This window comes from Phyllobates terribilis, unplaced genomic scaffold (assembly GCF_046119375.1).
Source record: "Phyllobates terribilis strain yellow unplaced genomic scaffold, ASM4611937v1 Scaffold_3__8_contigs__length_932513732, whole genome shotgun sequence".
Classification (NCBI taxonomy): domain Eukaryota; kingdom Metazoa; phylum Chordata; class Amphibia; order Anura; family Dendrobatidae; genus Phyllobates; species Phyllobates terribilis.
In genome coordinates, this window is record NW_027362763.1 from 590,331,835 (window position 1) to 590,403,923 (window position 72,089).

The following is a 72,089-nucleotide window of genomic DNA, read 5'->3' on the forward strand; positions in this document are numbered from 1 at the left end:
ACACTTTTTAAATAGAGATATTTGCGGCTGAACAGTGAGCGACACACTCAAACTGCTTTTTTTTTAGATACCAAAGGCCCAAAACTGGATAGTACAGCGATTTGACCCATGGAACTGCGAAACCACACTGGGATGTTGGGCCTACACAAGACTATTTTCAACAGATATATTTTTGTGTCACAACAGTCATCAGACACTACTGTTTTTCTTTACGGAAAATATACCAAAACCTGAATAATAGAGTTTTTTTACCGTGGGATGGCAAAACCACAGTTATTGTTTACTGGGGTATACCACAATTTTTTAAATAGATATATTTGCGGCTGAACAGTGAGCGACACACTCAAACTGCTTTTTTTTAAGATACCAAAGGCCCAAAACTGGATAGTACAGCGCTTTGACCCGTGGACCTGCGAAACCACACTGGGATGTTGGGCCTACACAAGACTATTTTCAACAGATATATTTTTGTGTCACAACAGTCAGGAGACACTACTGTTTTTCTTTACAGAAAATATACCAAAACCTGAATAATAGAGATTTTTTACCGTGGGATGGCAAAACCACAGTTATTGTTTACTGGGGTATACCACACTTTTTTAAATAGAGATATTTGCGGCTGAACAGTGAGCGACACACTCAAACTGCTTTTTTTTTAGATACCAAAGGTCCAAAACTGGATAGTACAGCGATTTGACCCGTGGAACTGCGAAACCACACTGGGATGTCGGGCCTGCACAAGACTATTTTCAACAGATATATTTTTGTGTCACAACAGTCATCAGACACTACTGTTTTTCTTTACGGAAAATATACCAAAACCTGAATAATAGAGTTTTTTTACCGTGGGATGGCAAAACCACAGTTATTGTTTACTGGGGTATACCACAATTTTTTAAATAGATATATTTGCGGCTGAACAGTGAGCGACACACTCAAACTGCTTTTTTTTTAGATACCAAAGGCCCAAAACAGGATAGTACAGCGATTTGACCCATGGAACTGCAAAACCACACTGGGATGTAGGGCCTACACAAGACTATTTTCAGCAGATATAATTTTGTGTCACAACAGTCAGGAGACACTTTTGTTTTTCTTTACGGAAAAAACTACCAAAAGCTGAATAATAGAGATTTTTTACCGTGGGATGCAAAACCACAGTTATTGTTTACTTGGGTATTCCACACTTTTTTAAATAGAGATATTTGCGGCTGAACAGTGAGCGACACACTCAAACTGCTTTTTTTTAAGATACCAAAGGCCCAAAACTGGATAGTACAGCGATTTGACCCGTGGAACTGTGAAACCACACTGGGATGTCGGGCCTACACAAGACTATTTTAAATAGATATATTTTTGTGTCACAACAGTCAGGAGACACTACTGTTTTTCTTTACGGAAAAAACTACCAAAAGCTGAATAATAGAGATTTTTTACAGTGGGATGGCAAAACCACAGTTATTGTTTACTGGGGTATACCACCCTTTTTAAATAGAGATATTTGTGGCTGAACAGTGAGCGACACTCTCAAACTGCTTTTATTTTAGATACCAAAGGCCCAAAACTGGACAGTACAATAGTACAGCGATTTGACCTGTGGAACTGCGAAACCACACTGGTATGTTGGGCCTACACAAGATTATTTTCAACAGAAATATTTTTGTGTCACAACAGTCAGGAGACACTACTGTTTTTCTTTACGGAAAATATACCAAAACCTGAATAATAGAGTTTTTTTACCGTGGGATGGCAAAACCACAGTTATTGTTTACTGGGGTATACCACACTTTTTTAAATAGATATATTTGCGGCTGAACAGTGAGCGACACACTCAAACTGCTTTTTTTTTAGATACCAAAGGCCCAAAACTGAATAGTATAGCGATTTGACCCATGGAACTGAGGAACCACACTGGGATGTCGGGCCTACACAAGACTATTTTCAACAGATATATTTTTGTGTCACAACAGTCAGGAGACACTACTGTTTTTCTTTACGGAAAATATACCAAAACCTGAATAATAGAGTTTTTTTACCGTGGGATGGCAAAACCACAGTTATTGTTTACTGGGGTATACCACACTTTTTTAAATAGATATATTTGCGGCTGAACAGTGAGTGACACACTCAAACTGCTTTTTTTTTAGATACCAAAGGCCCAAAACTGGATAGTACAGCGATTTGAGACCCATGGAACTGCAAAACCACACTGGAATGTCGGGCCTACACAAGACTATTTTCAGCAGATATATTTTTGTGTCACAACAGTCAGGAGACACTTTTGTTTTTCTTTACGGAAAAAACTACCAAAAGCTGAATAATAGAGATTTTTTACAGTGGGATGGCAAAACCACAGTTATTGTTTACTTGGGTATTCCACACTTTTTTAAATAGAGATATTTGCGGCTGAACAGTGAGTGACACAATCACACTGCTTTTTTTTAAGATACCAAAGGCCCAAAACTGGATAGTACAGCGATTTGACCCGTGGAACTGCGAAACCACACTGGGATGTCGGGCCTACACAAGACTATTTTCAATAGATATATTTTTGTGTCAAAACAGTCAGGAGACACTACTGTTTTTCTTTACGGAAAAAACTACCAAAAGCAGAATAATAGAGATTTTTCACAGTGGGATGGCAAAACCACAGTTATTGTTTACTGGGGTATACCACACTTTTTTAAATAGAGATATTTGTGGCTGAACAGTGAGCGACACACTCAAACTGCTTTTATTTTAGATACCAAAGGCCCAAAACTGGATAGTACAGCGATTTGACCTGTGGAACTGCGAAACCACACTGGTATGTCGGGCCTACACAAGACTATTTTCAACAGAAATATTTTTGTGTCACAACAGTCAGGAGACACTACTGTTTTTCTTTACGGAAAATATACCAAAACCTGAATAATAGAGATTTTTTACCGTGAGATGGCAAAACCACAGTTATTGTTTACTGGGGTATACCACACTTTTTTAAATAGATATATTTGCGGCTGAACAGTGAGCGACACACTCAAACTGCTTTTTTTTTAGATAACAAAGGCCCAAAACTGGATAGTACAGCGATTTGAGACCCATGGAACTGCAAAACCACACTGGGATGTCGGGACTACACAAGACTATTTTCCACAGATATATTTTTGTGTCACAACAGTCAGGAGACACTTTTGTTTTTCTTTACGGAAAAAACTACCAAAAGCTGAATAATAGAGATTTTTTACCGTGGGATGGCAAAACCACAGTTTTTGTTTACTTGGGTATTCCACACTTTTTTAAATAGAGATATTTGCGGCTGAACAGTGAGTGACACAATCAAACTGCTTTTTTTTAAGATACCAATGGCCCAAAACTGGATAGTACAGCGATTTGACCCGTGGAACTGCGAAACCACACTGGGATGTCGGGCCTACACCAGACTATTTTCAATAGATATATTTTTGTGTCAAAACAGTCAGGAGACACTACTGTTTTTCTTTACGGAAAAAACTACCACAGGCTGAATAATAGAGATTTTTTACAGTGGGATGGCAAAACCACAGTTATTGTTTACTGGGGTATACCACACTTTTTTAAATAGAGATATTTGTGGCTGAACAGTGAGCGACACACTCAAACTGCTTTTATTTTAGATACCAAAGGCCCAAAACTGGATAGTACAGCGATTTGACCTGTGGAACTGCGAAACCACACTGGTATGTCGGGCCTACACAAGACTATTTTCAACAGAAATATTTTTGTGTCACAACAGTCAGGAGACACTACTGTTTTTCTTTACGGAAAATATACCAAAACCTGAATAATAGAGATTTTTTACCGTGGGATGGCAAAACCACAGTTATTGTTTACTGGGGTATACCACACTTTTTTAAATAGAGATATTTGCGGCTGAACAGTGAGCGACACACTCAAACTGCTTTTTTTTAGATACCAAAGGCCCAAAACTGGATAGTACAGCGATTTGACCTGTGGAACTGCGAAACCACACTGGGATGTCGTGCCTACACAAGACTATTTTCAACAGATATATTTTTGTGTCACAACAGTCAGGAGACACTACTGTTTTTCTTTACGAAAAATATACCAAAACCTGAATAATAGAGATTTTTTACCGTGGGATGGCAAAACCACAGTTATTGTTTACTGGGTTATACCACACTTTTTAAAATAGAGATATTTGTGGCTGAACAGTGAGCGACACACTCAAACTGCTTTTTTTTAGATACCAAAGGCCCAAAACTGGATAGTACAGCGATTTGACCCATGGAACTGCAAAACCACACTAGGATGTCGGGCCTACACAAGACTATTTTCAACAGATTTATTTTTGTGTCATAAAAGTCAGGAGACACTACTGTTTTTCTTTACGGAAAATATACCAAAACCTGAATAATAGAGATTTTTTACCGTGGGATGGCAAAACCACAGTTATTGTTTACTGGGGTATTCCACACTTTTTTAAATAGAGATATTTGCGGCTGAACAGTGAGCGCCACACTCAAACTGCTTTTTTTTTAGATACCAAAGGCCCAAAACTGGATAGTACAGCGATTTGACCCATGGAACTGCGAAACCACACTGGGATGTCGGGCCTACACAAGACTATTTTCAACAGATATATTTTTGTGTCACAACAGTCAGGAGACACTTTTGATTTTCTTTACGGAAAAAACTACCAAAAGCTGAATAATAGAGATTTTTTACCGTGGGATGGCAAAACCACAGTTATTGTTTACTTGGGTATTCCACACTTTTTTAAATAGAGATATTTGCGGCTGAACAGTGAGTGACACAATCAAACTGCTTTTTTTTAAGATACCAAAGGCCCAAAACTGGATAGTACAGCGATTTGACCCATGGAACTGCGAAACCACACTGGGATGTCGGGCCTACACAAGACTATTTTCAACAGATATATTTTTGTGTCACAACAGTCAGGAGACACTTTTGATTTTCATTACGGAAAAAACTACCAAAAGCTGAATAATAGAGATTTTTTACCGTGGGATGGCAAAACCACAGTTATTGTTTACTTGGGTATTCCACACTTTTTTAAATAGAGATATTTGCGGCTGAACAGTGAGTGACACAATCAAACTGCTTTTTTTTAAGATACCAAAGGCCCAAAACTGGATAGTACAGCGATTTGACCCGTGGAACTGCGAAACCACACTGGGATGTTGGGCCTACACAAGACTATTTTCAATAGATATATTTTTGTGTCAAAACAGTCAGGAGACACTACTGTTTTTCTTTACTGAAAAAACTACCAAAATTGAATAATAGAGATTTTTTACAGTGGGATGGCAAAACCACAGTTATTGTTTACTGGGGTATACCACACTTTTTTAAATAGAGAAATTTGCGGCTGAACAGTGAGCGACACAATCAAACTGCTTTTTTTTTTAGATACCAAAGGCCCAAAACTGGATAGTACAGCGATTTGACCCATTGAACTGCGAAACCACACTGGGATGTCGGGCCTACACAAGACTATTTTCAACAGATATATTTTTGTGTCACAACAGTCAGGAGACACTACTGTTTTTCTTTACAGAAAATATACCAAAAACTGAATAATAGAGATTTTTTACCGTGAGATGGCAAAACCACAGTTATTGTTTACTGGGGTATACCACAATTTTTTAAATCGAGATATTTGTGGCTGAACAGTGAGCGACACACTCAAACTGCTTTTTTTTAGATACCAAAGGCCCAAAACTGGATAGTACAGCGATTTGACCCGTGGAACTGCAAAACCACACTGGGATGTCGGGCCTACACAAGACTATTTTCAACAGATATATTTTTGTGTCACAGCAGTCAGGAGACACTACTGTTTTTCTTTACGGAAAATATACCAAAACCTGAATAATAGAGATTTTTTACCGTGGGATGGCAAAACCACAGTTATTGTTTACTGGGGTATGCCACACTTTTTTAAATAGAGATATTTGCGGCTGAACAGTGAGCGACACACTCAAACTGCTTTTTTTTTAGATACCAAAGGCCCAAAACTGGATAGTACAGCGATTTGACCCATTGAACTGAGAAACCACACTGGGATGTCGGGCCTACACAAGACTATTTTCAACAGATATATTTTTGTGTCACAACAGTCAGGAGACACTACTGTTTTTCTTTACGGAAAAACCTACCAAAAGCTGAATAATAGAGATTTTTTACCGTGGGATGGCAAAACCACAGTTATTGTTTATTGGGGTATACCACACTTTTTTAAATAGAGATATTTGCGGCTGAACAGTGAGCGACACACTCAAACTGCTTTTTTTTTAGATACCAAAGGCCCAAAACTGGATAGTACAGCGATTTGACCCGTGGAACTGCGAAACCACACTGGGATGTCGGGCCTACACAAGACTATTTTCAACAGATATATTTTTGTGTCACAACAGTCAGGAGACACTACTGTTTTTCTTTACACAAAATATACCAAAACCTGAATAATAGAGATTTTTTACCGTGGGATGGCAAAACCACAGTTATTGTTTACTGCGGTATACCACACTTTTTTAAATAGAGATATATGCGGCTGAACAGTGAGCGACACACTCAAACTGCTTTTTTTTTAGATACCAAAGGCCCAAAACTGGATAGTACAGCGATTTGACCCATGGAACTGCGAAACCACACTGGGATGTCGGGCCTACACAAGACTATTTTCAACAGATATATTTTTGTGTCACAACAGTCAGGAGAAACTTTTGATTTTCTTTACGGAAAAAACTACCAAAAGCTGAATAATAGAGATTTTTTACCGTGGGATGGCAAAACCACAGTTATTGTTTACTGGGGTATACCACACTTTTTTAAATAGAGATATTTGTGGCTGAACAGTGAGCGACACACTCAAACTGCTTTTATTTTAGATACCAAAGGCCCAAAACTGGATAGTACAGCGATTTGACCTGTGGAACTGCGAAACCACACTGGTATGTCGGGCCTACACAAGACTATTTTCAACAGAAATATTTTTGTGTCACAACAGTCAGGAGACACTACTGTTTTTCTTTACGGAAAATATACCAAAACCTGAATAATAGAGATTTTTTACCGTGGGATGGCAAAACCACAGTTATTGTTTACTGGGGTATACCACACTTTTTTAAATAGAGATATTTGCGGCTGAACAGTGAGCGACACACTCAAACTGCTTTTTTTTAGATACCAAAGGCCCAAAACTGGATAGTACAGCGATTTGACCTGTGGAACTGCGAAACCACACTGGGATGTCGTGCCTACACAAGACTATTTTCAACAGATATATTTTTGTGTCACAACAGTCAGGAGACACTACTGTTTTTCTTTACGAAAAATATACCAAAACCTGAATAATAGAGATTTTTTACCGTGGGATGGCAAAACCACAGTTATTGTTTACTGGGTTATACCACACTTTTTAAAATAGAGATATTTGTGGCTGAACAGTGAGCGACACACTCAAACTGCTTTTTTTTAGATACCAAAGGCCCAAAACTGGATAGTACAGCGATTTGACCCATGGAACTGCAAAACCACACTAGGATGTCGGGCCTACACAAGACTATTTTCAACAGATTTATTTTTGTGTCATAAAAGTCAGGAGACACTACTGTTTTTCTTTACGGAAAATATACCAAAACCTGAATAATAGAGATTTTTTACCGTGGGATGGCAAAACCACAGTTATTGTTTACTGGGGTATTCCACACTTTTTTAAATAGAGATATTTGCGGCTGAACAGTGAGCGCCACACTCAAACTGCTTTTTTTTTAGATACCAAAGGCCCAAAACTGGATAGTACAGCGATTTGACCCATGGAACTGCGAAACCACACTGGGATGTCGGGCCTACACAAGACTATTTTCAACAGATATATTTTTGTGTCACAACAGTCAGGAGACACTTTTGATTTTCTTTACGGAAAAAACTACCAAAAGCTGAATAATAGAGATTTTTTACCGTGGGATGGCAAAACCACAGTTATTGTTTACTTGGGTATTCCACACTTTTTTAAATAGAGATATTTGCGGCTGAACAGTGAGTGACACAATCAAACTGCTTTTTTTTAAGATACCAAAGGCCCAAAACTGGATAGTACAGCGATTTGACCCATGGAACTGCGAAACCACACTGGGATGTCGGGCCTACACAAGACTATTTTCAACAGATATATTTTTGTGTCACAACAGTCAGGAGACACTTTTGATTTTCATTACGGAAAAAACTACCAAAAGCTGAATAATAGAGATTTTTTACCGTGGGATGGCAAAACCACAGTTATTGTTTACTTGGGTATTCCACACTTTTTTAAATAGAGATATTTGCGGCTGAACAGTGAGTGACACAATCAAACTGCTTTTTTTTAAGATACCAAAGGCCCAAAACTGGATAGTACAGCGATTTGACCCGTGGAACTGCGAAACCACACTGGGATGTTGGGCCTACACAAGACTATTTTCAATAGATATATTTTTGTGTCAAAACAGTCAGGAGACACTACTGTTTTTCTTTACTGAAAAAACTACCAAAATTGAATAATAGAGATTTTTTACAGTGGGATGGCAAAACCACAGTTATTGTTTACTGGGGTATACCACACTTTTTTAAATAGAGAAATTTGCGGCTGAACAGTGAGCGACACAATCAAACTGCTTTTTTTTTTAGATACCAAAGGCCCAAAACTGGATAGTACAGCGATTTGACCCATTGAACTGCGAAACCACACTGGGATGTCGGGCCTACACAAGACTATTTTCAACAGATATATTTTTGTGTCACAACAGTCAGGAGACACTACTGTTTTTCTTTACAGAAAATATACCAAAAACTGAATAATAGAGATTTTTTACCGTGAGATGGCAAAACCACAGTTATTGTTTACTGGGGTATACCACAATTTTTTAAATCGAGATATTTGTGGCTGAACAGTGAGCGACACACTCAAACTGCTTTTTTTTAGATACCAAAGGCCCAAAACTGGATAGTACAGCGATTTGACCCGTGGAACTGCAAAACCACACTGGGATGTCGGGCCTACACAAGACTATTTTCAACAGATATATTTTTGTGTCACAGCAGTCAGGAGACACTACTGTTTTTCTTTACGGAAAATATACCAAAACCTGAATAATAGAGATTTTTTACCGTGGGATGGCAAAACCACAGTTATTGTTTACTGGGGTATGCCACACTTTTTTAAATAGAGATATTTGCGGCTGAACAGTGAGCGACACACTCAAACTGCTTTTTTTTTAGATACCAAAGGCCCAAAACTGGATAGTACAGCGATTTGACCCATTGAACTGAGAAACCACACTGGGATGTCGGGCCTACACAAGACTATTTTCAACAGATATATTTTTGTGTCACAACAGTCAGGAGACACTACTGTTTTTCTTTACGGAAAAACCTACCAAAAGCTGAATAATAGAGATTTTTTACCGTGGGATGGCAAAACCACAGTTATTGTTTATTGGGGTATACCACACTTTTTTAAATAGAGATATTTGCGGCTGAACAGTGAGCGACACACTCAAACTGCTTTTTTTTTAGATACCAAAGGCCCAAAACTGGATAGTACAGCGATTTGACCCGTGGAACTGCGAAACCACACTGGGATGTCGGGCCTACACAAGACTATTTTCAACAGATATATTTTTGTGTCACAACAGTCAGGAGACACTACTGTTTTTCTTTACACAAAATATACCAAAACCTGAATAATAGAGATTTTTTACCGTGGGATGGCAAAACCACAGTTATTGTTTACTGCGGTATACCACACTTTTTTAAATAGAGATATATGCGGCTGAACAGTGAGCGACACACTCAAACTGCTTTTTTTTTAGATACCAAAGGCCCAAAACTGGATAGTACAGCGATTTGACCCATGGAACTGCGAAACCACACTGGGATGTCGGGCCTACACAAGACTATTTTCAACAGATATATTTTTGTGTCACAACAGTCAGGAGACACTTTTGATTTTCTTTACGGAAAAAACTACCAAAAGCTGAATAATAGAGATTTTTTACCGTGGGATGGCAAAACCACAGTTATTGTTTACTTGGGTATTCCACACTTTTTTAAATAGAGATATTTGCGGCTGAACAGTGAGTGACTCAATCAAACTGCTTTTTTTTAAGATACCAAAGGCCCAAAACTGGATAGTACAGCGATTTGACCCGTGGAACTGCGAAACCACACTGGGATGTCGGGCCTACACAAGACTATTTTCAATAGATATATTTTTGTGTCAAAACAGTCAGGAGACACTACTGTTTTTCTTTACTGAAAAAACTACCAAAAGCTGAATAATAGAGATTTTTTACAGTGGGATGGCAAAAACCACAGTTATTGTTTACTGGGGTATACCACACTTTTTTAAATAGAGAAATTTACGGCTGAACAGTGAGCGACACAATCAAACTGCTTTTTTTTTTAGATACCAAAGGCCCAAAACTGGATAGTACAGCGATTTGACCCATTGAACTGCGAAACCACACTGGGATGTCGGGCCTACACAAGACTATTTTCAACAGATATATTTTTGTGTCACAACAGTCAGGAGACACTACTGTTTTTCTTTACAGAAAATATACCAAAAACTGAATAATAGAGATTTTTTACCATGAGATGGCAAAACCACAGTTATTGTTTACTGGGGTATACCACAATTTTTTAAATCGAGATATTTGTGGCTGAACAGTGAGCGACACACACAAACTGCTTTTTTTTAGATACCAAAGGCCCAAAACTGGATAGTACAGCGATTTGACCCGTGGAACTGCAAAACCACACTGGGATGTCGGGCCTACACAAGACTATTTTCAACAGATATATTTTTGTGTCACAACAGTCAGGAGACACTACTGTTTTTCTTTACGGAAAAAACTACCAAAAACTGAATAATAGAGATTTTTTACAGTGGGATGGCAAAACCACAGTTATTGTTTACTGGGGTATACCACACTTTTTTAAATAGAGATATTTGTGGCTGAACAGTGAGCGACACACTCAAACTGCTTTTTTTTAGATACCAAAGGCCCAAAACTGGATAGTACAGCGATTTGACACGTGGAACTTCGAAACCACACTGGGATGTCGGGCCTACACAAGACTATTTTCAACAGATATATTTTTGTGCCACAACAGTCAGGAGACACTACTGTTTTTCTTTACGGAAAATATACCAAAACCTGAATAATAGAGATTTTTTACCGTGGGATGGCAAAACCACAGTTATTGTTTAATTGGGTATTCCACACTTTATTAAATAGAGATATTTGCGGTTGAACAGGGAGTGACACAATCAAACTGCTTTCTTTTAAGATACCAAAGGCCCAAAACTGGATAGTACAGCGATTTGACCCGTGGAACTGCGAAACCACACTGGGATGTCGGGCCTACACAAGACTATTTTCAACAGATATATTTTTGTGTCACAACAGTCAGGAGACACTACTGTTTTTCTTTACACAAAATATACCAAAACCTGAATAATAGAGATTTTTTACCGTGGGATGGCAAAACCACAGTTATTGTTTACTGGGGTATACCACACTTTTTTAAATAGAGATATTTGCGGCTGAACAGTGAGCGACACACTCAAACTGCTTTTTTTTTAGATACCAAAGGCCCAAAACTGGATAGTACAGCGATTTGACCCATGGAACTGCGAAACCACACTGGGATGTCGGGCCTACACAAGACTATTTTCAACAGATATATTTTTGTGTCACAACAGTCAGGAGACAATTTTGATTTTCTTTACGGAAATAACTACCAAAAGCTGAATAATAGAGATTTTTTACCGTGGGATGGCAAAACCACAGTTATTGTTTACTTGGGTATTCCACACTTTTTTAAATAGAGATATTTGCGGCTGAACAGTGAGTGACTCAATCAAACTGCTTTTTTTTAAGATACCAAAGGCCCAAAACTGGATAGTACAGCGATTTGACCCGTGGAACTGCGAAACCACACTGGGATGTCGGGCCTACACAGGACTATTTTCAATAGATATATTTTTGTGTCACAACAGTCAGGAGACACTACTGTTTTTCTTTACTGAAAAAACTACCAAAAGCTGAATAATAGAGATTTTTTACAGTGGGATGGCAAAACCACAGTTATTGCTTCCTGGGGTATACCACACTTTTTTAAATAGAGATATTTGTGGCTGAACAGTGAGCGACACACTCAAACTGCTTTTATTTTAGATACCAAAGGCCCAAAACTGGATAGTACAGCGATTTGACCTGTGGAACTGCGAAACCACACTGGGATGTCGGGCCTACACAACACTATTTTCAACAGATATATTTTTGTGTCACAACAGTCAGGAGACACTTTTGTTTTTCTTTACGGAAAAAACTACCAAAAGCTGAATAATAGAGATTTTTTACCGTGGGATGGCAAAACCACAGTTATTGTTTAATTGGGTATTCCACACTTTATTAAATAGAGATATTTGCGGTTGAACAGGGAGTGACACAATCAAACTGCTTTCTTTTAAGATACCAAAGGCCCAAAACTGGATAGTACAGCGATTTGACCCATTGAACTGCGAAACCACACTGGGATGTCGGGCCTACACAAGACTATTTTCAACAGATATATTTTTGTGTCACAACAGTCAGGAGACACTACTGTTTTTCTTTACAGAAAATATACCAAAACCTGAATAATAGAGATTTTTTACCGTGAGATGGCAAAACCACAGTTATTGTTTACTGGGGTATACCACAATTTTTTAAATTGAGATATTTGTGGCTGAACAGTGAGCGACACACTCAAACTGCTTTTTTTTCGATACCAAAGGCCCAAAACTGGATAGTACAGCGATTTGACCGTGGAACTGCAAAACCACACTGGGATGTCGGCCCTACACAAGACTATTTTCAACAGATATATTTTTGTGTCACAACAGTCAGGAGACACTACTGTTTTTCTTTACGGAAAAAACTACCAAAAGCTGAATAATAGAGATTTTTTACCGTGGGATGGCAAAACCACAGTTATTGTTTACTGGGGTATACCACACTTTTTTAAATAGAGAAATTTGCGGCTGAACAGTGAGCGACACAATCAAACTGCTTTTTTTTTTAGATACCAAAAGCCCAAAACTGGATAGTACAGCGATTTGACCCATTGAACTGCGAAACCACACTGGGATGTCGGGCCTACACAAGACTATTTTCAACAGATATATTTTTGTGTCACAACAGTCAGGAGACACTACTGTTTTTCTTTACGGAAAAAACTACCAAAAACTGAATAATAGAGATTTTTTACAGTGGGATGGCAAAACCACAGTTATTGTTTACTGGGGTATACCACACTTTTTTAAATAGAGATATTTGTGGCTGAACAGTGAGCGACACACTCAAACTGCTTTTTTTTAGATACCAAAGGCCCAAAACTGGATAGTACAGCGATTTGACCTGTGGAACTGCGAAACCACACTGGGATGTCGGGCCTACACAACACTATTTTCAACAGATATATTTTTGTGTCACAACAGTCAGGAGACACTTTTGTTTTTCTTTACGGAAAAAACTACCAAAAGCTGAATAATAGAGATTTTTTACCGTGGGATGGCAAAACCACAGTTATTGTTTAATTGGGTATTCCACACTTTATTAAATAGAGATATTTGCGGTTGAACAGGGAGTGACACAATCAAACTGCTTTCTTTTAAGATACCAAAGGCCCAAAACTGGATAGTACAGCGATTTGACCCATTGAACTGCGAAACCACACTGGGATGTCGGGCCTACACAAGACTATTTTCAACAGATATATTTTTGTGTCACAACAGTCAGGAGACACTACTGTTTTTCTTTACAGAAAATATACCAAAACCTGAATAATAGAGATTTTTTACCGTGAGATGGCAAAACCACAGTTATTGTTTACTGGGGTATACCACAATTTTTTAAATTGAGATATTTGTGGCTGAACAGTGAGCGACACACTCAAACTGCTTTTTTTTCGATACCAAAGGCCCAAAACTGGATAGTACAGCGATTTGACCGTGGAACTGCAAAACCACACTGGGATGTCGGCCCTACACAAGACTATTTTCAACAGATATATTTTTGTGTCACAACAGTCAGGAGACACTACTGTTTTTCTTTACGGAAAAAACTACCAAAAGCTGAATAATAGAGATTTTTTACCGTGGGATGGCAAAACCACAGTTATTGTTTACTGGGGTATACCACACTTTTTTAAATAGAGAAATTTGCGGCTGAACAGTGAGCGACACAATCAAACTGCTTTTTTTTTTAGATACCAAAAGCCCAAAACTGGATAGTACAGCGATTTGACCCATTGAACTGCGAAACCACACTGGGATGTCGGGCCTACACAAGACTATTTTCAACAGATATATTTTTGTGTCACAACAGTCAGGAGACACTACTGTTTTTCTTTACGGAAAAAACTACCAAAAACTGAATAATAGAGATTTTTTACAGTGGGATGGCAAAACCACAGTTATTGTTTACTGGGGTATACCACACTTTTTTAAATAGAGATATTTGTGGCTGAACAGTGAGCGACACACTCAAACTGCTTTTTTTTAGATACCAAAGGCCCAAAACTGGATAGTACAGCGATTTGACCTGTGGAACTGCGAAACCACACTGGGATGTCGGGCCTACACAAGACTATTTTCAGCAGATATATTTTTGTGTCACAACAGTCAGGAGACACTTTTGTTTTTCTTTACGGAAAAAACTACCAAAAGCTGAATAATAGAGATTTTTTACCGTGGGATGGCAAAACCACAGTTATTGTTTACTTGGGTATTCCACACTTTTTTAAATAGAGATATTTGCGGCTGAACAGTGAGTGACACAATCAAACTGCTTTTTTTTAAGATACCAAAGGTCCAAAACTGGATAGTACAGCGATTTGAGACCCATGGAATTGCAAAACCACACTGGGATGTCGGGCCTACACAAGACTATTTTTAGCAGATATATTTTTGTGTCACAACAGTCAGGAGACACTACTGTTTTTCTTTACTGAAAAAACTACCAAAAGCTGAATAATAGAGATTTTTTACAGTGGGATGGCAAAACCACAGTTATTGCTTCCTGGGGTATACCACACTTTTTTAAATAGAGATATTTGTGGCTGAACAGTGAGCGACACACTCAAACTGCTTTTATTTTAGATACCAAAGGCCCAAAACTGGATAGTACAGCGATTTGACCTGTGGAACTGCAAAACCACACTGGGATGTCGGGCCTACACAAGACTATTTTCAACAGATATATTTTTGTGTCACAACAGTCAGGAGACACTTTTGTTTTTCTTTATGGAAAAAACTACCAAAAGCTGAATAATAGAGATTTTTTACCGTGGGATGGCAAAACCACAGTTATTGTTTAATTGGGTATTCCACACTTTATTAAATAGAGATATTTGCGGTTGAACAGGGAGTGACACAATCAAACTGCTTTCTTTTAAGATACCAAAGGCCCAAAACTGGATAGTACAGCGATTTGACCCGTGGAACTGCGAAACCACACTGGGATGTCGGGCCTACACAAGACTATTTTCAACAGATTTATTTTTGTGTCACAACAGTCAGGAGACACTACTGTTTTTCTTTACACAAAATATACCAAAACCTGAATAATAGAGATTTTTTACCGTGGGATGGCAAAACCACAGTTATTGTTTACTGGGGTATACCACACTTTTTTAAATAGAGATATTTGCGGCTGAACAGTGAGCGACACACTCAAACTGCTTTTTTTTTAGATACCAAAGGCCCAAAACTGGATAGTACAGCGATTTGACCCATGGAACTGCGAAACCACACTGGGATGTCGGGCCTACACAAGACTATTTTCAACAGATATATTTTTGTGTCACAACAGTCAGGAGACACTTTTGATTTTCTTTACGGAAAAAACTACCAAAAGCTGAATAATAGAGATTTTTTACCGTGGGATGGCAAAACCACAGTTATTGTTTACTTGGGTATTCCACACTTTTTTAAATAGAGATATTTGCGGCTGAACAGTGAGTGACTCAATCAAACTGCTTTTTTTTAAGATACCAAAGGCCCAAAACTGGATAGTACAGCGATTTGACCCGTGGAACTGCGAAACCACACTGGGATGTCGGGCCTACACAGGACTATTTTCAATAGATATATTTTTGTGTCACAACAGTCAGGAGACACTACTGTTTTTCTTTACGGAAAAAACTACCAAAAACTGAATAATAGAGATTTTTTACAGTGGGATGGCAAAACCACAGTTATTGTTTACTGGGGTATACCACACTTTTTTAAATAGAGATATTTGTGGCTGAACAGTGAGCGACACACTCAAACTGCTTTTTTTTAGATACCAAAGGCCCAAAACTGGATAGTACAGCGATTTGACCTGTGGAACTGCGAAACCACACTGGGATGTCGGGCCTACACAAGACTATTTTCAGCAGATATATTTTTGTGTCACAACAGTCAGGAGACACTTTTGTTTTTCTTTACGGAAAAAACTACCAAAAGCTGAATAATAGAGATTTTTTACCGTGGGATGGCAAAACCACAGTTATTGTTTACTTGGGTATTCCACACTTTTTTAAATAGAGATATTTGCGGCTGAACAGTGAGTGACACAATCAAACTGCTTTTTTTTAAGATACCAAAGGTCCAAAACTGGATAGTACAGCGATTTGAGACCCATGGAATTGCAAAACCACACTGGGATGTCGGGCCTACACAAGACTATTTTTAGTAGATATATTTTTGTGTCACAACAGTCAGGAGACACTACTGTTTTTCTTTACTGAAAAAACTACCAAAAGCTGAATAATAGAGATTTTTTACAGTGGGATGGCAAAACCACAGTTATTGCTTCCTGGGGTATACCACACTTTTTTAAATAGAGATATTTGTGGCTGAACAGTGAGCGACACACTCAAACTGCTTTTATTTTAGATACCAAAGGCCCAAAACTGGATAGTACAGCGATTTGACCTGTGGAACTGCGAAACCACACTGGGATGTCGGGCCTACACAACACTATTTTCAACAGATATATTTTTGTGTCACAACAGTCAGGAGACACTTTTGTTTTTCTTTACGGAAAAAACTACCAAAAGCTGAATAATAGAGATTTTTTACCGTGGGATGGCAAAACCACAGTTATTGTTTAATTGGGTATTCCACACTTTATTAAATAGAGATATTTGCGGTTGAACAGGGAGTGACACAATCAAACTGCTTTCTTTTAAGATACCAAAGGCCCAAAACTGGATAGTACAGCGATTTGACCCATTGAACTGCGAAACCACACTGGGATGTCGGGCCTACACAAGACTATTTTCAACAGATATATTTTTGTGTCACAACAGTCAGGAGACACTACTGTTTTTCTTTACAGAAAATATACCAAAACCTGAATAATAGAGATTTTTTACCATGAGATGGCAAAACCACAGTTATTGTTTACTGGGGTATACCACAATTTTTTAAATTGAGATATTTGTGGCTGAACAGTGAGCGACACACTCAAACTGCTTTTTTTTCGATACCAAAGGCCCAAAACTGGATAGTACAGCGATTTGACCGTGGAACTGCAAAACCACACTGGGATGTCGGCCCTACACAAGACTATTTTCAACAGATATATTTTTGTGTCACAACAGTCAGGAGACACTACTGTTTTTCTTTACGGAAAAAACTACCAAAAGCTGAATAATAGAGATTTTTTACCGTGGGATGGCAAAACCACAGTTATTGTTTACTGGGGTATACCACACTTTTTTAAATAGAGAAATTTGGGGCTGAACAGTGAGCGACACAATCAAACTGCTTTTTTTTTTAGATTCCAAAAGCCCAAAACTGGATAGTACAGCGATTTGACCCATTGAACTGCGAAACCACACTGGGATGTCGGGCCTACACAAGACTATTTTCAACAGATATATTTTTGTGTCACAACAGTCAGGAGACACTACTGTTTTTCTTTACAGAAAATATACCAAAACCTGAATAATAGAGATTTTTTACCGTGAGATGGCAAAACCACAGTTATTGTTTACTGGGGTATACCACACTTTTTTAAATCGAGATATTTGCGGCTGAACAGTGAGCGACACACTCAAACTGCTTTTTTTTTAGATACCAAAGGCCCAAAACTGGATAGTACAGCGATTTGACCCGTGGAACTGCGAAACCACACTGGGATGTCGGGCCTACACAAGACTATTTTCAACAGATATATTTTTGTGTCACAACACTCAGGAGACACTACTGTTTTTCTTTACGGAAAATATACCAAAACTGAATAATAGAGATTTTTTACCGTGAGATGGCAAAACCACAGTTATTGTTTACTTGGGTATTCCACACTTTTTTAAATAGAGATATTTGCGGCTGAACAGTGAGTGACACAATCAAACTGCTTTTTTTTAAGATACCAAAGGCCCAAAACTGGATAGTACAGCGATTTGACCCGTGGAACTGCGAAACCACACTGGGATGTCGGGCCTACACAAGACTATTTTCAATAGATATATTTTTGTGTCAAAACAGTCAGGAGACACTACTGTTTTTCTTTACTGAAAAAACTACCAAAAGCTGAATAATAGAGATTTTTTACAGTGGGATGGCAAAACCACAGTTATTGTTTACTGGGGTATACCACACTTTTTTAAATAGAGAAATTTGCGGCTGAACAGTGAGCGACACAATCAAACTGCTTTTTTTTTTAGATACCAAAGGCCCAAAACTGGATAGTACAGCGATTTGACCCATTGAACTGCGAAACCACACTGGGATGTCGGGCCTACACAAGACTATTTTCAACAGATATGTTTTTGTGTCACAACAGTCAGGAGACACTACTGTTTTTCTTTACAGAAAATATACCAAAAACTGAATAATAGAGATTTTTTACCGTGAGATGGCAAAACCACAGTTATTGTTTACTGGGGTATACCACAATTTTTTAAATCGAGATATTTGTGGCTGAACAGTGAGCGACACACTCAAACTGCTTTTTTTTAGATACCAAAGGCCCAAAACTGGATAGTACAGCGATTTGACCCGTGGAACTGCAAAACCACACTGGGATGTTGGGCCTACACAAGACTATTTTCAACAGATATATTTTTGTGTCACAGCAGTCAGGAGACACTACTGTTTTTCTTTACGGAAAATATACCAAAACCTGAATAATAGAGATTTTTTACCGTGGGATGGCAAAACCACAGTTATTGTTTACTGGGGTATGCCACACTTTTTTAAATAGAGATATTTGCGGCTGAACAGTGAGCGACACACTCAAACTGCTTTTTTTTTAGATACCAAAGGCCCAAAACTGGATAGTACAGCGATTTGACCCATTGAACTTAGAAACCACACTGGGATGTCGGGCCTACACAAGACTATTTTCAACAGATATATTTTTGTGTCACAACAGTCAGGAGACACTACTGTTTTTCTTTACGGAAAAACCTACCAAAAGCTGAATAATAGAGATTTTTTACCGTGGGATGGCAAAACCACAGTTATTGTTTATTGGGGTATACCACACTTTTTTAAATAGAGATATTTGCGGCTGAACAGTGAGCGACACACTCAAACTGCTTTTTTTTTAGATACCAAAGGCCCAAAACTGGATAGTACAGCGATTTGACCCGTGGAACTGCGAAACCACACTGGGATGTCGGGCCTACACAAGACTATTTTCAACAGATATATTTTTGTGTCACAACAGTCAGGAGACACTACTGTTTTTCTTTACACAAAATATACCAAAACCTGAATAATAGAGATTTTTTACCGTGGGATGGCAAAACCACAGTTATTGTTTACTGGGGTATACCACACTTTTTTAAATAGAGATATTTGCGGCTGAACAGTGAGCGACACACTCAAACTGCTTTTTTTTTAGATACCAAAGGCCCAAAACTGGATAGTACAGCGATTTGACCCATGGAACTGCGAAACCACACTGGGATGTCGGGCCTACACAAGACTATTTTCAACAGATATATTTTTGTGTCACAACAGTCAGGAGACACTTTTGTTTTTCTTTACGGAAAAAACTACCAAAAGCTGAATAATAGAGATTTTTTACCGTGGGATGGCAAAACCACAGTTATTGTTTAATTGGGTATTCCACACTTTTTTAAATAGAGATATTTGCGGCTGAACAGTGAGTGACACAATCAAACTGCTTTTTTTTAAGATACCAAAGGTCCAAAACTGGATAGTACAGCGATTTGAGACCCATGGAATTGCAAAACCACACTGGGATGTCGGGCCTACACAAGACTATTTTTAGTAGATATATTTTTGTGTCACAACAGTCAGGAGACACTACTGTTTTTCTTTACTGAAAAAACTACCAAAAGCTGAATAATAGAGATTTTTTACAGTGGGATGGCAAAACCACAGTTATTGCTTCCTGGGGTATACCACACTTTTTTAAATAGAGATATTTGTGGCTGAACAGTGAGCGACACACTCAAACTGCTTTTATTTTAGATACCAAAGGCCCAAAACTGGATAGTACAGCGATTTGACCTGTGGAACTGCGAAACCACACTGGGATGTCGGGCCTACACAACACTATTTTCAACAGATATATTTTTGTGTCACAACAGTCAGGAGACACTTTTGTTTTTCTTTACGGAAAAAACTACCAAAAGCTGAATAATAGAGATTTTTTACCGTGGGATGGCAAAACCACAGTTATTGTTTAATTGGGTATTCCACACTTTATTAAATAGAGATATTTGCGGTTGAACAGGGAGTGACACAATCAAACTGCTTTCTTTTAAGATACCAAAGGCCCAAAACTGGATAGTACAGCGATTTGACCCATTGAACTGCGAAACCACACTGGGATGTCGGGCCTACACAAGACTATTTTCAACAGATATATTTTTGTGTCACAACAGTCAGGAGACACTACTGTTTTTCTTTACAGAAAATATACCAAAACCTGAATAATAGAGATTTTTTACCGTGAGATGGCAAAACCACAGTTATTGTTTACTGGGGTATACCACAATTTTTTAAATTGAGATATTTGTGGCTGAACAGTGAGCGACACACTCAAACTGCTTTTTTTTCGATACCAAAGGCCCAAAACTGGATAGTACAGCGATTTGACCGTGGAACTGCAAAACCACACTGGGATGTCGGCCCTACACAAGACTATTTTCAACAGATATATTTTTGTGTCACAACAGTCAGGAGACACTACTGTTTTTCTTTACGGAAAAAACTACCAAAAGCTGAATAATAGAGATTTTTTACCGTGGGATGGCAAAACCACAGTTATTGTTTACTGGGGTATACCACACTTTTTTAAATAGAGAAATTTGGGGCTGAACAGTGAGCGACACAATCAAACTGCTTTTTTTTTTAGATACCAAAAGCCCAAAACTGGATAGTACAGCGATTTGACCCATTGAACTGCGAAACCACACTGGGATGTCGGGCCTACACAAGACTATTTTCAACAGATATATTTTTGTGTCACAACAGTCAGGAGACACTACTGTTTTTCTTTACAGAAAATATACCAAAACCTGAATAATAGAGATTTTTTACCGTGAGATGGCAAAACCACAGTTATTGTTTACTGGGGTATACCACACTTTTTTAAATCGAGATATTTGCGGCTGAACAGTGAGCGACACACTCAAACTGCTTTTTTTTTAGATACCAAAGGCCCAAAACTGGATAGTACAGCGATTTGACCCGTGGAACTGCGAAACCACACTGGGATGTCGGGCCTACACAAGACTATTTTCAACAGATATATTTTTGTGTCACAACACTCAGGAGACACTACTGTTTTTCTTTACGGAAAATATACCAAAACTGAATAATAGAGATTTTTTACCGTGAGATGGCAAAACCACAGTTATTGTTTACTTGGGTATTCCACACTTTTTTAAATAGAGATATTTGCGGCTGAACAGTGAGTGACACAATCAAACTGCTTTTTTTTAAGATACCAAAGGCCCAAAACTGGATAGTACAGCGATTTGACCCGTGGAACTGCGAAACCACACTGGGATGTCGGGCCTACACAAGACTATTTTCAATAGATATATTTTTGTGTCAAAACAGTCAGGAGACACTACTGTTTTTCTTTACTGAAAAAACTACCAAAAGCTGAATAATAGAGATTTTTTACAGTGGGATGGCAAAACCACAGTTATTGTTTACTGGGGTATACCACACTTTTTTAAATAGAGAAATTTGCGGCTGAACAGTGAGCGACACAATCAAACTGCTTTTTTTTTTAGATACCAAAGGCCCAAAACTGGATAGTACAGCGATTTGACCCATTGAACTGCGAAACCACACTGGGATGTCGGGCCTACACAAGACTATTTTCAACAGATATATTTTTGTGTCACAACAGTCAGGAGACACTACTGTTTTTCTTTACAGAAAATATACCAAAAACTGAATAATAGAGATTTTTTACCGTGAGATGGCAAAACCACAGTTATTGTTTACTGGGGTATACCACAATTTTTTAAATCGAGATATTTGTGGCTGAACAGTGAGCGACACACTCAAACTGCTTTTTTTTAGATACCAAAGGCCCAAAACTGGATAGTACAGCGATTTGACCCGTGGAACTGCAAAACCACACTGGGATGTTGGGCCTACACAAGACTATTTTCAACAGATATATTTTTGTGTCATAGCAGTCAGGAGACACTACTGTTTTTCTTTACGGAAAATATACCAAAACCTGAATAATAGAGATTTTTTACCGTGGGATGGCAAAACCACAGTTATTGTTTACTGGGGTATGCCACACTTTTTTAAATAGAGATATTTGCGGCTGAACAGTGAGCGACACACTCAAACTGCTTTTTTTTTAGATACCAAAGGCCCAAAACTGGATAGTACAGCGATTTGACCCATTGAACTGAGAAACCACACTGGGATGTCGGGCCTACACAAGACTATTTTCAACAGATATATTTTTGTGTCACAACAGTCAGGAGACACTACTGTTTTTCTTTACGGAAAAACCTACCAAAAGCTGAATAATAGAGATTTTTTACCGTGGGATGGCAAAACCACAGTTATTGTTTATTGGGGTATACCACACTTTTTTAAATAGAGATATTTGCGGCTGAACAGTGAGCGACACACTCAAACTGCTTTTTTTTTAGATACCAAAGGCCCAAAACTGGATAGTACAGCGATTTGACCCGTGGAACTGCGAAACCACACTGGGATGTCGGGCCTACACAAGACTATTTTCAACAGATATATTTTTGTGTCACAACAGTCAGGAGACACTACTGTTTTTCTTTACACAAAATATACCAAAACCTGAATAATAGAGATTTTTTACCGTGGGATGGCAAAACCACAGTTATTGTTTACTGGGGTATACCACACTTTTTTAAATAGAGATATTTGCGGCTGAACAGTGAGCGACACACTCAAACTGCTTTTTTTTTAGATACCAAAGGCCCAAAACTGGATAGTACAGCGATTTGACCCATGGAACTGCGAAACCACACTGGGATGTCGGGCCTACACAAGACTATTTTCAACAGATATATTTTTGTGTCACAACAGTCAGGAGACACTTTTGTTTTTCTTTACGGAAAAAACTACCAAAAGCTGAATAATAGAGATTTTTTACCGTGGGATGGCAAAACCACAGTTATTGTTTAATTGGGTATTCCACACTTTATTAAATAGAGATATTTGCGGTTGAACAGGGAGTGACACAATCAAACTGCTTTCTTTTAAGATACCAAAGGCCCAAAACTGGATAGTACAGCGATTTGACCCATTGAACTGCGAAACCACACTGGGATGTCGGGCCTACACAAGACTATTTTCAACAGATATATTTTTGTGTCACAACAGTCAGGAGACACTACTGTTTTTCTTTACAGAAAATATACCAAAACCTGAATAATAGAGATTTTTTACCGTGAGATGGCAAAACCACAGTTATTGTTTACTGGGGTATACCACAATTTTTTAAATCGAGATATTTGTGGCTGAACAGTGAGCGACACACTCAAACTGCTTTTTTTTCGATACCAAAGGCCCAAAACTGGATAGTACAGCGATTTGACCGTGGAACTGCAAAACCACACTGGGATGTCGGGCCTACACAAGACTATTTTCAACAGATATATTTTTGTGTCACAACAGTCAGGAGACACTACTGTTTTTCTTTACGGAAAAAACTACCAAAAGCTGAATAATAGAGATTTTTTACCGTGGGATGGCAAAACCACAGTTATTGTTTACTGGGGTATACCACACTTTTTTAAATAGAGAAATTTGCGGCTGAACAGTGAGCGACACAATCAAACTGCTTTTTTTTTTAGATACCAAAAGCCCAAAACTGGATAGTACAGCGATTTGACCCATTGAACTGCGAAACCACACTGGGATGTCGGGCCTACACAAGACTATTTTCAACAGATATATTTTTGTGTCACAACAGTCAGGAGACACTACTGTTTTTCTTTACAGAAAATATACCAAAACCTGAATAATAGAGATTTTTTACCGTGAGATGGCAAAACCACAGTTATTGTTTACTGGGGTATACCACACTTTTTTAAATCGAGATATTTGCGGCTGAACAGTGAGCGACACACTCAAACTGCTTTTTTTTTAGATACCAAAGGCCCAAAACTGGATAGTACAGCGATTTGACCCGTGGAACTGCGAAACCACACTGGGATGTCGGGCCTACACAAGACTATTTTCAACAGATATATTTTTGTGTCACAACAGTCAGGAGACACTACTGTTTTTCTTTACAGAAAATATACCAAAAACTGAATAATAGAGATTTTTTACCATGAGATGGCAAAACCACAGTTATTGTTTACTGGGGTATACCACAATTTTTTAAATCGAGATATTTGTGGCTGAACAGTGAGCGACACACACAAACTGCTTTTTTTTAGATACCAAAGGCCCAAAACTGGATAGTACAGCGATTTGACCCGTGGAACTGCAAAACCACACTGGGATGTCGGGCCTACACAAGACTATTTTCAACAGATATATTTTTGTGTCACAACAGTCAGGAGACACTACTGTTTTTCTTTACGGAAAAAACTACCAAAAACTGAATAATAGAGATTTTTTACAGTGGGATGGCAAAACCACAGTTATTGTTTACTGGGGTATACCACACTTTTTTAAATAGAGATATTTGTGGCTGAACAGTGAGCGACACACTCAAACTGCTTTTTTTTAGATACCAAAGGCCCAAAACTGGATAGTACAGCGATTTGACCTGTGGAACTGCGAAACCACACTGGGATGTCGGGCCTACACAAGACTATTTTCAGCAGATATATTTTTGTGTCACAACAGTCAGGAGACACTTTTGTTTTTCTTTACGGAAAAAACTACCAAAAGCTGAATAATAGAGATTTTTTACCGTGGGATGGCAAAACCACAGTTATTGTTTACTTGGGTATTCCACACTTTTTTAAATAGAGATATTTGCGGCTGAACAGTGAGTGACACAATCAAACTGCTTTTTTTTAAGATACCAAAGGTCCAAAACTGGATAGTACAGCGATTTGAGACCCATGGAATTGCAAAACCACACTGGGATGTCGGGCCTACACAAGACTATTTTTAGCAGATATATTTTTGTGTCACAACAGTCAGGAGACACTACTGTTTTTCTTTACTGAAAAAACTACCAAAAGCTGAATAATAGAGATTTTTTACAGTGGGATGGCAAAACCACAGTTATTGCTTCCTGGGGTATACCACACTTTTTTAAATAGAGATATTTGTGGCTGAACAGTGAGCGACACACTCAAACTGCTTTTATTTTAGATACCAAAGGCCCAAAACTGGATAGTACAGTGATTTGACCTGTGGAACTACGAAACCACACTGGGATGTCGGGCCTACACAAGACTATTTTCAACAGATATATTTTTGTGTCACAACAGTCAGGAGACACTTTTGTTTTTCTTTACGGAAAAAACTACCAAAAGCTGAATAATAGAGATTTTTTACCGTGGGATGGCAAAACCACAGTTATTGTTTACTTGGGTATTCCACACTTTTTTAAATAGAGATATTTGCGGCTGAACAGTGAGTGACTCAATCAAACTGCTTTTTTTAAGATACCAAAGGCCCAAAACTGGATAGTACAGCGATTTGACCCGTGGAACTGCGAAACCACACTGGGATGTCGGGCCTACACAAGACTATTTTCAATAGATATATTTTTGTGTCACAACAGTCAGGAGACACTACTGTTTTTCTTTACGGAAAAAACTACCAAAAACTGAATAATAGAGATTTTTTACAGTGGGATGGCAAAACCACAGTTATTGTTTACTGGGGTATACCACACTCTTTTAAATAGAGATATTTGTGGCTGAACAGTGAGCGACACACTCAAACTGCTTTTTTTTAGATACCAAAGGCCCAAAACTGGATAGTACAGCGATTTGACCTGTGGAACTGCGAAACCACACTGGGATGTCGGGCCTACACAAGACTATTTTCAGCAGATATATTTTTGTGTCACAACAGTCAGGAGACACTTTTGTTTTTCTTTACGGAAAAAACTACCAAAAGCTGAATAATAGAGATTTTTTACCGTGGGATGGCAAAACCACAGTTATTGTTTACTTGGGTATTCCACACTTTTTTAAATAGAGATATTTGCGGCTGAACAGTGAGTGACACAATCAAACTGCTTTTTTTTAAGATACCAAAGGTCCAAAACTGGATAGTACAGCGATTTGAGACCCATGGAATTGCAAAACCACACTGGGATGTCGGGCCTACACAAGACTATTTTTAGTAGATATATTTTTGTGTCACAACAGTCAGGAGACACTACTGTTTTTCTTTACTGAAAAAACTACCAAAAGCTGAATAATAGAGATTTTTTACAGTGGGATGGCAAAACCACAGTTATTGCTTCCTGGGGTATACCACACTTTTTTAAATAGAGATATTTGTGGCTGAACAGTGAGCGACACACTCAAACTGCTTTTATTTTAGATACCAAAGGCCCAAAACTGGATAGTACAGCGATTTGACCTGTGGAACTGCGAAACCACACTGGGATGTCGGGCCTACACAACACTATTTTCAACAGATATATTTTTGTGTCACAACAGTCAGGAGACACTTTTGTTTTTCTTTATGGAAAAAACTACCAAAAGCTGAATAATAGAGATTTTTTACCGTGGGATGGCAAAACCACAGTTATTGTTTAATTGGGTATTCCACACTTTATTAAATAGAGATATTTGCGGTTGAACAGGGAGTGACACAATCAAACTGCTTTCTTTTAAGATACCAAAGGCCCAAAACTGGATAGTACAGCGATTTGACCCATTGAACTGCGAAACCACACTGGGATGTCGGGCCTACACAAGACTATTTTCAACAGATATATTTTTGTGTCACAACAGTCAGGAGACACTACTGTTTTTCTTTACAGAAAATATACCAAAACCTGAATAATAGAGATTTTTTACCGTGAGATGGCAAAACCACAGTTATTGTTTACTGGGGTATACCACAATTTTTTAAATCGAGATATTTGTGGCTGAACAGTGAGCGACACACTCAAACTGCTTTTTTTTCGATACCAAAGGCCCAAAACTGGATAGTACAGCGATTTGACCCGTGGAACTGCAAAACCACACTGGGATGTCGGGCCTACACAAGACTATTTTCAACAGATATATTTTTGTGTCACAACAGTCAGGAGACACTACTGTTTTTTTTTACGGAAAAAACTACCAAAAGCTGAATAATAGAGATTTTTTACCGTGGGATGGCAAAACCACAGTTATTGTTTACTGGGGTATACCACACTTTTTTAAATAGAGAAATTTGCGGCTGAACAGTGAGCGACACAATCAAACTGCTTTTTTTTTTAGATACCAAAAGCCCAAAACTGGATAGTACAGCGATTTGACCCATTGAACTGCGAAACCACACTGGGATGTCGGGCCTACACAAGACTATTTTCAACAGATATATTTTTGTGTCACAACAGTCAGGAGACACTACTGTTTTTCTTTACAGAAAATATAAAAAACCTGAATAATAGAGATTTTTTACCGTGAGATGGCAAAACCACAGTTATTGTTTACTGGGGTATACCACACTTTTTTAAATCGAGATATTTGCGGCTGAACAGTGAGCGACACACTCAAACTGCTTTTTTTTTAGATACCAAAGGCCCAAAACTGGATAGTACAGCGATTTGACCCGTGGAACTGCGAAACCACACTGGGATGTCGGGCCTACACAAGACTATTTTCAACAGATATATTTTTGTGTCACAACAGTCAGGAGACACTACTGTTTTTCTTTACGGAAAATATACCAAAACCTGAATAATAGAGATTTTTTACCGTGAGATGGCAAAACCACAGTTATTGTTTACTTGGGTATTCCACACTTTTTTAAATAGAGATATTTGCGGCTGAACAGTGAGTGACACAATCAAACTGCTTTTTTTTAAGATACCAAAGGCCCAAAACTGGATAGTACAGCGATTTGACCCGTGGAACTGCGAAACCACACTGGGATGTCGGGCCTACACAAGACTATTTTCAATAGATATATTTTTGTGTCAAAACAGTCAGGAGACACTACTGTTTTTCTTTACTGAACAAACTACCAAAAGCTGAATAATAGAGATTTTTTACAGTGGGAGGGCAAAACCACAGTTATTGTTTACTGGGGTATGCCACACTTTTTTAAATAGAGATATTTGCGGCTGAACAGTGAGCGACACACTCAAACTGCTTTTTTTTTAGATACCAAAGGCCCAAAACTGGATAGTACAGCGATTTGACCCATTGAACTGAGAAACCACACTGGGATGTCGGGCCTACACAAGACTATTTTCAACAGATATATTTTTGTGTCACAACAGTCAGGAGACACTACTGTTTTTCTTTACGGAAAAACCTACCAAAAGCTGAATAATAGAGATTTTTTACCGTGGGATGGCAAAACCACAGTTATTGTTTATTGGGGTATACCACACTTTTTTAAATAGAGATATTTGCGGCTGAACAGTGAGCGACACACTCAAACTGCTTTTTTTTTAGATACCAAAGGCCCAAAACTGGATAGTACAGCGATTTGACCCGTGGAACTGCGAAACCACACTGGGATGTCGGGCCTACACAAGACTATTTTCAACAGATATATTTTTGTGTCACAACAGTCAGGAGACACTACTGTTTTTCTTTACACAAAATATACCAAAACCTGAATAATAGAGATTTTTTACCGTGGGATGGCAAAACCACAGTTATTGTTTACTGGGGTATACCACACTTTTTTAAATAGAGATATTTGCGGCTGAACAGTGAGCGACACACTCAAACTGCTTTTTTTTTAGATACCAAAGGCCCAAAACTGGATAGTACAGCGATTTGACCCATGGAACTGCGAAACCACACTGGGATGTCGGGCCTACACAAGACTATTTTCAACAGATATATTTTTGTGTCACAACAGTCAGGAGACACTTTTGATTTTCTTTACGGAAAAAACTACCAAAAGCTGAATAATAGAGATTTTTTACCGTGGGATGGCAAAACCACAGTTATTGTTTACTTGGGTATTCCACACTTTTTTAAATAGAGACATTTGCGGCTGAACAGTGAGTGACTCAATCAAACTGCTTTTTTTTAAGATACCAAAGGCCCAAAACTGGATAGTACAGCGATTTGACCCGTGGAACTGCGAAACCACACTGGGATGTCGGGCCTACACAAGACTATTTTCAATAGATATATTTTTGTGTCAAAACAGTCAGGAGACACTACTGTTTTTCTTTACTGAAAAAACTACCAAAAGCTGAATAATAGAGATTTTTTACAGTGGGATGGCAAAACCACAGTTATTGTTTACTGGGGTATACCACACTTTTTTAAATAGAGAAATTTGCGGCTGAACAGTGAGCGACACAATCAAACTGCTTTTTTTTTTAGATACCAAAGTCCCAAAACTGGATAGTACAGCGATTTGACCCATTGAACTGCGAAACCACACTGGGATGTCGGGCCTACACAAGACTATTTTCAACAGATATATTTTTGTGTCACAACAGTCAGGAGACACTACTGTTTTTCTTTACAGAAAATATACCAAAAACTGATAATAGAGATTTTTTACCATGAGATGGCAAAACCACAGTTATTGTTTACTGGGGTATACCACAATTTTTTAAATCGAGATATTTGTGGCTGAACAGTGAGCGACACACACAAACTGCTTTTTTTTAGATACCAAAGGCCCAAAACTGGATAGTACAGCGATTTGACCCGTGGAACTGCAAAACCACACTGGGATGTCGGGCCTACACAAGACTATTTTCAACAGATATATTTTTGTGTCACAACAGTCAGGAGACACTACTGTTTTTCTTTACGGAAAAAACTACCAAAAACTGAATAATAGAGATTTTTTACAGTGGGATGGCAAAACCACAGTTATTGTTTACTGGGGTATACCACACTTTTTTAAATAGAGATATTTGTGGCTGAACAGTGAGCGACACACTCAAACTGCTTTTTTTTAGATACCAAAGGCCCAAAACTGGATAGTACAGCGATTTGACCTGTGGAACTGCGAAACCACACTGGGATGTCGGGCCTACACAAGACTATTTTCAGCAGATATATTTTTGTGTCACAACAGTCAGGAGACACTTTTGTTTTTCTTTACGGAAAAAACTACCAAAAGCTGAATAATAGAGATTTTTTACCGTGGGATGGCAAAACCACAGTTATTGTTTACTTGGGTATTCCACACTTTTTTAAATAGAGATATTTGCGGCTGAACAGTGAGTGACACAATCAAACTGCTTTTTTTTAAGATACCAAAGGTCCAAAACTGGATAGTACAGCGATTTGAGACCCATGGAATTGCAAAACCACACTGGGATGTCGGGCCTACACAAGACTCTTTTTAGCAGATATATTTTTGTGTCACAACAGTCAGGAGACACTACTGTTTTTCTTTACTGAAAAAACTACCAAAAGCTGAATAATAGAGATTTTTTACAGTGGGATGGCAAAACCACAGTTATTGCTTCCTGGGGTATACCACACTTTTTTAAATAGAGATATTTGTGGCTGAACAGTGAGCGACACACTCAAACTGCTTTTATTTTAGATACCAAAGGCCCAAAACTGGATAGTACAGCGATTTGACCTGTGGAACTGCGAAACCACACTGGGATGTCGGGCCTACACAAGACTATTTTCAACAGATATATTTTTGTGTCACAACAGTCAGGAGACACTTTTGTTTTTCTTTACGGAAAAAACTACCAAAAGCTGAATAATAGAGATTTTTTACCGTGGGATGGCAAAACCACAGTTATTGTTTAATTGGGTATTCCACACTTTATTAAATAGAGATATTTGCGGTTGAACAGGGAGTGACACAATCAAACTGCTTTCTTTTAAGATACCAAAGGCCCAAAACTGGATAGTACAGCGATTTGACCCGTGGAACTGCGAAACCACACTGGGATGTCGGGCCTACACAAGACTATTTTCAACAGATATATTTTTGTGTCACAACAGTCAGGAGACACTACTGTTTTTCTTTACACAAAATATACCAAAACCTGAATAATAGAGATTTTTTACCGTTTGATGGCAAAACCACAGTTATTGTTTACTGGGGTATACCACACTTTTTTAAATAGTGATATTTGCGGCTGAACAGTGAGCGACACACTCAAACTGCTTTTATTTTAGATACCAAAGGCCCAAAACTGGATAGTACAGCGATTTGACCTGTGGAACTGCGAAACCACACTGGGATGTCGGGCCTACACAAGACTATTTTCAATAGATATATTTTTGTGTCAAAACAGTCAGGAGACACTACTGTTTTTCTTTACTGAAAAAACTACCAAAAGCTGAATAATAGAGATTTTTTACAGTGGGATGGCAAAACCACAGTTATTGTTTACTGGGGTATACCACACTTTTTTAAATAGAGAAATTTGCGGCTGAACAGTGAGCGACACAATCAAACTGCTTTTTTTTTTAGATACCAAAGGCCCAAAACTGGATAGTACAGCGATTTGACCCATTGAACTGCGAAACCACACTGGGATGTCGGGCCTACACAAGACTATTTTCAACAGATATATTTTTGTGTCACAACAGTCAGGAGACACTACTGTTTTTCTTTACAGAAAATATACCAAAAACTGAATAATAGAGATTTTTTACCGTGAGATGGCAAAACCACAGTTATTGTTTACTGGGGTATACCACAATTTTTTAAATCGAGATATTTGTGGCTGAACAGTGAGCGACACACTCAAACTGCTTTTTTTTAGATACCAAAGGCCCAAAACTGGATAGTACAGCGATTTGACCCGTGGAACTGCAAAACCACACTGGGATGTCGGGCCTACACAAGACTATTTTCAACAGATATATTTTTGTGTCACAGCAGTCAGGAGACACTACTGTTTTTCTTTACGGAAAATATACCAAAACCTGAATAATAGAGATTTTTTACCGTGGGATGGCAAAACCACAGTTATTGTTTACTGGGGTATGCCACACTTTTTTAAATAGAGATATTTGCGGCTGAACAGTGAGCGACACACTCAAACTGCTTTTTTTTTAGATACCAAAGGCCCAAAACTGGATAGTACAGCGATTTGACCCATTGAACTGAGAAACCACACTGGGATGTCGGGCCTACACAAGACTATTTTCAACAGATATATTTTTGTGTCACAACAGTCAGGAGACACTACTGTTTTTCTTTACGGAAAAACCTACCAAAAGCTGAATAATAGAGATTTTTTACCGTGGGATGGCAAAACCACAGTTGTTGTTTATTGGGGTATACCACACTTTTTTAAATAGAGATATTTGCGGCTGAACAGTGAGCGACACACTCAAACTGCTTTTTTTTTAGATACCAAAGGCCCAAAACTGGATAGTACAGCGATTTGACCCGTGGAACTGCGAAACCACACTGGGATGTCGGGCCTACACAAGACTATTTTCAACAGATATATTTTTGTGTCACAACAGTCAGGAGACACTACTGTTTTTCTTTACACAAAATATACCAAAACCTGAATAATAGAGATTTTTTACCGTGGGATGGCAAAACCACAGTTATTGTTTATTGGGGTATACCACACTTTTTTAAATAGAGATATTTGCGGCTGAACAGTGAGCGACACACTCAAACTGCTTTTTTTTTAGATACCAAAGGCCCAAAACTGGATAGTACAGCGATTTGACCCATGGAACTGCGAAACCACACTGGGATGTCGGGCCTACACAAGACTATTTTCAATAGATATATTTTTGTGTCACAACAGTCAGGAGACACTTTTGATTTTCTTTACGGAAAAAACTACCAAAAGCTGAATAATAGAGATTTTTTACAGTGGGATGGCAAAACCACAGTTATTGTTTACTGGGGTATACCACACTTTTTTAAATAGAGATATTTGTGGCTGAACAGTGAGCGACACACTCAAACTGCTTTTTTTTAGATACCAAAGGCCCAAAACTGGATAGTACAGCGATTTGACCTGTGGAACTGCGAAACCACACTGGGATGTCGGGCCTACACAAGACTATTTTCAGCAGATATATTTTTGTGTCACAACAGTCAGGAGACACTTTTGTTCTTCTTTACGGAAAAAACTACCAAAAGCTGAATAATAGAGATTTTTTACCGTGGGATGGCAAAACCACAGTTATTGTTTACTTGGGTATTCCACACTTTTTTAAATAGAGATATTTGCGGCTGAACAGTGAGTGACACAATCAAACTTCTTTTTTTTAAGATACCAAAGGTCCAAAACTGGATAGTACAGCGATTTGAGACCCATGGAATTGCAAAACCACACTGGGATGTCGGGCCTACACAAGACTATTTTTAGTAGATATATTTTTGTGTCACAACAGTCAGGAGACACTACTGTTTTTCTTTACTGAAAAAACTACCAAAAGCTGAATAATAGAGATTTTTTACAGTGGGATGGCAAAACCACAGTTATTGCTTCCTGGGGTATACCACACTTTTTTAAATAGAGATATTTGTGGCTGAACAGTGAGCGACACACTCAAACTGCTTTTATTTTAGATACCAAAGGCCCAAAACTGGATAGTACAGCGATTTGACCTGTGGAACTGCGAAACCACACTGGGATGTCGGGCCTACACAAGACTATTTTCAACAGATATATTTTTGTGTCACAACAGTCAGGAGACACTTTTGTTTTTCTTTACGGAAAAAACTACCAAAAGCTGAATAATAGAGATTTTTTACCGTGGGATGGCAAAACCACAGTTATTGTTTAATTGGGTATTCCACACTTTATTAAATAGAGATATTTGCGGTTGAACAGGGAGTGACACAATCAAACTGCTTTCTTTTAAGATACCAAAGGCCCAAAACTGGATAGTACAGCGATTTGACCCATTGAACTGCGAAACCACACTGGGATGTCGGGCCTACACAAGACTATTTTCAACAGATATATTTTTGTGTCACAACAGTCAGGAGACACTGCTGTTTTTCTTTACAGAAAATATACCAAAACCTGAATAATAGAGATTTTTTACCGTGAGATGGCAAAACCACAGTTATTGTTTACTGGGGTATACCACAATTTTTTAAATCGAGATATTTGTGGCTGAACAGTGAGCGACACACTCAAACTGCTTTTTTTTCGATACCAAAGGCCCAAAACTGGATAGTACAGCGATTTGACCCGTGGAACTGCAAAACCACACTGGGATGTCGGGCCTACACAAGACTATTTTCAACAGATATATTTTTGTGTCACAACAGTCAGGAGACATTACTGTTTTTCTTTACGGAAAAAACTACCAAAAACTGAATAATAGAGATTTTTTACAGTGGGATGGCAAAACCACAGTTATTGTTTACTGGGGTATACCACACTTTTTTAAATAGAGATATTTGTGGCTGAACAGTGAGCGACACACTCAAACTGCTTTTTTTTAGATACCAAAGGCCCAAAACTGGATAGTACAGCGATTTGACCTGTGGAACTGCGAAACCACACTGGGATGTCGGGCCTACACAAGACTATTTTCAACAGATATATTTTTGTGTCACAACAGTCAGGAGACAATACTGTTTTTCTTTACGGAAAATATACCAAAACCTGAATAATAGAGATTTTTTACCGTGGGATGGCAAAACCACAGTTATTGTTTACTGGGTTATACCACACTTTTTAAAATAGAGATATTTGCAGCTGAACAGTGAGCGACACACTCAAACTGCTCTTTTTTTAGATACCAAAGGCCCAAAACTGGATAGTACAGCGATTTGACCCATGGAACTGCGAAACCACACTGGGATGTCGGGCCTACACAAGACTATTTTCAACAGATATATTTTTGTGTCACAACAGTCAGGAGACACTACTGTTTTTCTTTACGGAAAAAACTACCAAAAGCTGAATAATAGAGATTTTTTACCGTGGGATGGCAAAACCACAGTTATTGTTTACTGGGGTATACCACACTTTTTTAAATAGAGAAATTTGCGGCTGAACAGTGAGCGACACAATCAAACTGCTTTTTTTTTTAGATACCAAAAGCCCAAAACTGGATAGTACAGCGATTTGACCCATTGAACTGCGAAAACACACTGGGATGTCGGGCCTACACAAGACTATTTTCAACAGATATATTTTTGTGTCACAACAGTCAGGAGACACTACTGTTTTTCTTTACAGAAAATATACCAAAACCTGAATAATAGAGATTTTTTACCGTGAGATGGCAAAACCACAGTTATTGTTTACTGGGGTATACCACACTTTTTTAAATCGAGATATTTGCGGCTGAACAGTGAGCGACACACTCAAACTGCTTTTTTTTTAGATACCAAAGGCCCAAAACTGGATAGTACAGCGATTTGACCCGTGGAACTGCGAAACCACACTGGGATGTCGGGCCTACACAAGACTATTTTCAACAGATATATTTTTGTGTCACAACAGTCAGGAGACACTACTGTTTTTCTTTACGGAAAATATACCAAAACCTGAATAATAGAGATTTTTTACCGTGGGATGGCAAAACCACAGTTATTGTTTACTGGGTTATACCACACTTTTTAAAATAGAGATATTTGCGGCTGAACAGTGAGCGACACACTCAAACTGCTTTTTTTTTAGATACCAATGGCCCAAAACTGGATAGTACAGCGATTTGACCCATGGAACTGCGAAACCACACTGGGATGTCGGGCCTACACAAGACTATTTTCAACAGATATATTTTTGTGTCACAACAGTCAGGAGACACTACTGTTTTTCTTTACGGAAAGTATACCAAAACCTGAATAATAGAGATTTTTTACCGTGGGATGGCAAAACCACAGTTATTGTTTACTGGGGTATGCCACACTTTTTTAAATAGAGATATTTGCGGCTGAACAGTGAGCGACACACTCAAACTGCTTTTTTTTTAGATACCAAAGGCCCAAAACTGGATAGTACAGTGATTTGACCCATGGAACTGAGAAACCACACTGGGATGTCGGGCCTACACAAGACTATTTTCAACAGATATATTTTTGTGTCACAACGGTCAGGAGACAATACTGTTTTTCTTTACGGAAAAAACTACCAAAAGCTGAATAATAGAGATTTTTTACAGTGGGACGGCAAAACCACAGTTATTGTTTACTGGGGTATACCACACTTTTTTAAATAGAGATATTTGTGGCTGAACAGTGAGCGACACACTCAAACTGCTTTTTTTTTAGATACCAAAGGCCCAAAACTGGATAGTACAGCGATTTGACCCATTGAACTGCGAAACCACAATGGGATGTCGGACCTACACAAGACTATTTTCAACAGATATATTTTTGTGTCACAACAGTCAGGAGACACTACTGTTTTTCTTTACGGAAAAACTACCAAAACCTGAATAATAGAGTTTTTTTACCGTGGGATGGCAAAACCACAGTTATTGTTTACTGGGGTATACCACAATTTTTTAAATAGATATATTTGCGGCTGAACAGTGAGCGACACACTCAAACAGCTTTTTTTTAGATACCAAAGGCCCAAAACTGGATAGTACAGCGATTTGACCCGTGTAACTGCGAAACCACACTGGGATGTCGGGCCTACACAAGACTATTTTCAATAGATATATTTTTGTGTCACAACAGTCAGGAGACACTACTGTTTTTCTTCACGGAAAAAACTACCAAAAGCTGAATAATAGAGATTTTTTACAGTGGGATGGCAAAACCACAGTTATTGTTTACTGGGGTATACCACACTTTTTTAAATAGAGATATTTTTGGCTGAACAGTGAGCGACACACTCAAACTGCTTTTTTTTTAGATACCAAAGGCCCAAAACTGGATAGTACAGCGATTTGACCCATGGAACTGCGAAACCACACTGGGATGTCGGGCCTACACAAGACTATTTTCAACAGATATATTTTTGTGTCACAACAGTCAGGAGACACTACTGTTTTTCTTTACGGAAAATATACCAAAACCTGAATAATAGAGATTTTTTACCGTGGGTTGGCAAAACCACAGTTATTGTTTACTGGGGTATACCACACTTTTTTAACTAGAGATATTTGTGGCTGAACAGTGAGCGACACACTCAAACTGCTTTTTTTTAGATACCAAAGGCCCAAAACTGGATAGTACAGCGATTTGACCTGTGGAACTGCGAAACCACACTGGGATGTCGGGCCGACACAAGACTATTTTCAACAGATATATTTTTGTGTCACAACAGTCAGGAGACACTACTGTTTTTCTTTACGGAAAATATACCAAAACCTGAATAATAGAGATTTTTTACCGTGAGATGGCAAAACCACAGTTATTGTTTACTGGGGTATACCACACTTTTTAAAATAGAGATATTTGCGGCTGAACAGTGAGCGACACACTCAAACTGCTTTTTTTTTTAGATACCAAAGGCCAAAAACTGGATAGTACAGCGATTTGACCCATGGAACTGCGAAACCACACTGGGATGTCGGGCCTACACAAGACTATTTTCAACAGATATATTTTTGTGTCACAACAGTCAGGAGACACTACTGTTTTTCTTTACGGAAAAAACTACCAAAAGCTGAATAATAGAGATTTTTTACTGTGGGATGGCAAAACCACAGTTATTGTTTACTGGGGTATACCACACTTTTTTAAATAGAGAAATTTGCGGCTGACCATTGAGCGACACAATCAAACTGCTTTTTTTTTTAGATACCAAAGGCCCAAAACTGGATAGTACAGCGATTTGACCCATTGAACTGCGAAACCACACTGGGATGTCGGGCCTACACAAGACTATTTTCAACAGATATATTTTTGTGTCACAACAGACAGGAGACACTACTGTTTTTCTTTACAGAAAATATACCAAAACCTGAATAATAGAGATTTTTTACCGTGAGATGGCAAAACCACAGTTATTGTTTACTGGGGTATACCACACTTTTTTAAATCGAGATATTTGTGGCTGAACAGTGAGCGACACACTCAAACTGCTTTTTTTTTTAGATACCAAAGGCCCAAAACTGGATAGTACAGCGATTTGACCCGTGGAACTGCAAAACCACACTGGGATGTCGGGCCTACACAAGACTAATTTCAGCAGATATATTTTTGTGTCACAACAGTCAGGAGACACTTTTGTTTTTCTTTATGGAAAAAACTACCAAAAGCTGAATAATAGAGATTTTTTACCGTGGGATGGCAAAACCACAGTTATTGTTTACTGGGGTATACCACACTTTTTTAAATCGAGATATTTGCGGCTGAACAGTGAGCGACACACTCAAACTGCTTTTTTTTAAGATACCAAAGGCCCAAAACTGGATAGTACAGCGATTTGACCCGTGTAACTGCGAAACCACACTGGGATGTCGGGCCTACACAAGACTATTTTCAATAGATATATTTTTGTGTCACAACAGTCAGGAGACACTACTGTTTTTCTTCACGGAAAAAACTACCAAAAGCTGAATAATAGAGATTTTTTACAGTGGGATGGCAAAACCACAGTTATTGTTTACTGGGGTATACCACACTTTTTTAAATAGAGATATTTGTGGCTGAACAGTGAGCGACACACTCAAACTGCTTTTTTTTTAGATACCAAAGGCCCAAAACTGGATAGTACAGCGATTTGACCCATGGAACTGCGAAACCACACTGGGATGTCGGGCCTACACAAGACTATTTTCAACAGATATATTTTTGTGTCACAACAGTCAGGAGACACTACTGTTTTTCTTTACGGAAAATATACCAAAACCTGAATAATAGAGATTTTTTACCGTGGGTTGGCAAAACCACAGTTATTGTTTACTGGGGTATACCACACTTTTTTAACTAGAGATATTTGTGGCTGAACAGTGAGCGACACACTCAAACTGCTTTTTTTTAGATACCAAAGGCCCAAAACTGGATAGTACAGCGATTTGACCTGTGGAACTGCGAAACCACACTGGGATGTCGGGCCGACACAAGACTATTTTCAACAGATATATTTTTGTGTCACAACAGTCAGGAGACACTACTGTTTTTCTTTACGGAAAATATACCAAAACCTGAATAATAGAGATTTTTTACCGTGAGATGGCAAAACCACAGTTATTGTTTACTGGGGTATACCACACTTTTTAAAATAGAGATATTTGCGGCTGAACAGTGAGCGACACACTCAAACTGCTTTTTTTTTTAGATACCAAAGGCCAAAAACTGGATAGTACAGCGATTTGACCCATGGAACTGCGAAACCACACTGGGATGTCGGGCCTACACAAGACTATTTTCAACAGATATATTTTTGTGTCACAACAGTCAGGAGACACTACTGTTTTTCTTTACGGAAAAAACTACCAAAAGCTGAATAATAGAGATTTTTTACTGTGGGATGGCAAAACCACAGTTATTGTTTACTGGGGTATACCACACTTTTTTAAATAGAGAAATTTGCGGCTGACCATTGAGCGACACAATCAAACTGCTTTTTTTTTTAGATACCAAAGGCCCAAAACTGGATAGTACAGCGATTTGACCCATTGAACTGCGAAACCACACTGGGATGTCGGGCCTACACAAGACTATTTTCAACAGATATATTTTTGTGTCACAACAGACAGGAGACACTACTGTTTTTCTTTACAGAAAATATACCAAAACCTGAATGATAGAGATTTTTTACCGTGAGATGGCAAAACCACAGTTATTGTTTACTGGGGTATACCACACTTTTTTAAATCGAGATATTTGTGGCTGAACAGTGAGCGACACACTCAAACTGCTTTTTTTTTTAGATACCAAAGGCCCAAAACTGGATAGTACAGCGATTTGACCCGTGGAACTGCAAAACCACACTGGGATGTCGGGCCTACACAAGACTATTTTCAACAGATATATTTTTGTGTCACAACAGTCAGGAGACACTACTGTTTTTCTTTACGGAAAAAACTACCAAAAACTGAATAATAGAGATTTTTTACAGTTGGATGGCAAAACCACAGTTATTGTTTACTGGGGTATACCACACTTTTTTTAAATAGAGATATTTGTGGCTGAACAGTGAGCGACACACTCAAACTGCTTTTTTTTAGATACCAAAGGCCCAAAACTGGATAGTACAGTGATTTGACCTGTGGAACTGCGAAACCACACTTGGATTTCGGGCCTACACAAGACTATTTTCAACAGATATATTTTTGTGTCACAACAGTCAGGAGACACTACTGTTTTTCTTTACGGAAAATATACCAAAACCTGAATAATAGAGATTTTTTACCGTGGGATGGCAAAACCACAGTTATTGTTTACTGGGTTATACCACACTTTTTAAAATAGAGATATTTGCAGCTGAACAGTGAGCGACACACTCAAACTGCTTTTTTCTTAGAAACCAAAGGCCCAAAACTGGATAGTACAGTGATTTGACCCATGGAACTGCGAAACCACACTGGGATGTCGGGCCTACACAAGACTATTTTCAACAGATATATTTTTGTGTCACAACAGTCAGGAGACACTACTGTTTTTCTTTACGGAAAATATACCAAAACCTGAATAATAGAGATTTTTTACCGTGGGATGGCAAAACCACAGTTATTGTTTACTGGGGTATACCACACTTTTTTAAATAGAGATATTTGTGGCTGAACAGTGAGCGACACACTCAAACTGCTTTTATTTAGATACCAAAGGCCCAAAACTGGATAGTACAGCGATTTCACACGTGGAACTGCGAAACCACACTGGGATGTTGGGCCTACACAAGACTATTTTCAACAGATATATTTTTGTGTCACAACAGTCAGGAGACAATACTGTTTTTCTTTACGGAAAATATACCAAAACCTGAATAATAGAGATTTTTTACCGTGGGATGGCAAAACCACAGTTATTGTTTACTGGGTTATACCACACTTTTTAAAATAGAGATATTTGCAGCTGAACAGTGAGCGACACACTCAAACTGCTTTTTTTTTAGATACCAAAGGCCCAAAACTGGATAGTACAGCGATTTGACCCATGGAACTGCGAAACCACACTGGGATGTCGGGCCTACACAAGACTATTTTCAACAGATATATTTTTGTGTCACAACAGTCAGGAGACACTACTGTTTTTCTTTACGGAAAAAACTACCAAAAGCTGAATAATAGAGATTTTTTACCGTGGGATGGCAAAACCACAGTTATTGTTTACTGGGGTATACCACACTTTTTTAAATAGAGAAATTTGCGGCTGAACAGTGAGCGACACAATCAAACTGCTTTTTTTTTTAGATACCAAAGGCCCAAAACTGGATAGTACAGCGATTTGACCCATTGAACTGCGAAACCACACTGGGATGTCGGGCCTACACAAGACTATTTTCAACAGATATATTTTTGTGTCACAACAGTCAGGAGACACTACTGTTTTTCTTTACAGAAAATATACCAAAACCTGAATAATAGAGATTTTTTACAGTGAGATGGCAAAACCACAGTTATTGTTTACTGGGGTATACCACACTTTTTTAAATCGAGATATTTGCGGCTGAACAGTGAGCGACACACTCAAACTGCTTTTTTTTTTAGATACCAAAGGCCCAAAACTGGATAGTACAGCGATTTGACCCGTGGAACTGCAAAACCACACTGGGATGTCGGGCCTACACAAGACTATTTTCAACAGATATATTTTTGTGTCACAACAGTCAGGAGACACTACTGTTTTTCTTTACGGAAAAAAATACCAAAAACTGAATAATAGAGATTTTTTACAGTGGGATGGCAAAACCACAGTTATTGTTTACTGGGGTATACCACACTTTTTTTTAATAGAGATATTTGTGGCTGAACAGTGAGCGACACACTCAAACTGCTTTTTTTTAGATACCAAAGGCCCAAAACTGGATAGTACAGCGATTTGACCTGTGGAACTGCGAAAGCACACTTGGATTTCGGGCCTACACAAGACTATTTTCAACAGATATATTTTTGTGTCACAACAGTCAGGAGACACTACTGTTTTTCTTTACGGAAAATATACCAAAACCTGAATAATAGAGATTTTTTACCATGGGTTGGCAAAAAAACAGTTATTGTTTACTTGGTTATACCACACTATTTAAAATAGAGATATTTGCGGCTGAACAGTGAGCGACACACTCAAACTGCTTTTTTTTTAGATACCAAAGGCCCAAAACTGGATAGTACAGTGATTTGACCCATGGAACTGTGAAACCACACTGGGATGTCGGGCCTACACAAGACTATTTTCAACAGATATATTTTTGTGTCACAACAGTCAGGAGACACTACTGTTTTTCTTTACAGAACATATACCAAAACCTGAATAATAGAGATTTTTTACCGTGGGATGGCAAAACCACAGTTATTGTTTACTGGGGTATACCACACTTTTTTAAATAGAGATATTTGCGGCTGAACAGTGAGCGACACACTCAAACTGCTTTTTTTTAGATACCAAAGGCCCAAAACTGGATAGTACAGCGATTTCACACGTGGAACTGCGAAACCACACTGGGATGTTGGGCCTGCACAAGACTATTTTCAACAGATATATTTTTGTGTCACAACAGACAGGAGACACTACTGTTTTTCTTTACAGAAAATACTACCAAAACCTGAATAATAGAGATTTTTTACCGTGAGATGGCAAAACCACAGTTATTGTTTACTGGGGTATACCACACTTTTTTAAATCGAGATATTTGTGGCTGAACAGTGAGCGACACACTCAAACTGCTTTTTTTTTAGATAGCAAAGGCCCAAAACTGGAGAGCACAGCGATTTGACCCGTGGAACTGCAAAACCACACTGGGATGTCGGGCCTACACAAGACTATTTTCAACAGATATATTTTTGTGTCACAAGTCAGGAGACACTACTGTTTTTCTTTACGGAAAAAACTACCAAAAACTGAATAATAGAGATTTTTTACAGTTGGATGGCAAAACCACAGTTATTGTTTACTGGGGTATACCACACTTTTTTTAAATAGAGATATTTGTGGCTGAACAGTGAGCGACACACTCAAACTGCTTTTTTTTAGATACCAAAGGCCCAAAACTGGATAGTACAGCGATTTGACCTGTGGAACTGCGAAACCACACTTGGATTTCGGGCCTACACAAGACTATTTTCAACAGATATATTTTTGTGTCACAACAGTCAGGAGACACTACTGTTTTTCTTTACGGAAAATATACCAAAACCTGAATAATAGAGATTTTTTACCTTGGGATGGCAAAACCACAGTTATTGTTTACTGGGTTATACCACACTTTTTAAAATAGAGATATTTGCGGCTGAACAGTGAGCGACACACTCAAACTGCTTTTTTTTTAGAAACCAAAGGCCCAAAACTGGATAGTACAGTGATTTGACCCATGGAACTGCGAAACCACACTGGGATGTCGGGCCTACACAAGACTATTTTCAACAGATATATTTTTGTGTCACAACAGTCAGGAGACACTACTGTTTTCCTTTATGGAAAATATACCAAAACCTGAATAATAGAGATTTTTTACCGTGGGATGGCAAAACCACAGTTATTGTTTACTGGGGTATACCACACTTTTTTAAATAGAGATATTTGTGGCTGAACAGTGAGCGACACACTCAAACTGCTTTTATTTAGATACCAAAGGCCCAAAACTGGATAGTACAGCGATTTCACACGTGGAACTGCGAAACCACACTGGGATGTTGGGCCTACACAAGACTATTTTCAACAGATATATTTTTGTGTCACAACAGTCAGGAGACAATACTGTTTTTCTTTGCGGAAAATATACCAAAACCTGAATAATAGAGATTTTTTACCGTGGGATGGCAAAACCACAGTTATTGTTTACTGGGTTATACCACACTTTTTAAAATAGAGATATTTGCAGCTGAACAGTGAGCGACACACTCAAACTGCTTTTTTTTTAGATACCAAAGGCCCAAAACTGGATAGTACAGCGATTTGACCCGTGGAACTGCAAAACCACACTGGGATGTCGGGCCTACACAAGACTATTTTCAACAGATATATTTTTGTGTCACAACAGTCAGGAGACACTACTGTTTTTCTTTACGGAAAAAAATACCAAAAACTGAATAATAGAGATTTTTTACAGTGGGATGGCAAAACCACAGTTATTGTTTACTGGGGTATACCACACTTTTTTTTAATAGAGATATTTGTGGCTGAACAGTGAGCGACACACTCAAACTGCTTTTTTTTAGATACCAAAGGCCCAAAACTGGATAGTACAGCGATTTGACCTGTGGAACTGCGAAAGCACACTTGGATTTCGGGCCTACACAAGACTATTTTCAACAGATATATTTTTGTGTCACAACAGTCAGGAGACACTACTGTTTTTCTTTACGGAAAATATACCAAAACCTGAATAATAGAGATTTTTTACCATGGGATGGCAAAACCACAGTTATTGTTTACTTGGTTATACCACACTTTTTAAAATAGAGATATTTGCGGCTGAACAGTGAGCGACACACTCAAACTGCTTTTTTTTTAGATACCAAAGGCCCAAAACTGGATAGTACAGTGATTTGACCCATGGAACTGCGCAACCACACTGGGATGTCGGGCCTACACAAGACTATTTTCAACAGATATATTTTTGTGTCACAACAGTCAGGAGACACTACTGTTTTTCTTTACGGAACATATACCAAAACCTGAATAATAGAGATTTTTTACCGTGGGATGGCAAAACCACAGTTATTGTTTACTGGGGTATACCACACTTTTTTAAATAGAGATATTTGCGGCTGAACAGTGAGCGACACACTCAAACTGCTTTTTTTTAGATACCAAAGGCCCAAAACTGGATAGTACAGCGATTTCACACGTGGAACTGCGAAACCACACTGGGATGTTGGGCCTGCACAAGACTATTTTCAACAGATATATTTTTGTGTCACAACAGTCAGGAGACACTACTGTTTTTCTTTACGGAAAATATACCAAAACCTGAATAATAGAGATTTTTTACCGTGGGATGGCAAAACCACAGTTATTGTTTACTGGGTTATACCACACTTTTTAAAATAGAGATATTTGCAGCTGAACAGTGAGCGACACACTCAAACTGCTTTTTTTTTAGATACCAAAGGCCCAAAACTGGATAGTACAGCGAATTGACCCATGGAACTGCGAAACCACACTGGGATGTCGGGCCTACACAAGACTATTTTCAACAGATATATTTTTGTGTCACAACAGTCAGGAGACACTACTGTTTTTCTTTACGGAAAATATACCAAAACCTGAATAATAGAGATTTTTCACCGTGGGATGGCAAAACCACAGTTATTGTTTACTGGGGTATGCCACACTTTTTTAAATAGAGATATTTGCGGCTGAACAGTGAGTGACACACTCAAACTCCTTTTTTTTTAGATACAAAAGGCCCAAAACTGGATAGTACAGCGATTTGACCCATTGAACTGCGAAAACACACTGGGATGTCGGACCTACACAAGACTATTTTCAACAGATATATTTTTGTGTCACAACAGTCAGGAGACACTACTGTTATTCTTTACGGAAAAACTAACAAAACCTTAATAATAGAGTTTTTTTACCGTGGGATGGCAAAACCACAGTTATTGTTTACTGGGGTATACCACAATTTTTTAAATAGATATATTTGCGGCTGAACAGTGAGCGACACACTCAAACTGCTTTTTTTTTAGATACCAAAGGCCCAAAACTGGATAGTACAGCGATTTGAGACCCATGGAACTGCAAAACCACACTGGGATGTTGGGCCTACACAAGACTATTTTCAGCAGATATATTTTTGTGTCACAACAGTCAGGAGACACTTTTGTTTTTCTTTATGGAAAAAACCACCAAAAGCTGAATAATAGAGATTTTTTACCGTGGGATGGCAAAACCACAGTTATTGTTTATTTGGGTATTCCACACTTTTTTAAATAGAGATATTTGCGGCTGAACAGTGAGCGACACACTCAAACTGCTTTTTTTTAAGATACCAAAGGCCCAAAACTGGATAGTACAGCGATTTGACCCGTGGAACTGCGAAACCATACTGGGATGTCGGGCCTACACAAGACTATTTTCAATAGATATATTTTTGTGTCACAACAGTCAGGAGACACTACTGTTTTTCTTTACGGAAAAAACTACCAAAAGCTGAATAATAGAGATTTTTTACAGTGGGATGGCAAAACCACAGTTATTGTTTACTGGGGTATACCACACTTTTTTAAATAGAGATATTTGTGGCTGAACAGTGAGCGACACACTCAAACTGCTTTTTTTTTAGATACCAAAGGCCCAAAACTGGATAGTACAGCGATTTCACCCTTGGAACTGCGAAACCACACTGGGATGTCGGGCCTACACAAGACTATTTTCAACAGATATATTTTTGTGTCACAACAGTCAGGATACACTTCTCTTTTTCTTTACGGAAAATATACCAAAACCTGAATAATAGAGATTTTTTACCGTGGGATGGCAAAACCACAGTTATTGTTTACTGGGGTATGCCACACTTTTTTAAATAGAGATATTTGAGGCTGAACAGTGAGCGACACACTCAAACTGCTTTTCTTTTAGATACCAAAGGCCCAAAACTGGATAGTACAGCGATTTGACCCATTGAACTGCGAAAGCACACTGGGATGTCGGACCTACACAAGACTATTTTCAACAGATATATTTTTGTGTCACAACAGTCAGGAGACACTACTGTTTTTTTTTACGGAAAAACTACCAAAACCTGAATAATAGAGTTTTTTTACCGTGGGATGGCAAAACCACAGTTATTGTTCACTGGGGTATACCACAATTTTTTAAATAGATATATTTGCGGCTGAACAGTGAGCGACACACTCAAACTGCTTTTTTTTTAGATACCAAAGGCCCAAAACTGGATAGTACAGCGATTTGAGACCCATGGAACTGCAAAACCACACTGGGATGTCGGGATTACACAAGACTATTTTCAGCAGATATATTTTTGTGTCACAACAGTCAGGAGACACTTTTGTTTTTCTTTACGGAAAAAACTACCAAAAGCTGAATAATAGAGATTTTTTACAGTGGGATGGCAAAACCACAGTTATTGTTTACTGGGGTATACCACACTTTTTTAAATAGAGATATTTGTGGCTGAACAGTGAGCGACACACTCAAACTGCTTTTATTTTAGATACCAAAGGCCCAAAACTGGATAGTACAGCGATTTGACCTGTGGAACTGCGAAACCACACTGGTATGTCGGGCCTACACAAAACTATTTTCAACAGAAATATTTTTGTGTCACAACAGTCAGGAGACACTACAGTTTTTCTTTACGGAAAATATACCAAAACCTGAATAAAAGAGATTTTTTACCGTGGGATGGCAAAACCACAGTTATTGTTTACTGGGGTATATCACACTTTTTAAAATAGAGATATTTGCGGCTGAACAGTGAGCGACACACTCAAACTGCTTTTTTTTTAGATACCAAAGGCCCAAAACTGGATAGTACAGTGATTTGACCCATGGAACTGAGAAACCACACTGGGATGTCGGGCCTACACAAGACTATTTTCAACAGATATATTTTTGTGTCACAACGGTCAGGAGACAATACTGTTTTTCTTTACGGAAAAAACTACCAAAAGCTGAATAATAGAGATTTTTTACAGTGGGATGGCAAAACCACAGTTATTGTTTACTGGGGTATACCACACTTTTTTAAATAGAGATATTTGTGGCTGAACAGTGAGCGACACACTCAAACTGCTTTTTTTTTAGATACCAAAGGCCCAAAACTGGATAGTACAGCGATTTGACCCATTGAACTGCGAAACCACAATGGGATGTCGGACCTACACAAGACTATTTTCAACAGATATATTTTTGTGTCACAACAGTCAGGAGACACTACTGTTTTTCTTTACGGTAAAACTACCAAAACCTGAATAATAGAGTTTTTTTACCGTGGGATGGCAAAACCACAGTTATTGTTTACTGGGGTATACCACAATTATTTAAATAGATATATTTGTGGCTGAACAGTGAGCGACACACTCAAACAGCTTTTTTTTAGATACCAAAGGCCCAAAACTGGATAGTACAGCGATTTGAGACCCATGGAACTGCAAAACCAAACTGGGATGTCGGGCCTACACAAGACTATTTTCAGAAGATATATTTTTGTGTCACAACAGTCAGGAGACACTTTTGTTTTTCTTTACGGAAAAAACTACCAAAAGCTGAATAATAGAGATTTTTTACCGTGGGATGGCAAAACCACAGTTATTGTTTACTGGGGTATACCACACTTTTTTAAATAGAGATATTTGTGGCTGAACAGTGAGCGACACACTCAAACTGCTTTTTTTTTAGATACCAAAGGCCCAAAACTGGATAGTACAGCGATTTGACCCATGGAACTGTGAAACCACACTGGGATGTCGGGCCTACACAAGACTATTTTCAACAGATATATTTTTGTGTCACAACAGTCAGGAGACACTACTGTTTTTCTTTACGGAAAATATACCAAAACCTGAATAATAGAGATTTTTTACCGTGGGATGGCAAAACCACAGTTATTGTTTACTGGGGTATTCCACACTTTTTTAAATAGAGATATTTGAGGCTGAACAGTGAGCGACACACTCAAACTGCTTTTCTTTTAGATACCAAAGGCCCAAAACTGGATAGTACAGCGATTTGACCCATTGAACTGCGAAAGCACACTGGGATGTCGGACCTACACAAGACTATTTTCAACAGATATATTTTTGTGTCACAACAGTCAGGAGACACTACTGTTTTTTTTTACGGAAAAACTACCAAAACCTGAATAATAGAGATTTTTTACCGTGGGATGGCAAAACCACAGTTATTGTTCACTGGGGTATACCACAATTTTTTAAATAGATATATTTGCGGCTGAACAGTGAGCGACACACTCAAACTGCTTTTTTTTTAGATACCAAAGGCCCAAAACTGGATAGTACAGCGATTTGAGACCCATGGAACTGCAAAACCACACTGGGATGTCGGGCCTACACAAGACTATTTTCAGCAGATATATTTTTGTGTCACAACAGTCAGGAGACACTTTTGTTTTTCTTTACGGAAAAAACTACCAAAAGCTGAATAATAGAGATTTTTTACCGTGGGATGGCAAAACCACAGTTATTGTTTACTTGGGTATTCCACACTTTTTTAAATAGAGATATTTGCGGCTGAACAGTGAGCGACACACTCAAACTGCTTTTTTTTAAGATACCAAAGGCCCAAAACTGGATAGTACAGCGATTTGACCCGTGGAACTGCGAAACCACACTGGGATGTCGGGCCTACACAAGACTATTTTCAACAGATATATTTTTGTGTCACAACAGTCAGGATACACTACTCTTTTTCTTTACAGAAAATATACCAAAACCTGAATAATAGAGATTTTTTACCGTGGGATGGCAAAACCACAGTTATTGTTTACTGGGGTATGCCACACTTTTTTAAATAGAGATATTTGAGGCTGAACAGTGAGCGACACACTCAAACTGCTTTCCTTTTAGATACCAAAGGCCAAAAACTGGATAGTACAGCGATTTGACCCATTGAACTGCGAAAGCACACTGGGATGTCGGACCTACACAAGACTATTTTCAACAGATATATTTTTGTGTCACAACAGTCAGGAGACACTACTGTTTTTTTTTACGGAAAAACTACCAAAACCTGAATAATAGAGTTTTTTTACCGTGGGATGGCAAAACCACAGTTATTGTTCACTGGGGTATACCACAATTTTTTAAATAGATATATTTGCGGCTGAACAGTGAGCGACACACTCAAACTGCTTTTTTTTTAGATACCAAAGGCCCAAAACTGGATAGAACAGCGATTTGAGACCCATGGAACTGCAAAACCACACTGGGATGTCGGGATTACACAAGACTATTTTCAGCAGATATATTTTTGTGTCACAACAGTCAGGAGACACTTTTGTTTTTCTTTACGGAAAAAACTACCAAAAGCTGAATAATAGAGATTTTTTACAGTGGGATGGCAAAACCACAGTTATTGTTTACTGGGGTATACCACACTTTTTTAAATAGAGATATTTGTGGCTGAACAGTGAGCGACACACTCAAACTGCTTTTATTTTAGATACCAAAGGCCCAAAACTGGATAGTACAGCGATTTGACCTGTGGAACTGCGAAACCACACTGGTATGTCGGGCCTACACAAGACTATTTTCAACAGAAATATTTTTGTGTCACAACAGTCAGGAGACACTACAGTTTTTCTTTACGGAAAATATACCAAAACCTGAATAATAGAGATTTTTTACCGTGGGATGGCAAAACCACAGTTATTGTTTACTGGGGTATATCACACTTTTTAAAATAGAGATATTTGCGGCTGAACAGTGAGCGACACACTCAAACTGCTTTTTTTTTAGATACCAAAGGCCCAAAACTGGATAGTACAGTGATTTGACCCATGGAACTGAGAAACCACACTGGGATGTCGGGCCTACACAAGACTATTTTCAACAGATATATTTTTGTGTCACAACGGTCAGGAGACAATACTGTTTTTCTTTACGGAAAAAACTACCAAAAGCTGAATAATAGAGATTTTTTACAGTGGGATGGCAAAACCACAGTTATTGTTTACTGGGGTATACCACACTTTTTTAAATAGAGATATTTGTGGCTGAACAGTGAGCGACACACTCAAACTGCTTTTTTTTTAGATACCAAAGGCCCAAAACTGGATAGTACAGCGATTTGACCCATTGAACTGCGAAACCACAATGGGATGTCGGACCTACACAAGAACTTTTTTCAACAGATATATTTTTGTGTCACAACAGTCAGGAGACACTACTGTTTTTCTTTACGGTAAAACTACCAAAACCTGAATAATAGAGTTTTTTTACCGTGGGATGGCAAAACCACAGTTATTGTTTACTGGGGTATACCACAATTATTTAAATAGATATATTTGCGGCTGAACAGTGAGCGACACACTCAAACAGCTTTTTTTTAGATACCAAAGGCCCAAAACTGGATAGTACAGCGATTTGAGACCCATGGAACTGCAAAACCAAACTGGGATGTCGGGCCTACACAAGACTATTTTCAGAAGATATATTTTTGTGTCACAACAGTCAGGAGACACTTTTGTTTTTCTTTACGGAAAAAACTACCAAAAGCTGAATAATAGAGATTTTTTACCGTGGGATGGCAAAACCACAGTTATTGTTTACTTGGGTATTCCACACTTTTTTAAATAGAGATATTTGCGGCTGAACAGTGAGCGACACACTCAAACTGCTTTTTTTTAAGATACCAAAGGCCCAAAACTGGATAGTACAGCGATTTGACCCGTGGAACTGCGAAACCACACTGGGATGTCGGGCCTACACAAGACTATTTTCAATAGATATATTTTTGTGTCACAACAGTCAGGAGACACTACTGTTTTTCTTTACGGAAAAAACTACCAAAAGCTGAATAATAGAGATTTTTTACAGTGGGATGGCAAAACCACAGTTATTGTTTACTGGGGTATACCACACTTTTTTAAATAGAGATATTTGTGGCTGAACAGTGAGCGACACACTCAAACTGCTTTTTTTTTAGATACCAAAGGCCCAAAACTGGATAGTACAGCGATTTGACCCATGGAACTGTGAAACCACACTGGGATGTCGGGCCTACACAAGACTATTTTCAACAGATATATTTTTGTGTCACAACAGTCAGGAGACACTACTGTTTTTCTTTACGGAAAATATACCAAAACCTGAATAATAGAGATTTTTTACCGTGGGATGGCAAAACCACAGTTATTGTTTACTGGGGTATTCCACACTTTTTTAAATAGAGATATTTGAGGCTGAACAGTGAGCGACACACTCAAACTGCTTTTCTTTTAGATACCAAAGGCCCAAAACTGGATAGTACAGCGATTTGACCCATTGAACTGCGAAAGCACACTGGGATGTCGGACCTACACAAGACTATTTTCAACAGATATATTTTTGTGTCACAACAGTCAGGAGACACTACTGTTTTTTTTTACGGAAAAACTACCAAAACCTGAATAATAGAGATTTTTTACCGTGGGATGGCAAAACCACAGTTATTGTTCACTGGGGTATACCACAATTTTTTAAATAGATATATTTGCGGCTGAACAGTGAGCGACACACTCAAACTGCTTTTTTTTTAGATACCAAAGGCCCAAAACTGGATAGTACAGCGATTTGAGACCCATGGAACTGCAAAACCACACTGGGATGTCGGGCCTACACAAGACTATTTTCAGCAGATATATTTTTGTGTCACAACAGTCAGGAGACACTTTTGTTTTTCTTTACGGAAAAAACTACCAAAAGCTGAATAATAGAGATTTTTTACCGTGGGATGGCAAAACCACAGTTATTGTTTACTTGGGTATTCCACACTTTTTTAAATAGAGATATTTGCGGCTGAACAGTGAGCGACACACTCAAACTGCTTTTTTTTAAGATACCAAAGGCCCAAAACTGGATAGTACAGCGATTTGACCCGTGTAACTGCGAAACCACACTGGGATGTCGGGCCTACACAAGACTATTTTCAATAGATATATTTTTGTGTCACAACAGTCAGGAGACACTACTGTTTTTCTTTACGGAAAAAACTACCAAAAGCTGAATAATAGAGATTTTTTACAGTGGGATGGCAAAACCACAGTTATTGTTTACTGGGGTATACCACACTTTTTTAAATAGAGATATTTGTGGCTGAACAGTGAGCGACACACTCAAACTGCTTTTATTTTAGATACCAAAGGCCCAAAACTGGATAGTACAGCGATTTGACCTGTGGAACTGTGAAACCACACTGGTATGTCGGGCCTACACAAGACTATTTTCAACAGAAATATTTTTGTGTCACAACAGTCAGGAGACACTACAGTTTTTCTTTACGGAAAATATACCAAAACCTGAATAATAGAGATTTTTTACCGTGGGATGGCAAAACCACAGTTATTGTTTACTGGGGTATACCACACTTTTTAAAATAGAGATATTTGCGGCTGAACAGTGAGCGACACACTCAAACTGCTTTTTTTTTAGATACCAAAGGCCCAAAACTGGATAGTACAGTGATTTGACCCATGGAACTGAGAAACCACACTGGGATGTCGGGCCTACTCAAGACTATTTTCAACAGATATATTTTTGTGCCACAACGGTCAGGAGACAATACTGTTTTTCTTTACGGAAAAAACTACCAAAAGCTGAATAATAGAGATTTTTTACAGTGGGATGGCAAAACCACAGTTATTGTTTACTGGGGTATACCACACTTTTTTAAATAGAGATATTTGTGGCTGAACAGTGAGCGACACACTCAAACTGCTTTTTTTTTAGATACCAAAGGCCCAAAACTGGATAGTACAGCGATTTGACCCATTGAACTGCGAAAACACAATGGGATGTCGGACCTACACAAGACTATTTTCAACAGATATATTTTTGTGTCACAACAGTCAGGAGACACTACTGTTTTTCTTTACAGAAAAACTACCAAAACCTGAATAATAGAGTTTTTTTACCGTGGGATGGCAAAACCACAGTTATTGTTTACTGGGGTATACCACAATTATTTAAATAGATATATTTGCGGCTGAACAGTGAGCGACACACTCAAACAGCTTTTTTTTAGATACCAAAGGCCCAAAACTGGATAGTACAGCGATTTGAGACCCATGGAACTGCAAAACCACACTGGGATGTCGGGCCTACACAAGACTATTTTCAGAAGATATATTTTTGTGTCACAACAGTCAGGAGACACTTTTGTTTTTCTTTACGGAAAAAACTACCAAAAGCTGAATAATAGAGATTTTTTACCGTGGGATGGCAAAACCACAGTTATTGTTTACTTGGGTATTCCACACTTTTTTAAATAGAGATATTTGCGGCTGAACAGTGAGCGACACACTCAAACTGCTTTTTTTTAAGATACCAAAGGCCCAAAACTGGATAGTACAGCGATTTGACCCGTGTAACTGCGAAACCACACTGGGATGTCGGGCCTACACATGACTATTTTCAATAGATATATTTTTGTGTCACAACAGTCAAGAGACACTACTGTTTTTCTTTACGGAAAAAACTACCAAAAGCTGAATAATAGAGATTTTTTACAGTGGGATGGCAAAACCACAGTTATTGTTTACTGGGGTATACCACACTTTTTTAAATAGAGATATTTGTGGCTGAACAGTGAGCGACACACTCAAACTGCTTTTTTTTTAGATACCAAAGGCCCAAAACTGGATAGTACAGCGATTTGACCCATGGAACTGCGAAACCACACTGGGATGTCGGGCCTACACAAGACTATTTTCAACAGATATATTTTTGTGTCACAACAGTCAGGAGACACTACTGTTTTTCTTTACGGAAAATATACCAAGACCTGAATAATAGAGATTTTTTACCGTGGGTTGGCAAAACCACAGTTATTGTTTACTGGGGTATACCACACTTTTTTAAATAGAGATATTTGTGGCTGAACAGTGAGCGACACACTCAAACTGCTTTTTTTTAGATACCAAAGGCCCAAAACTGGATAGTACAGCGATTTGACCTGTGGAACTGCGAAACCACACTGGGATGTCGGGCCGACACAAGACTATTTTCAACAGATATATTTTTGTGTCACAACAGTCAGGAGACACTACTGTTTTTCTTTACGGAAAATTTACCAAAACCTGAATAATAGAGATTTTTTACCGTGGGATGGCAAAACCACAGTTATTGTTTACTGGGGTATACGACACTTTTTAAAATAGAGATATTTGCGGCTGAACAGTGAGCGACACACTCAAACTGCTTTTTTTTTTTAGATACCAAAGGCCCAAAACTGGATAGTACAGCGATTTGACCCATGGAACTGCGAAACCACACTGGGATGTCGGGCCTACACAAGACTATTTTCAACAGATATATTTTTGTGTCACAACAGTCAGGAGACACTACTGTTTTTCTTTACGGAAAAAACTACCAAAAGCTGAATAATAGAGATTTTTTACCGTGGGATGGCAAAACCACAGTTATTGTTTACTGGGGTATACCACACTTTTTTAAATAGAGAAATTTGCGGCTGACCATTGAGCGACACAATCAAACTGCTTTTTTTTTTAGATACCAAAGGCCCAAAACTGGATAGTACAGCGATTTGAACCATTGAACTGCGAAACCACACTGGGATGTCGGGCCTACACAAGACTATTTTCAACAGATATATTTTTGTGTCACAACAGACAGGAGACACTACTGTTTTTCTTTACAGAAAATATACCAAAACCTGAATAATAGAGATTTTTTACCGTGAGATGGCAAAACCACAGTTATTGTTTACTGGGGTATACCACACTTTTTTAAATCGAGATATTTGCGGCTGAACAGTGAGCGACACACTCAAACTGCTTTTTTTTTAGATACCAAAGGCCCAAAACTGGATAGTACAGCGATTTGACCCGTGGAACTGCAAAACCACACTGGGATGTCGGGCCTACACAAGACTATTTTCAACAGATATATTTTTGTGTCACAACAGTCAGGAGACACTACTGTTTTTCTTTACGGAAAAAACTACCAAAAACTGAATAATAGAGATTTTTTATAGTGGGATGGCAAAACCACAGTTATTGTTTACTGGGGTATACCACACTTTTTTAAATAGAGATATTTGTGGCTGAACAGTGAGCGACACACTCAAACTGCTTTTTTTTAGATACCAAAGGCCCAAAACTGGATAGTACAGCGATTTGACCTGTGGAACTGCGAAACCACACTGGGATGTCGGACCTACACAAGACTATTTTCAACAGATATATTTTTGTGTCACAACAGTCAGGAGACACTACTGTTTTTCTTTACGGAAAAACTGCCAAAACCTGAATAATAGAGTTTTTTTACCGTGGGATGGCAAAACCACAGTTATTGTTTACTGGGGTATGCCACAATTTTTTAAATAGATATATTTGCGGCTGAACAGTGAGCGACACGCTCAAACTGCTTTTTTTTTAGATACCAAAGGCCCAAAACTGGATATTACAGCGATTTGAGACCCATGGAACGGCAAAACCACACTGGGATGTCGGGCCTACACAAGACTATTTTCAGCAGATATATTTTTGTGTCACAACAGTCAGGAGACACTTTTGTTTTTCTTTACGGAAAAAAATACCAAAAGCTGAATAATAGAGATTTTTTACCGTGGGATGGCAAAACCACAGTTATTGTTTACTTGGGTATTCCACACTTTTTTAAATAGAGATATTTGCGGCTGAACAGTGAGCGACACACTCAAACTGCTTTTTTTTAGATACCAAATGCCCAAAACTGGATAGTACAGCGATTTGACCCATTGAACTGCGAAACCACACTGGGATGTCGGACCTACACAAGACTATTTTCAACAGATATATTTTTGTGTCACAACAGTCAGGAGACACTACTGTTTTTCTTTACGGAAAAAACTACCAAAAGCTGAATAATAGAGATTTTTTACCGTGGGATGGCAAAACCACAGTTATTGTTTACTGGGGTATACCACACTTTTTTAAATATAGACATTTGCGGCTGAACAGTGAGCGACACACTCAAACTGCTTTTTTTTAGATACCAAAGGCAAAAAACTGGATAGTACAGCGATTTGACACGTGGAACTGCGAAACCTCACTGGGATGTCGGGCCTACACAAGACTATTTTCAACAGATATTTTTTTGCGTCACAACAGTCAGGAGACACTACTGTTTTTCTTTACGGAAAAACCTACCAAAAGCTGAATAATAGAGATTTTTTACCGTGGGATGGCAAAACCACAGTTATTGTTTACTGGGGTATACCACACTTTTTTAAATAGAGATATTTGCGGCTGAACAGTGAGCGACACACTCAAACTGCTTTTATTTAAGATACCAAAGGCCCAAAACTGGATAGTACAGCGATTTGACCCGTGGACCTACGAAACCACACTGGGATGTCGGGCCTACAGAAGACTATTTTCAACAGATATATTTTTGTGTCACAACAGTCAGGAGACACTACTATTTTTCTTTCCGGAAAATATACCAAAACCTGAATAATAGAGATTTCTTACCGTGGGATGGCAATACCACAGTTGTTGTTTACTGGGGTATACCACACTTTTTAAAATAGAGATATTTGCGGCTGAACAGTGAGCGACACACTCAAACTGTTTTTTTTTTAGATACCAAAGGCCCAAAACTGGATAATACAGCGATTTGACCCGTGGAACTGCGAAACCACACTGGGATGTCGGGCCTACACAAGACTATTTTCAACAGATATATTTTTGTGTCACAACAGTCAGGAGACACTACTGTTTTTCTTTACACAAAATATACCAAAACCTGAATAATAGAGATTTTTTACCGTGGGATGGCAAAACCACAGTTATTGTTTACGGGGGTATACCACACTTTTTTAAATAGAGATATTTGCGGCTGAACAGTGAGCGACACACTCAAACTGCTTTTTTAGTAGATACCAAAGGTCCAAAACTGGATAGTACAGCGATTTGAGACCCATGGAATTGCGAAACCACACTGGGATGTCGGGCCTACACAAGACTATTTTCAGCAGATATATTTTTGTGTCACAACAGTCAGGAGACACTTTTGTTTTTCTTTACGGAAAAAATTACCAAAAGCTGAATAATAGAGATTTTTTACCGTGGGATGGCAAAACCACAGTTATTGTTTACTTGGGTATACCACACTTATTTAAATAGAGATATTTGCGGCTGAACAGTGAGCGACACACTCAAACTGCTTTTTTTTAAGATACCAAAGGCCCAAAACTGGATAGTACAGCGATTTGACCCGTGGACCTGCAAAACCACACTGGGATGTCGGGCCTACAGAAGACTATTTTCAACAGATATATTTTTGTGTCACAACAGTCAGGAGACACTACTGTTTTTCTTTATGGAAAAAACTACAAAAAGATGAATAATAGAGATTTTTACCGTGGGATGGCAAAACCACAGTTATTGTTTACTGGGGTATACCACACTTTTTAAAATAGAGATATTTGCGGCTGAACAGTGAGCGACACACTCAAACTGCTTTTTTTTAGATACCAAAGGCCCAAAACTGGATAGTACAACGATTTGATCCGTGGAACTGCGAAACTACACTGGGATGTCGGGCCTACACAAGACTATTTTCAACAGATATATTTTTGTGTCACAGCAGTCAGGAGACACTACTGCTTTACTTTACGGAAAAAACTACCAAAAGCTGAATAATAGAGATTTTTTACCGTGGGATGGCAAAACCACAGTTATTGTTTACTTGGGTATACCACACTTTTTTAAATAGAGATATTTGCGGCTGAACAGTGAGCGACACACTCAAACTGCTTTTTTTTAGATACCAAAGGCCCAAAACTGGATAGTACAGCGATTTGACTCGTGGAACTGCGAAACCTCACTGGGATGTCGGGCCTACACAAGACTATTTTCAACAGATATATTTTTGTGTCACAAAAGTCAGGAGACACCACTGTTTTTCTTTACGGAAAAACCTACCAAAAGCTGAATAATAGAGATTTTTTACCGTGGGATGCAAAACCACAGTTATTGTTTACTGGGGTATACTACACTTTTTTAAATAGAGATATTTGCGGCTGAACAGTGAGCGACACACTCAAACTGCTTTTATTTAAGATACCAAAGGCCCAAAACTGGATAGTACAGCGATTTGACCCGTGGACCTGCGAAACCACACTGGGATGTTGGGCCTACAGAAGACTATTTTCAACAGATATATTTTTGTGTCACAACAGTCAGGAGACACTACTGTTTTTCTTTACTTAAAAAGCTACCAAAAGCTGAATAATAGAGATTTTTTACCGTGGGATGGCAAAACCACAGTTATTGTTTACTGGGGTATACCACACTTTTTTAAATAGAGAAATTTGCGGCTGAACATTGAGCGACACAATCAAACTGCTTTTTTTTTTAGATACCAAAGGCCCAAAACTGGATAGTACAGCGATTTGACCCATTGAACTGCGAAACCACACTGGGATGTCGGGCCTACACAAGACTATTTTCAACAGATATATTTTTGTGTCACAACAGTCAGGAGACACTACTGTTTTTCTTTACATAAAATATACCAAAACCTGAATAATAGAGATTTTTTACCGTGAGATGGCAAAACCAGTTATTGTTCACTGGGGTATACCACACTTTTTTAAATCGAGATATTAGCGGCTGAACAGTGAGCGACACACTCAAACTGCTTTTTATTTAGATACCAAAGGCCCAAAACTGGATAGTACAGCGATTTGACCCGTGGACCTGCAAAACCACACTGGGATGTCGGGCCTACAGAAGACTATTTTCAACAGATATATTTTTGTGTCACAACAGTCAGGAGACACTACTGTTTTTCTTTATGGAAAAAACTACAAAAAGATGAATAATAGAGATTTTTACCGTGGGATGGCAAAACCACAGTTATTGTTTACTGGGGTATACCACACTTTTTAAAATAGAGATATTTGCGGCTGAACAGTGAGCGACACACTCAAACTGCTTTTTTTTAGATACCAAAGGCCCAAAACTGGATAGTACAACGATTTGATCCGTGGAACTGCGAAACTACACTGGGATGTCGGGCCTACACAAGACTATTTTCAACAGATATATTTTTGTGTCACAGCAGTCAGGAGACACTACTGCTTTACTTTACGGAAAAAACTACCAAAAGCTGAATAATAGAGATTTTTTACCGTGGGATGGCAAAACCACAGTTATTGTTTACTTGGGTATACCACACTTTTTTAAATAGAGATATTTGCGGCTGAACAGTGAGCGACACACTCAAACTGCTTTTTTTTAGATACCAAAGGCCCAAAACTGGATAGTACAGCGATTTGACTCGTGGAACTGCGAAACCTCACTGGGATGTCGGGCCTACACAAGACTATTTTCAACAGATATATTTTTGTGTCACAAAAGTCAGGAGACACCACTGTTTTTCTTTACGGAAAAACCTACCAAAAGCTGAATAATAGAGATTTTTTACCGTGGGATGCAAAACCACAGTTATTGTTTACTGGGGTATACTACACTTTTTTAAATAGAGATATTTGCGGCTGAACAGTGAGCGACACACTCAAACTGCTTTTATTTAAGATACCAAAGGCCCAAAACTGGATAGTACAGCGATTTGACCCGTGGACCTGCGAAACCACACTGGGATGTTGGGCCTACAGAAGACTATTTTCAACAGATATATTTTTGTGTCACAACAGTCAGGAGACACTACTGTTTTTCTTTACTTAAAAAGCTACCAAAAGCTGAATAATAGAGATTTTTTACCGTGGGATGGCAAAACCACAGTTATTGTTTACTGGGGTATACCACACTTTTTTAAATAGAGAAATTTGCGGCTGAACATTGAGCGACACAATCAAACTGCTTTTTTTTTTAGATACCAAAGGCCCAAAACTGGATAGTACAGCGATTTGACCCATTGAACTGCGAAACCACACTGGGATGTCGGGCCTACACAAGACTATTTTCAACAGATATATTTTTGTGTCACAACAGTCAGGAGACACTACTGTTTTTCTTTACATAAAATATACCAAAACCTGAATAATAGAGATTTTTTACCGTGAGATGGCAAAACCAGTTATTGTTCACTGGGGTATACCACACTTTTTTAAATCGAGATATTAGCGGCTGAACAGTGAGCGACACACTCAAACTGCTTTTTATTTAGATACCAAAGGCCCAAAACTGGATAGTACAGCGATTTGACCCGTGGAACTGCAAAACCACACTGGGATGTCGGGCCTACACAAGACTATTTTCAACAGATATATTTTTGTGTCACAACAGTCAGGAGACACTACTGTTTTTCTTTATGGAAAAAACTACCAAAAACTGAATAATAGAGATTTTTTACAGTGGGATGGCAAAACCACAGTTATTGTTTACTGGGGTATACCACACTTTTTTAAATAGAGATATTTGTGGCTGAACAGTGAGCGACACACTCAAACTGCTTTTTTTTAGATACCAAAGGCCCAAAACTGGATAGTACAGCGATTTGACCTGTGGAACTACGAAACCACACTGGGATGTCGGGCCTACACAAGACTATTTTCAACAGATATATTTTTGTGTCACAACAGTCAGGAGACACTACTGTTTTTCTTTACGGAAAATATACCAAAACCTGAATAATATAGATTTTTTACCGTGGGATGGCAAAACCATTGTTATTGTTTACTGGGTTATACCACACTTTTTAAAATAGAGATATTTGCGGCTGAACAGTGAGCGACACACTCAAACTGCTTTTTTTTTAGATACCAAAGGCCCAAAACTGGATAGTACAGCGATTTGACCCATTGAACTGCGAAACCACACTGGGATGTCGGACCTACACAAGACTATTTTCAACAGATATATTTTTGTGTCACAACAGTCAGGAGACACTACTGTTTTTCTTTACGGAAAAACTACCAAAACCTGAATAATAGAGTTTTTTTACCGTGGGATGGCAAAACCACAGTTATTGTTTACTGGGGTATACCACAATTTTTTAAATAGATACAGTACAGACCAAAAGTTTGGACACACCTTCTCATTTAAAGATTTTTCTGTATTTTCATGACTATGAAAATTGTACATTCACACTGAAGGCATCAAAACTATGAATTAACACATGTGGAATTATATACTTAACAAAAAAGTGTGAAACAACTGAAAATATGTCTTATATTCTAGGTTCTTCAAAGTAGCCACCTTTTGCTTTGATGACTGCTTTGCACACTCTTGGCATTCTCTTGATAAGCTTCAAGAGGTAGTCACCAGAAATGGTTTTCACTTCACAGGTGTGCCCTGTCAGGTTTAATAAGTGGGATTTCTTGCCTTATAAATGGGGTTGGAACCATCAGTTGTGCTGTGCAGAAGTCTGGTGGATACACAGCTGATAGTCCTACTGAATAGACTGTTAGAATTTGTATTATGGCAAGAAAAAAGCAGCTAAGTAAAGAAAAACGAGTGGTCATCATTACTTTAAGAAATTAAGGTCAGTCAGTGCGAAAAATTGGGAAAACTTTGAAAGTGTCCCCAAGTGCAGTTGCAAAAACCATCAAGCGCTACAAAGAAACTGGCTCACATGAGGACCGCCCCAGGAAAGGAAGACCAAGAGTCACCTCTGCTTCTGAGGATAAGTTTATCCGAGCCACCAGCCTCCGAAATCGCAAGTTAACAGCAGCTCAGATTAGAGACCAGGTCAATGCCACACAGAGTTCTAGCAGCAGACACATCTCTTCAACAACTGTTAAGAGGAGACTTTGTGCAGCAGGCCTTCATGGTAAAATAGCTGCTAGGAAACCACTGCTAAGGACAGGCAACAAGCAGAAGAGACTTGTTTGGGCTAAAGAACACAAGGAATGGACATTAGACCCGTGGAAATCTGTGCTTTGGCCTGATGAGTCCAAATTTGAGATCTTTGTGCGACGCAGAAAAGGTGAATGGATGGACTCTACATGCCTGGTTCCCACCGTGAAGCATGGAGGAGGAGGTGTGATGGTGTGGGGGTGCTTTGCTGGTGACACTGTTGGGGATTTATTCATAATTGAAGGCATACTGAGCCAGCATGGCTACCACAGCATCTTTCAGAGGCATGCTATTCCATCCGGTTTGCGTTTAGTTGGACCATCATTTATTTTTCAACAGGACAATGACCCCAAACACACCTCCAGGCTGTGTAATGGCTATTTGACCAATAAGGAGAGTGCTGGGGTGCTACGCCAGATGACCTGGCCTCCACAGTCACCAGACCTGAACCCAATCGAGATGGTTTGGGGTGAGCTGGACCGCAGAGTGAAGGCAAAAGGGCCAACAAGTGCTAAGCATCTCTGGGAGCTCCTTCAAGATTGTTGGAAGACCATTTCCGGTGACTACTTCTTGAAGCTCATCAAGAGAATGCCAAGAGTGTGCAAAGCAGTCATCAAAGCAAACGGTGGCTACTTTGAAGAACCTAGAATATAAGACATATTTTCAGTTGTTTCACACTTTTTTGTTAAGTATATAATTCCACATATGTTAGTTCATAGTTTTGATGCCATCAGTGTGAATGTACAATTTTCATAGTCATGAAAATACAGAAAAATCTTTAAATGAGAAGGTGTGTCCAAACTTTTGGTCTGTACTGTATATTTGCGGCTGAACAGTGAGCGACACACTCAAACTGCTTTTTTTTTTAGATACCAAAGGCCCAAAACTGGATATTACAGCGATTTGAGACCCATGGAACTGCAAAACCACACTGGGATGTCGGGCCTACACAAGACTATTTTCAGCAGATATATTTTTGTGTCACAACAGTCAGGAGATACTTTTGTTTTTCTTTACGGAAAAAACTACCAAAAGCTGAATAATAGAGATTTTTTACCGTGGGATGGCAAAACCACAGTTATTGTTTACTTGGGTATTCCACACTTTTTTAAATAGAGATATTTGCGGCTGAACAGTGAGCGACACACTCAAACTGCTTTTTTTTAAGATACCAAAGGCCCAAAACTGGATAGTACAGCGATTTGACCCGTGGAACTGCGAAACCACACTGGGATGTCGGGCCTACACAAGACTATTTTCAATAGATATATTTTTGTGTCACAACAGTCAGGAGACACTACTGTTTTTCTTTACGGAAAAAGCTACCAAAAGCTGAATAATAGAGATTTTTTACCGTGGGATGGCAAAACCACAGTTATTGTTTACTGGGGTATACCACACTTTTTTAAATAGAGAAATTTGCGGCTGAACATTGAGCGACACAATCAAACTGCTTTTTTTTTTAGATACCAAAGGCCCAAAACTGGATAGTACAGCGATTTGACCCATTGAACTGCGAAACCACACTGGGATGTCGGGCCTACACAAGACTATTTTCAACAGATATATTTTTGTGTCACAACAGTCAGGAGACACTACTGTTTTTCTTTACATAAAATATACCAAAACCTGAATAATAGAGATTTTTTACCGTGAGATGGCAAAACCAGTTATTGTTCACTGGGGTATACCACACTTTTTTAAATCGAGATATTTGCGGCTGAACAGTGAGCGACACACTCAAACTGCTTTTTATTTAGATACCAAAGGCCCAAAACTGGATAGTACAGCGATTTGACCCGTGGAACTGCAAAACCACACTGGGATGTCGGGCCTACACAAGACTATTTTCAACAGATATATTTTTGTGTCACAACAGTCAGGAGACACTACTGTTTTTCTTTATGGAAAAAACTACCAAAAACTGAATAATAGAGATTTTTTACAGTGGGATGGCAAAACCACAGTTATTGTTTACTGGGGTATACCACACTTTTTTAAATAGAGATATTTGTGGCTGAACAGTGAGCGACACACTCAAACTGCTTTTTTTTAGATACCAAAGGCCCAAAACTGGATAGTACAGCGATTTGACCTGTGGAACTACGAAACCACACTGGAATGTCGGGCCTACACAAGACTATTTTCAACAGATATATTTTTGTGTCACAACAGTCAGGAGACACTACTGTTTTTCTTTACGGAAAATATACCAAAACCTGAATAATATAGATTTTTTACCGTGGGATGGCAAAACCACTGTTATTGTTTACTGGGTTATACCACACTTTTTAAAATAGAGATATTTGCGGCTGAACAGTGAGCGACACACTCAAACTGCTTTTTTTTTAGATACCAAAGGCCCAAAACTGGATAGTACAGCGATTTAACCCATTGAACTGCGAAACCACACTGGGATGTCGGACCTACACAAGACTATTTTCAACAGATATATTTTTGTGTCACAACAGTCAGGAGACACTACTGTTTTTCTTTACGGAAAAACTACCAAAACCTGAATAATAGAGTTTTTTTACCGTGGGATGGCAAAACCACAGTTATTGTTTACTGGGGTATACCACAATTTTTTAAATAGATACAGTACAGACCAAAAGTTTGGACACACCTTCTCATTTAAAGATTTTTCTGTATTTTCATGACTATGAAAATTGTACATTCACACTGAAGGCATCAAAACTATGAATTAACACATGTGGAATTATATACTTAACAAAAAAGTGTGAAACAACTGAAAATATGTCTTATATTCTAGGTTCTTCAAAGTAGCCACCTTTTGCTTTGATGACTGCTTTGCACACTCTTGGCATTCTCTTGATAAGCTTCAAGAGGTAGTCACCAGAAATGGTTTTCACTTCACAGGTGTGCCCTGTCAGGTTTAATAAGTGGGATTTCTTGCCTTATAAATGGGGTTGGAACCATCAGTTGTGCTGTGCAGAAGTCTGGTGGATACACAGCTGATAGTCCTACTGAATAAACTGTTAGAATTTGTATTATGGCAAGAAAAAAGCAGCTAAGTAAAGAAAAACGAGTGGTCATCATTACTTTAAGAAATTAAGGTCAGTCAGTGCGAAAAATTGGGAAAACTTTGAAAGTGTCCCCAAGTGCAGTTGCAAAAACCATCAAGCGCTACAAAGAAACTGGCTCACATGAGGACCGCCCCAGGAAAGGAAGACCAAGAGTCACCTCTGCTTCTGAGGATAAGTTTATCCGAGCCACCAGCCTCCGAAATCGCAAGTTAACAGCAGCTCAGATTAGAGACCAGGTCAATGCCACACAGAGTTCTAGCAGCAGACACATCTCTTCAACAACTGTTAAGAGGAGACTTTGTGCAGCAGGCCTTCATGGTAAAATAGCTGCTAGGAAACCACTGCTAAGGACAGGCAACAAGCAGAAGAGACTTGTTTGGGCTAAAGAACACAAGGAATGGACATTAGACCCATGGAAATCTGTGCTTTGGCCTGATGAGTCCAAATTTGAGATCTTTGTGCGACGCAGAAAAGGTGAATGGATGGACTCTACATGCCTGGTTCCCACCGTGAAGCATGGAGGAGGAGGTGTGATGGTGTGGGGGTGCTTTGCTGGTGACACTGTTGGGGATTTATTCATAATTGAAGGCATACTGAGCCAGCATGGCTACCACAGCATCTTTCAGAGGCATGCTATTCCATCCGGTTTGCGTTTAGTTGGACCATCATTTATTTTTCAACAGGACAATGACCCCAAACACAACTCCAGGCTGTGTAATGGCTATTTGACCAATAAGGAGAGTGCTGGGGTGCTACGCCAGATGACCTGGCCTCCACAGTCACCAGACCTGAACCCAATCGAGATGGTTTGGGGTGAGCTGGACCGCAGAGTGAAGGCAAAAGGGCCAACAAGTGCTAAGCATCTCTGGGAGCTCCTTCAAGATTGTTGGAAGACCATTTCCGGTGACTACTTCTTGATGCTCATCAAGAGAATGCCAAGAGTGTGCAAAGCAGTCATCAAAGCAAACGGTGGCTACTTTGAAGAACCTAGAATATAAGACATATTTTCAGTTGTTTCACACTTTTTTGTTAAGTATATAATTCCACATATGTTAGTTCATAGTTTTGATGCCATCAGTGTGAATGTACAATTTTCATAGTCATGAAAATACAGAAAAATCTTTAAATGAGAAGGTGTGTCCAAACTTTTGGTCTGTACTGTATATTTGCGGCTGAACAGTGAGCGACACACTCAAACTGCTTTTTTTTTAGATACCAAAGGCCCAAAACTGGATATTACAGCGATTTGAGACCCATGGAACTGCAAAACCACACTGGGATGTCGGGCCTACACAAGACTATTTTCAGCAGATATATTTTTGTGTCACAACAGTCAGGAGACACTTTTGTTTTTCTTTACGGAAAAAACTACCAAAAGCTGAATAATAGAGATTTTTTACCGTGGGATGGCAAAACCACAGTTATTGTTTACTTGGGTATTCCACACTTTTTTAAATAGAGATATTTGCGGCTGAACAGTGAGCGACACACTCAAACTGCTTTTTTTTAAGATACCAAAGGCCCAAAACTGGATAGTACAGCGATTTGACCCGTGGAACTGCGAAACCACACTGGGATGTCGGGCCTACACAAGACTATTTTCAATAGATATATTTTTGTGTCACAACAGTCAGGAGACACTACTGTTTTTCTTTACGGAAAAAACTACCAAAAGCTGAATAATAGAGATTTTTTACAGTGGGATGGCAAAACCACAGTTATTGTTTACTGGGGTATACCACACTTTTTTAAATAGAGATATTTGTGGCTGAACAGTGAGCGACACACTCAAACTGCTTTTTTTTAGATACCAAAGGCCCAAAACTGGATAGTACAGCGATTTGACCTGTGGAACTACGAAACCACACTGGGATGTCGGGCCTACACAAGACTATTTTCAACAGATATATTTTTGTGTCACAACAGTCAGGAGACACTACTGTTTTTCTTTACGGAAAATATACCAAAACCTGAATAATATAGATTTTTTACCGTGGGATGGCAAAACCACTGTTATTGTTTACTGGGTTATACCACACTTTTTAAAATAGAGATATTTGCGGCTGAACAGTGAGCGACACACTCAAACTGCTTTTTTTTTAGATACCAAAGGCCCAAAACTGGATAGTACAGCGATTTAACCCATTGAACTGCGAAACCACACTGGGATGTCGGACCTACACAAGACTATTTTCAACAGATATATTTTTGTGTCACAACAGTCAGGAGACACTACTGTTTTTCTTTACGGAAAAACTACCAAAACCTGAATAATAGAGTTTTTTTACCGTGGGATGGCAAAACCACAGTTATTGTTTACTGGGGTATACCACAATTTTTTAAATAGATACAGTACAGACCAAAAGTTTGGACACACCTTCTCATTTAAAGATTTTTCTGTATTTTCATGACTATGAAAATTGTACATTCACACTGAATGCATCAAAACTATGAATTAACACATGTGGAATTATATACTTAACAAAAAAGTGTGAAACAACTGAAAATATGTCTTATATTCTAGGTTCTTCAAAGTAGCCACCTTTTGCTTTGATGACTGCTTTGCACACTCTTGGCATTCTCTTGATAAGCTTCAAGAGGTAGTCACCAGAAATGGTTTTCACTTCACAGGTGTGCCCTGTCAGGTTTAATAAGTGGGATTTCTTGCCTTATAAATGGGGTTGGAACCATCAGTTGTGCTGTGCAGAAGTCTGGTGGATACACAGCTGATAGTCCTACTGAATAAACTGTTAGAATTTGTATTATGGCAAGAAAAAAGCAGCTAAGTAAAGAAAAACGAGTGGTCATCATTACTTTAAGAAATTAAGGTCAGTCAGTGCGAAAAATTGGGAAAACTTTGAAAGTGTCCCCAAGTGCAGTTGCAAAAACCATCAAGCGCTACAAAGAAACTGGCTCACATGAGGACCGCCCCAGGAAAGGAAGACCAAGAGTCACCTCTGCTTCTGAGGATAAGTTTATCCGAGCCACCAGCCTCCGAAATCGCAAGTTAACAGCAGCTCAGATTAGAGACCAGGTCAATGCCACACAGAGTTCTAGCAGCAGACACATCTCTTCAACAACTGTTAAGAGGAGACTTTGTGCAGCAGGCCTTCATGGTAAAATAGCTGCTAGGAAACCACTGCTAAGGACAGGCAACAAGCAGAAGAGACTTGTTTGGGCTAAAGAACACAAGGAATGGACATTAGACCCGTGGAAATCTGTGCTTTGGCCTGATGAGTCCAAATTTGAGATCTTTGTGCGACGCAGAAAAGGTGAATGGATGGACTCTACATGCCTGGTTCCCACCGTGAAGCATGGAGGAGGAGGTGTGATGGTGTGGGGGTGCTTTGCTGGTGACACTGTTGGGGATTTATTCATAATTGAAGGCATACTGAGCCAGCATGGCTACCACAGCATCTTTCAGAGGCATGCTATTCCATCCGGTTTGCGTTTAGTTGGACCATCATTTATTTTTCAACAGGACAATGACCCCAAACACAACTCCAGGCTGTGTAATGGCTATTTGACCAATAAGGAGAGTGCTGGGGTGCTACGCCAGATGACCTGGCCTCCACAGTCACCAGACCTGAACCCAATCGAGATGGTTTGGGGTGAGCTGGACCGCAGAGTGAAGGCAAAAGGGCCAACAAGTGCTAAGCATCTCTGGGAGCTCCTTCAAGATTGTTGGAAGACCATTTCCGGTGACTACTTCTTGATGCTCATCAAGAGAATGCCAAGAGTGTGCAAAGCAGTCATCAAAGCAAACGGTGGCTACTTTGAAGAACCTAGAATATAAGACATATTTTCAGTTGTTTCACACTTTTTTGTTAAGTATATAATTCCACATATGTTAGTTCATAGTTTTGATGCCATCAGTGTGAATGTACAATTTTCATAGTCATGAAAATACAGAAAAATCTTTAAATGAGAAGGTGTGTCCAAACTTTTGGTCTGTACTGTATATTTGCGGCTGAACAGTGAGCGACACACTCAAACTGCTTTTTTTTTAGATACCAAAGGCCCAAAACTGGATATTACAGCGATTTGAGACCCATGGAACTGCAAAACCACACTGGGATGTCGGGCCTACACAAGACTATTTTCAGCAGATATATTTTTGTGTCACAACAGTCAGGAGACACTTTTGTTTTTCTTTACGGAAAAAACTACCAAAAGCTGAATAATAGAGATTTTTTACCGTGGGATGGCAAAACCACAGTTATTGTTTACTTGGGTATTCCACACTTTTTTAAATAGAGATATTTGCGGCTGAACAGTGAGCGACACACTCAAACTGCTTTTTTTTAAGATACCAAAGGCCCAAAACTGGATAGTACAGCGATTTGACCCGTGGAACTGCGAAACCACACTGGGATGTCGGGCCTACACAAGACTATTTTCAATAGATATATTTTTGTGTCACAACAGTCAGGAGACACTACTGTTTTTCTTTACGGAAAAAACTACCAAAAGCTGAATAATAGAGATTTTTTACAGTGGGATGGCAAAACCACAGTTATTGTTTACTGGGGTATACCACACTTTTTTAAATAGAGATATTTGTGGCTGAACAGTGAGCGACACACTCAAACTGCTTTTTTTTAGATACCAAAGGCCCAAAACTGGATAGTACAGCGATTTGACCTGTGGAACTGCGAAACCACACTGGGATGTCGGGCCGACACAAGACTATTTTCAACAGATATATTTTTGTGTCACAACAGTCAGGAGACACTACTGTTTTTCTATACAGAAAAAACTACCAAAAGCTGAATAATAGAGATTTTTTACCGTGGGATGGCAAAACCACAGTTATTGTTTACTGGGGTATACCACACTTTTTTAAATAGAGAAATTTGCAGCTGAACATTGAGCGACAAAATCAAACTGCTTTTTTTTTTAGCTACCAAAGGCCCAAAACTGGATAGTACAGCGATTTGACCCATTGAACTGCGAAACCACACTGGGATGTCAGGGCCTACACAAGACTATTTTCAACAGATATATTTTTGTGTCACAACAGTCAGGAGACACGACTGTTTTTCTTTACAGAAAATATACCAAAACCTGAATAATAGACATTTTTTACCGTGAGATGGCAAAACCACAGTTATTGTTTACTGGGGTATACCACACTTTTTTAAATAGAGATATTTGTGGCTGAACAGTGAGCGACACACTCAAACTGCTTTTTTTTAGATACCAAAGGCCCAAAACTGGATAGTACAGCGATTTGACCTGTGGAACTGCGAAACCACACTGGGATGTCGGGCCTACACAACACTATTTTCAACAGATATATTTTTGTGTCACAACAGTCAGGAGACACTACTGTTTTTTTTTACGGAAAATATACCAAAACCTGAATAATAGAGATTTTTTACCGTGGGATGGCAAAACCACAGTTATTGTTTACTGGGTTATACCACACTTTTTAAAATAGAGATATTTGCGGCTGAACAGTGAGCGACACACTCAAACTGCTTTTTTTTTAGATACCAAAGGCCCAAAACTGGATAGTACAGCGATTTGATCCAAGGAACTGCGAAACCACACTGGGATGTCGGGCCTACACAAGACTATTTTCAACAGATATACTTTTGTGTCACAACAGTAAGGAGACACTACTGTTTTTCTTTACGGAAAATATACCAAAACCTGAATAATAGAGATTTTTTACCGTGGGATGGCAAAACTACAGTTATTGTTTACTGGGGTATGCCACACTTTTTTAAAAAGAGATATTTGCGGCTGAACAGTGAGCGACACACTCAAACTGCTTTTTTTTTAGATACCAAAGGCCCAAAACTGGATAGTACAGCGATTTGACCAATTGAACTGCGAAACCACACTGGGATGTCGGACCTACACAAGACTATTTTCAACAGATATATTTTTGTGTCACAACAGTCAGGAGACACTACTGTTTTTCTTTACGGAAAAAACTACCAAAAGC